At 55.0% G+C, this 60,948-nt stretch overlaps 1 protein-coding gene across 1 annotated transcript; it reads left to right on the top strand.

Moving 5' to 3' along the window:
* Window positions 1-4,845: 4,845 nt before the first annotated feature.
* Window positions 4,846-30,915, top strand: SLC6A3 (solute carrier family 6 member 3). Its single transcript, XM_087443019.1, has 14 exons — window positions 4,846-5,159; window positions 6,687-6,818; window positions 11,886-12,108; window positions 14,876-15,014; window positions 16,360-16,494; window positions 18,100-18,203; window positions 19,657-19,781; window positions 22,780-22,893; window positions 23,570-23,579; window positions 24,124-24,304; window positions 24,943-25,042; window positions 27,412-27,512; window positions 28,834-29,001; window positions 30,625-30,915. The coding sequence occupies exons 1-14, from the start codon at window positions 4,874-4,876 to the stop codon at window positions 30,853-30,855; spliced, it is 2,049 nt and encodes a 682-aa protein (XP_087299145.1). The 5' UTR covers window positions 4,846-4,873; the 3' UTR covers window positions 30,856-30,915.
* Window positions 30,916-60,948: the final 30,033 nt, after the last annotated feature.

The raw sequence follows: 60,948 nt of genomic DNA, 5'->3' as shown, positions 1-60,948 counted from the left end.
GCTCTCCCTGTGTCCATCCCAGGCTATGAGCCAAGAGCAGCAGCAATGATAAAGCTGGCCCAGCATTTAGGGCAGAGTTCCAGTCCTGCGGAGGTCGGACGTTTAATCAGCTCTTAACCACACCGGTTCTGCCCGTGCAGGTGCAGGTGCAGAGGGCGACGACACGGTCGGGGAAGATGGTGATGCAGGAGCTGGGCAGCTCTGCCTTGTCTCTGTCATCTGTGGGCCCAGCTCCCTGGTTCTGCTCTGAGAACACCCCCAGGACTCTAATTCACACAGTTACGGGGAGGGTCGTGGCAGGGTGGAGGCTCCCGGATGCAGGGACTGCTCTTTCTTGGCCTGGGGGCAGGAACAGGAATGCAATCCTAAGCCCTGTGTGTGTGACGCTTCCACAGAGGAGTCTGCCCCCTGCGGGTGTGTCCCCAACACTGCTCCCCCCGTCACCTTGCTGGGCTTACTTGCCTTCCCGAATGTCTTTGTTTAGTGTGGTGTTTAACGTATAATATACAAATCTGAACTCAGTGGTTCTCCCTGTGCTCCCTTATGTAAAGGACAACCTTTCTTTGGTGGCCTGAGTGTCTTTGACCCTGTTCACTCAGGCCCCAGCATCAGATTACTCCTTTTTCTTGAGACCTGTGTCGTTGAAAATCTGTGGGGAGAGACAGCCCTTGTGTGATGGCCACTGGTGTGTTACAGATCCGAGGTGGCACGTCACCATCTTCTGAAATCCCTGTCACCTCTCTGAGTGCTATGAACCGAATTGTGTCCCCCCAAATTCCTCCGCTGACTCCCAACCCCGAGTGCTGTGGTACTAGGAGGTTAGGGGGTGGGCCTTGGGAGGTGACTGGGTGATGAGGGCGGGGCCCTCGCCCATGGGACTGGTGCCCTCAGGAGATAAAGGAGGCTCCAGAGACTCCCACCCCTCCTGCCAGGTGAGGACACAGGGGTGAGAAGCGGCTCCTCACCAGACGTCGGCTCTGCTGGCACCTTGATCTTGGACGTCCAGCCTCCAGAACTGTGAGGAATACATTTCCTTGTTCATAAGCCTCCTGGTCTGTGGTATTTTCATTACAGCAGCCGGAGCTGTGGAGACACTGAGTCCTGGGTTCTCCCTGCTGGGTTCTGATTCAGCCTAAAAGAGCAGGTGCCACTGCCCTCACTGGCTACCAGCACTGTCCTTGGCCCTGGCCGGGTGGTCAAGAGGTTGTGGGAAAGGCAATGAGGCTGGTCCCCAGGATTGAGGCCCCAGCAAGTGGAAGAAATGGTGCTGAGGAGCCAGGGTGCTCTGAGGTCCCCTGACAAAGGGACACTGCTTCTGTGACACTGCTGAGCAGGGACATGCACCCAGACGGAGTGGAGAGCTCAGGGCCTGGTGTGGACACCGCACCACAGCGAAGGCACCGCGGGGAAATCAGAGGACACACGGGCAGGTGAGCCACCCGGGGTTTGATCACGGGCCAGCGGCGATGCCCAGAGCCAGGGCCGGCCACTCGCCCGGACGCCATTCCACACCTGCCGGTCCCGGGCCTTGCTCCGTGGCCTGGGGACTCCATTTCTCCGCATCGTGAATGTAAAATCTTGCCGGCGTCATCTCGGCAAAGATTAAGAGTCCGTTCAGTCCCGACCGCCGTGGCTTTCCAGGCCTGTCTGCCGAGATCGTTTCCGAGCGAGCGGGATCCGAGCCCCTGGTTCCAACCGATGCGCGCTCGATGCGGACAAAGCGCAGCGACGATCCGCTCCTCGCACCGACGCCGCCCGGACACTCAGTCCTGCGCGGGGACGGCGCTCAGGCCACAGAGGGACTCGAGTCTCCGCAGCCTGGACTTGGCCGACGATCTGGTACCTCGGGGCTCAGAGGCCGGAGCGCGGTGCCTGAGGAGGGAGGGCCCCGGGCAAGGTCCTGAGCCGGCCGGTCACCCCAGGGGCAGGGGATGCCGACCGGACATCACCGCCCGACCATGGATCACCGCCCTGCCGGCCATCCCAGCTCCGCGCAGGACTTGGGCCGGGGAGAGATGTCCCAAGGGCACCGGCCTCGGGAAGGGCCGCCGAAGGGGAGGAGTCGGTACAGCGCGATGTAGGGACGGAGTCGGTGGAGCGGGGTAGCCGTGGGCAAGGGTCGGTGCAGCTGCGGGGCAGGGGGTTCCCGCGCGCCCGCCGCCCGGCTCCCTCCCCGCCAGCATGCTCCTCCCCGGCTGCGCCGGGCCAAGCCATGGGTGGGCGGCGGGAGCCCAGAAGGCAGATACGGGTGCTCGGGGCAGCCCTGGGTGATGCGGGTGAGGATAGGAAGGAGACTTAGACCGTTCCCGCCAGGACTCTGACCGTCTTGGTCCTGCGACGCCTGGGACCCAGAGATGTCACCGCTCCCACGCGTCCAAGGCTCCAGGACGCACAAGACCTCGGGCAGAGCGCTCTGCTGGCCGCAGACTGGTGGCCACCGCCTTCTCCCCGCTGTCTGGGTCCCGGGGGCGGGGTGCAGGGGCGCGGCCGGGGCTAGTCCTCCGCCCACCCGGGGCGACGAGGAGGCGGAGCCAGGGCGGGCGGGCACCCCGGACACTGCAGGCGGGGAGGAGCAGGGCGGGCCCAGCGACAAGATAAGAGCCCAGAGGCCGCGACCGCCCAGCGCAGCAGGACCCGAGCCGAGCTTTCGCGCACACTGGGCGGCGGGGCCCCAGCGCAGAGCCGAGGCCGGGCGGGCAGGTAAGACAGGGGCACCGCCGTGGGCACCTCCCCGCGCAGCCTCGGGGCGCATCGCTCCCTCCGCGGACCCCAAAGGCTGCGGCTGAGGGGCGCCGGGTAGGGGCGGTCACCGTCAGGGTGCGCCGCGTCCCGGGGACGGCGGAGTCTCCAAAACTCATCAACAGTCGGGGCTGCACAGCGCGCTGCAACAGTGGCATGCGAGACCTTAAGGCTGTCGGTGCTAAGAGATGTGTGCACGAGACGGGGACGCGGGGCTGATGCGCGCCCCGGTGGCCCTGGCCCCGGCCCCGCCTCAGGCTCGCGGGCGTGGGGCGGCCGTCCCCGGAGTCCCTGCCGCGCCGGCACCGGGGGGGCGTGCGTGCTTATGGCTGAATCCTCCGTGTTGAACCAGACGCGACGCAGAGGGAGGCGGACCTGGGCGAAGCGGACCCCAGATCCGATCTGGGTGGTTTTCTCGATCAACGCTTCATCTCGCAGGGTTCGTCTTTAATCTCTAAGATCTGAGCGGGGGCGCGGAGCTGCGGGCCTCTGTGCGTCCAGGCTGACCGCGGGGAAGGACGGGCGCGAAGGGTAGTTTATCAGCCAGCTCTGTTCCTCCTTCTGGGCTCAGTGAGGAAAGACGCTTTCTTTTTTTTTTTAAAGATTTTATTTATTTAATTTTTTCCCCCCAAAGCCCCAGTAGATAGTTGTATGTCATAGCTGCACATCCTTCTAGTTGCTGTATGTGGGACTCGGCCTCAGGATGGACGGAGAAGTGGTGCCTCGATGCGCACCCGGGATCCGAACCCAGGCCACCAGCATTGCAGCGCGCGCACTTAACCACCAAGCCACAGGGCCGGCCCGGAAAGACGCTTTCTAAGAGGCCACGTTTTGCTTTCTTTACCCAAATCTGGTCTCTGAGGCGGGTTTCAGGAGTGGGATCTGCTCACCCCCGATACTGAGGGTGGGCTTCCGGGGCAGGCGTCCCCAATGCTCTGGCAAGGGCGGTAGTCAGAGCAAGATGGCTGGGAAAGGCTGTCTCTACAACTCCAGCCCGCTCCAGCTGGACCCCACTGCAGGCCAGGCAGTGGCCTGCTCCGAAGCCACGGGCCACCCCTTTGGCCACCCCTTCATGGTGGTTTTCACACATCTCAGGAATGTGGTGATGAGTTTGTCACCCGGAGGTGAAAGGGCCACAGAGCAGTGGTGCATAAAATAACTTATGTTGTGAGTTTTTGTTCAAACTTGCATGAAGAGGAGAATTATCCCATTACAGCTGCCATCCTGCTCCCTTCTGCTTCAGCCTGTGTGTGTGTGTGTGTGTGTGTGTGTGTGAGTGTACGCACGTGTGTGTGTACATTTGAAACAAGGCTGATGGATCCAAATGCCAGAAGTCATATTTGAAGCTGCTCTTGGCTGTGACGGTGTGTGATTTCTTCTGTTCTTGATTACGTTCCCCCGGGTTTAGGACAGTGATTTGACAATTTCCCTGGTAAGGTTGCTGAGTGTAGGGGCTAGTCTGCCCCTTCGGTAGGTCCTGGCGGGGTGCTCTTGTCCCTGACTGACTCTCCCAGGTGGGTCCCGTGAGTCACAGGGCAACAGGTGGTGTGGGCCATGCAGGCACTCCTTGAGGAAACTGTTGTGATCATTATATTTAAACTTTGAATTACTGTGGCTGATTTTGGTTATAGAAAATTTGCTCCTTACTTTTATTGTTGAGTATAAAGAACACATATGCACTGTTATAACGACTTACTACTGGATGCTATTTGAAGATTGTGAAATGACTCCCTGGGAATGTGGGGGAGGGCGGAGGTGACATCTTGCATTATTATTGAAAGCAAAGTTAGAGATTACACAGTATTGCACTTTGATAGGGACGGAGATGGGTGGTGGGGAAAGAGGGAGCAAAGCAGCCTCTGTCCTGGGGTTTCCTGGCTCCTCTCCCCCAGCTCCCACAAGGAGAACTAGCTCATCTCTGACTGTCCTCAGCCCTGGCTGTGTCATCTTAGGTGCTTGGAATGTATTTGTACCCCAAAGAAATGAATGTAAGTGCCTGAGATTGCTGGTCTTGCCACTGGGTGCATCTGTAGTTCTGGCTCCTAAATCATTGCATTCTTGTGTGTGTTTATTTTTCATGCTGGCTGAAGACCAGGAGGGAAGAAGCACAGAATTCCTGGAGTCCAGTCTGACCATGAACAGGAGCAAATGCTCCGTGGGACTGATGTCCTCCATGGTGGCCCCAGCTAAGGAGCCCAACACCATGGGCCTGAAGGCAGTGGAGCTCGTCCTGGTCAAGGAGCAAAATGGGGTGCAGCTCACGAACTCCACCCTCATCAACCCCCCACAGACCCCCGTGGAGGCGCAAGAGCGGGAGACCTGGAGCAAGAAGGTCGACTTCCTCCTCTCGGTGGTCGGCTTCGCGGTGGACCTGGCCAATGTCTGGCGCTTCCCTTACCTGTGCTACAAAAACGGCGGGGGTGAGTCTGGACCCAGCCCCCGCTCCCGGCGCCCCTGCTGGGCTGGAGGCCGCAGCGGCTGGAGGCGCTTTTGAGAAACGCTCGCACTGGCAAGATAACACTGTCTTTAGTGTGAGGTGGGGCTCCCAACTTAGCATTAGCGGGGGCAGGCTTCCCCAGGTGGGTGTCACAAAACCTTAGGAGCAGAGCTCAGAGCGGTGTCCTTCCATGTCTGCACCTCACAGCCGAGGACACTGAGGCCAGGGCAGCAGAAACCAAGAGCTGGTGGCTGGAGGCGCCGTGGCTCGGCCTCCTGTCCCCAAAGGTGATTTTCACTGTGGAAAGAAAATGCTCAAAGACTCAAAGAGAGGGTATCTTTGGTCAACTTAAATGATGTTTACAAAGTGTGTGGAGGCCCTTGAACCTGGAGTGGTGGACGATGCCCTGGAAATGTGCCCTTCTGCCTGCCGCGTTCCCCTTGCTCCCTGAACTCGACCAGACCTAGGACCACGGCTGTCCCTGGACCCAGGGCAGAAAGCTAAGATGAGGGGCAGGGTCACCCGAACAATTCAGGTTGAGAAGCCAGTTAAGTTGGTGCTCATTTCCCATGAGCCCTCCAGACGCCTCCACTTCCCCTGCCGGCCTCCCTAACTCACTGGTCACTATACTGCACACGTGAAGGGCTCTGGACCTCCTTGACTCACTGGTCTCTGCTGCACATGTGGAGGGCTCTGGGCCTCCCCACTCCCTGGTCACTGCCCTGCATATGTGGAGGGCTTTGGAAGAGTCTTGGGGAGGGCCTTCCCACTGCCCCTGAGTAGGTTGGTGTTGCCTTGCTCGTCACGAGGCCTAAGCAGGTACAGTAAGTTGCCCAAAGACAGATGGAGCTGTGGGGTCTCCCTGCCTGCCCCCCCATCCCAGGAGGAGAGCCGTTTTAGGGCTCCCCCTTATTTGAGGCAGAGCAGGTGGGCTTTGGGAGGCAGAGCCCGTGGGGCCCTGAACTTTGTGCCGGGGTGGGGCACAGGCTCCAGGAGGAGCAAGGAGCTACCCTGGAGGGACTCTGGCCCCTTGGGCAGCACCTGACAGCAGAGCCTCAGCGTGGCCCCAAAGGGAGGCAGGCTGTGAAGGACAGAACCCAACCCTCATAGGGCTGGAGTTGGGAGCACAGATCCCAGAGGATTCAGAACTCAAGAGGGGCGTTTCCACAGAGGAGCAAGAGGGGCAGAGGCCAGGCCCTCAGGGCAGGAGGGCAGGGGCCACAGCCAGGAGCAAAGCGGCAGCACAGGCAGGGCCTGTCTGCTCTACTCTCCGTGACTGCATAACTCGGGGGGGGGGGGGGGCTCCAGTAGGGATGTGTCAGGGCGCTGGTGACAGTGGGGCCAGGCATGAAGGTAGGGGCGCACCCAGCCCAGCCTGTGACTTCTCTTTGGAGGGTGTCCATGCGGGGAGCTCCAGAGAGAAGCAGAGACGGGGGTGACTTGCCTGGTCAGCTGCAGAGACGGCAGGCGGCCCCTCCGCGGCACAGGCTGAGTGTGCTGTCGTCCACAGGCGCCTTCCTGGTCCCGTACCTGCTCTTCATGGTCATCGCGGGCATGCCGCTTTTCTACATGGAGCTGGCCCTCGGGCAGTTCAACAGGGAGGGCGCCGCCGGCGTCTGGAAGATTTGCCCCATCCTGAAAGGTAACTGGGCGCCTCCATGCACCCTGGAGGGACGTAGGCCAGGGCGGCAGCTCTGGACCAGTCATGTGCATCCCGTTCTGCTTTGCTAGATAACTATGCGCGTGGACACACCATTTTAACTGTGGTGCTGCCTTATAGATCTGTAATGACCAAGGATTCCAGAGTGTATCCTCTTGCTTCCAGGTGAGGCCATCCTGCAATTCCCTAGTGGTGCTATTTTGTCAAGGTGTTAAAGGCAGATAAGATAAAACACCCATCTACCCATCTGTCGTGTATCATCTGTCTATCCATCATTTATCTCTCTATCTACCTATCTGTCTATCATCCATATCTGTCCATCTATCTACCTATCTACCTACCTATCATCTATCTATCTATCAATTCATCATCTATCTATGTATCTACCGTTCATCCCTCTATCATCTATCTACCTATCTATCATCCATATCTATCTATCTACCTACTTATCTATCCATCTATCATCTATCATCTGTCCATCATCTATCATCCATATCTACCTATCTATTAATCTGTCTATCCTCTATCTATCTACTTATCTATCTATCTACCTATCATCTGTCTATCTATCTATCCATCCATCCATTTGTATTAGTTTGCTAAGGCTGCTGTACAAAGTACCACAGACTGAGTGGCTTAAATAATAGACATTTATTGTCTCAGTTCTGGAGGCTAGAAGTCTAAGATCAAGGTGTTGGTGAGGTTGGTTCCTTCTGAGGGCTGTGAGGAAGAATCTGTTCCAGGCCTCTCTCCTTGGCTTATAGATGACCATCTTCTCTCTGTGTCTTCACACCGTCTTCTCTCTCTGTGTGTCTCTATATCCAAATTTCCGTTTTTATAGGGAAATCTGTCATATCGGACTAGGGCCCACTCTAATGACCTCATTTTAACTTGATTACCTCTGTAAAGACTGTCTCCAAATGAAGTCACGTTCTGAGGTACTGAGGGTTAGAACTTCAACAAATGAATTTTGGAGGGACACAATTCAACCCATAACACTATCTATCTATCTATCTGTCTATCTAATCATCCATCTATCTATCCATCTATCTAGCGATCATCTATCATCTATTTATCATGTATCAATCAACCATCTATCGTCTATCAATCATTTATCATCTACGTATCTGTCTATCATCTATCATAACGATCTATTATCTATCTGTCTATCTATGTATCGTGTATCTATCAACCATCTATCATCCACCTATCTATCATCTGTCTACCTACCTAACCATCTATTTACCATCTATCTAACTATCTAGTTATCCATTGAGGCTTCCAGGCTGCCCTGGTGCCATGAGGCAAAGACCTCGTGCTGACCCCAGGGCATGCCTGGTGACTAACCCTTCCACGGTCACCTCGCTCCATCCTCAGGGAGCCCTGGTGAAGCCCACCGTGCACTGTCTCGTCTCAGAGGTGCAGCACTGAGGACAGGAGGGACTGAGTAACTCGCCCCGTTGCCCCATCAGGGGCAGGGCAGGATTCGACCCCAGACCTGTCTGACTGCCCAGCCCAGCCTCTGGTCCCGCCTGCCCACTGGGCCAAGGCCATGTCCCAGGAGCTGGTGGCCCAGGGAGAATTCCAGGCACTTCCTCAAAGAGACACAAGGAGGCGCCTGCTTTAGACAACTGGCTTCATTAAGAAAATGGCCATTAAAAGATCATTCTTTGGATTTTCTCAGAAGTTCTTGCAAAGTTGGCGTGCTTGAGGAGAGCAGAAGCCCAGCTGTCTCCCAGGACGCACTGTGGATGGGTCAGTGGGCTTATGCTCAGAGTCAGCAACTGATCCTGCCTCAGGGGTGAGAATGTCTCACAGCTGCCGAAGTCGTCTCCGCGGGGAGGACGTGGCCCTCGCAGCAGTGGAAGCACTAACTGGCCAGGCGTGAGGGCTCCTCCCAGGCGCTGTCTGCTCTTCCTTCTTGATGGCCTGCTTGGTGAATCTTAAGATGTTAGCAGTTTTTTCCTAGGCTAACTGACTCACAGGCCCACCCTAGAATCGAGCTACAGAGAGACCTCCCTCCCCACGGCTCCCCACACGCATCTTCAGAGCCATGGAGGGACAACTCTGAGTTCAGGAGCCAGGTGCCGGCGTCCCCTTTGCGGGTTTGCACACAGAAGTCAAAGCTTAAATGTGTTGCCTGAAGCTCACCTCACGCCATCATCCTTTCCCGGCGGAAGCCAGGCACCTCTTAGCAACAGATGCGCCTGTCGAGTTGGACATTTCAGCGTCTGTTGGCTGGCACAGTGTTGATCTGTCCAGGGCAGTGAACCCAGACTAACAGTTCAAGACAGAGATGAGTTCATCGTGTTCTCCCCGGCTCTGCTGGGCAGCACGAACGTGTCACGCGGTCATGGCTGAGATGAACTCACATTCTGGTCAGTATTTATACAGCATTAAAGTGCCGAGTCAGAAATTAAGCATGCCCACCCTCAAGTGACTGTCCTGGGCACACGTTGAGGAAGGATGCCTCCACCTCGAGCAGACCAGGTGATGCAAAGTCCGAGTCTCTGGATGTCCGAGAATCGCCCTTCACGTCTCAGTGTGTCAGGTTCTTACAGGACACGACCCCGGGCCCCCACCTCCCACCGGGGAGTCTGGTGCTGAGTCAAAGAAATCCACCTCTTTCCGGGGTGCCCAAGAGAGGCAGGGTTTGGGGAGGGCCTGCGGGAGAGAGAAAGAATGATGACCCCAAGGGGTGTGTGTTGCAGTTTATAAAACGTCAGTAAACGATTTCCGGGGATTTCAAAGCGCTACTTGATCCTGACAAGTTTGGGTTAAGACAGAAAACCTGACTCCATGGGGATGAACATCGGCCCCACTGTAGAGGAGTGGAGGGTGTAGACGCGGGCATTTCTCCACACTCCCATGGACGTGTCAGAACCTGGAGGGAAGGTCGGGTGGACGTGCGTGTTCAGGAATCTGCTCCTTGTCCAGCCCCACATGCACGCTCTCACGTCCCGTGAGAACATGGTTTCCCAACAGCACAGCTTCCTGACAACACGGCTTCGTGACAACATGGCTGCCTGGGTGAGTTCACTGTAAATCACAACCCAGGCTCTCTCCTAAGGAACTCAGTGAGCATAACTGCAATAAAGAATTATTTGATATTGACCAATTCCACACTGGAGAAGGCCTTCTAAAGGAAACAGTTTTGGTTCTATCACCACTGCTACTAAGCACGTTTTCCAAGAGGGATTTCACGCCAGGGACTGTCCTCTTTTAGGCCACTCCTGATACTGGATCTGCTTCATACATATACATACATAAATTCTAGTGCCTCTCTTTTTGTTTTCAGGGTAGGGAGAGAACTGTAATGAAGTGCCCTGAGCATGAAAATAGCTTCTCCTAAGGGTGATACCCATAAAAAACAACCCAAGCCACTCCCTGCAGAAGTCACCTTAAAGGCATGCTCCACTCCAGGCCACAAGCAGGCAAGACAGGGCACAGCATCTAACCAGGTTTTAATGAAGTACGTTAAAGTTATAGCCCAAACTAATCCAATCAACAAAGCTGAGAAGGAATGTTGAAACAAAAGAACTCTGCATGGAGCTTAATAAAGTGAACCACGGTAGCAAGAATGTGACAGTGCTTGTCCAGCGTGGGATAAGGAGGAGCTCCTTGACCAACAGGAAGAGGTCTTCTAACTGCCGGACCCATCTGCCCACTATAGTCAGGATGACTTAGCTCCAAAGACTGCTCACCACTCTGTTCTGCTCCAGTTTAGCAGGAGCCAGGAGTCCCTCAATGACTGGTCCCAAATCCCAGGTTTTGTGATCCTGGGAAGGGCACTCTGAAAGGCCCTGGGTGGCCCTAGTAGGCTCTGGATAGTTGTGTATGACGCTGTGTGGCCCTGGATGGTCAGTAATGGCCCTGAGTGACCCTGAGATACCCTGGCTTGTCATACATGGCACTGGGTGGTCCTTGATAGTCTTAGATGGCCCTGGGTGACCCTAGGAGGCCCTGGATGGTCATGTATGGCCCTGGGAGACCCTGGATAGTCATGCATGGGCCTGAGTGGCCCTAGGAGACCCTGGATGGTCATATATGGCTCTGGGTGGCCCTTGATGGTCTTGGATGGCCTTGGGAAACACCAGGAGGTCTTCGATGGTCATGTATGACCCTAGGAGACCTTGGATGGTCCTGAATGGTCCTGGGTGACGTTGGGTGGCTCCAGGTAGCTATGAATGAACCCAGATGATTCTGTTGGCCCTGGGTAGTCTAGAGAGGGTCATGAGTAGCTATGGGAGGCCCTGAATGGCCCTGGATGGGTCTGGGTAGCCCAAGAGGGCATGGATGGTCTTGGATGCCCTTGATGGTCTTGGATGAGCCTCAGTGGCTGTGGATGGCCATGGAGTTGTCCTTCAGTGACTATCAATGGCTCTAGGTGTCCCTGGATGGCTCTGAGAGACACTGGGTATTCCTGGGTGACCCTGGATGACCTTCTACGGCTCTGTTGGCATGGGTGGGCCTGGACATCCCTTCATGACCCTTAATGGTTTGAGGGTGGCCTTTCTTGACTCTTTGTGGTGCTATGTATCCTTGGGTGCCCTTAGATGGCTCTGGGTGGCCCTGGGTGGCCATGGGTGACTATGGATGATTCTGATGGTTTTGCATGGCCAGTCGCCCTGGAAACCCTGGGTTGGGTTGCCCCGGCTGACCCAGAGTGGCTCTAGGTGACCTTGAGTGAGCCTGGATGACCCTAGTTGATCCTGTGTGGCTGTGAGTGGTAGTGGGTATCCATAGATGGCCCTCAGTTATCTGTATGTCTGTGGGTGACCTGGTTGTACCAAGAAGGCCCTAGATGACCCTACCTGTCTCTGGGTGGATGTAGATGGCCACAGATGGTTGTGGAAGGGTGCAGCCCTTCTCTGTGGCCACAGCATCATCTGGCATCTGCCCTTTCACGTCTTCCCCTGTGTGTTTAGAGACGTTGCCTGGTTTTAGGGTGGCAGCCAACAGCCAGCACGGGGTTGGAGATGCCGCCTGTAAGGGAACGTGGGAAGGGGCAGCTTGCTGAGGGTGGCTCTGTGCTCTTACCTGCCCTAGGCGTGGGCTTCGCGGTCATCCTCGTCTCACTCTACGTCGGCTTCTTCTACAACGTCATCATCGCCTGGGCGCTGCACTACTTCTTCTCCTCCTTCACCACAGAGCTGCCATGGGTCCACTGCAACAACACCTGGAACAGCCCCAGCTGCTCAGACACCCGCCCCAGCAACAGCTCGGGCCTCAACGACAGCTTCAGGACCACGCCCGCCGCCGAGTACTTTGAGTAAGCGGGGGGGTCCGCTCCTCTGGGTTGGTGACACTCCACTTGCCACGTCTGCCTAGGGAAGTGAAGGACGCAGGGCTGGGTACTGCATCAGCCACCTCACCCCGCCACCCCACAAGGGTGTGGAGAGGACCGGTCCCTTTCTTGTCCTGTGCCCAAATTCTGTTCCTTTAGGTTTCTGTGGTGCGTATTTCTGAATCACACTTCTAGTGGCTCAGCAAAGCTATTGTGGAGTGAGTCTTTGGCAGGAATGGGAAACTGAACCGGCCCGTGGCTGCTCCGTCCTGCTCCCAGCAGCAGTTTGGGTTGGGAGGAGGCTGGCCAGAGACACCAGAGGCTGCATTGAAGGAAAGTGCTGGGGCCTGGGCCCTGGGGGCTCGGCGATCTCGTTCACCCTTCCCCTGCCCTTCCTCTGCATGTAGCTGAGGCCGAGCTCTCTCCAGAAAAGATGCTGCTCTGAGCATCGCTCAACCTCCATCCTCAGGAAACAGACCTTGTCTCCCAGGTTCACTGACCGTCTGCTCTTCCTAAGCTGCTCTTTTCTTCTTACAAACACAGCGTTAGTGCTTTCACAGTCCCTCCTCCATCCCCATGGCCAGCAGCCAGTCTGGTGTCCTGCTCCTGCCTCACCTTGCCTGGCCTTGCTCAGCCCACACTGCTTGACCCCCACCACCTGCAGGCCTGTCCCTCTCCTCCAATCTGGTCTTCTCTGAATCTTTTTGGGACCTGGGTCAGCTCCTGCCCTCCCCTCCTTCATCACCGTGTGATCCCGTCCAGCCTGGAAGGGTGGTCACAGTCCCTGGGGGTGCGCCGTTTCCCCTTCTCGGAATCCAGACACGTGCAAGAGAAATACTCACTGTGAGGAGCCACGCTCTGTCACGAGGCTGTCCCCGCCCTGAAAGATTCTGAACTGGGCTGTCACCCTGAGTTGAGTCACACACTGTAGTTATGGAGACGTAAGAATTCATGGACGTGAACGGGGCCACCCGGGCTGGCCGGCAGGGTGGGTGGACCTGGGAGGCTGCAAGGGTGTGAGTGTGTGCAGGTTCTGGCAGACCCTTCCCCAGGTCCACCTGCCCCTGGGCCGGGGCACCCGGGGCTGGCTCCCCCGTCCTGACTGAGGTGGCTTCTTTTAAAATGTGGCATTTGTCTCAGAGATGAGCAGCCATTCCCATCAACTCCAAAATTTCACGTTGACTTTGATGTTCCTTTTTTGTGGCTACAATCTTACCTGCCTAGTTAGCTATATTCTATTACTGTTTATATGTAAAAATGAGTTCAGTTACAACCTAGCCAAATGAAATCCAACCAATAAAAGTAAAATAATTCAGGTTTTAACAACAAGTAGGTACATTTGCAAAACTTGTCTTGAGGTGAAAAACAGTGAGCTTAAAAACAAGGGCAGGCCCCGAGGCGGGGCAGGACCCAGGGAGGCAGGCTCGGGGAGGGCAGGACCCAGGGAGGCAGGCTCGGGGAGGGCAGGACCCAGGGAGGCCAGGACCCAGGGAGGCCAGGACCCAGCAGGGCAGGTGGGACCTAGCAGGCTTAGCAGTATCCCAGCGGTGGCCTCCTTCTCCCGGCTGGCCCGGGAGCTCCGTGTCCCAGACCTCACACTGTGCATACGGCTGACAGCATGAGGAGGCTCCCTTCTCTTCAGCAGGGGCCTTGAGCTCCGTGAAGAAGAGAGACTGATGGCGACAGTTTGCATGAGGCTGCGCTGAGTGAGTCGGGAGTGCTGAGGTGGGCTCTCTGCACCCGTCACGGCCTCCTCTACCACAAGACTGTGATTCTGGAGTTTGAAGACCCAAATTCCTCCAATGCAGCCCCGTGATGCCTGTGGCTGGTGGAAAGCTCTGGAAAGCTGGGGTCAGCCATGTTCTCCCACGGGCATCAGGATCATTTCCCTGGGACCTCAGCAGATGTGGGCAGTGACGGCTCCTTTCCTAACGTGGCTCCTGCACTTCCCGAGGCAGCAGCCCAGCCGTGGAGTTGGCGTTGGCTCAGAGCCCCGACTGCGAGGGTGAGGTGGCAGGTGCACGTGGACAAGACAGCACGTGCCTTTCCCACAGGTGCTCACGAGGATCTGATGAGACACTGTGTGGAAACACGCCCGGGACCCCTGGCTGGCCCGCAGGGAGTGCCCCACCGGCCATTAGTTCCATCTCCTTTCCACGTGGCCTCGTGTTCTGCCCTAATGATGGATTCCCTCCACAAGACGGGCTCTTGAGCACGCCTGGAGCAGAATCATCCGAGTCTGTTACCTGCGGGTCCTCCTGGAAGCGGCAGGAGCTGCGTGAGCGAGTGTCGGCAGCTGTCACCCTTGGGAACAGCGCAGGTGCCTGCGTGTCCTGCTTTGTTGCTCCGAGTCCGCTCAGCCTCACCCCTGCAAAGGGGCCCTGGCTGGTCCCATGGGCAACAGTGTGCACCACATCGCCCAGCACCTTCCTCTGGTTTCTGCAGCTCCTTTCCTTCAAAGACCCAAGGCGCCCGTTCCCTCCCCCAGCTCCAAAACACAGGGTGCTGAGGGTGAGGGGCCAGGCTGGGCTTCTGTGGGCTCCCAGCATGCTGCGGCCCGTCTGCTCCACTCTCCTGAAGGGTAGACCCTGTGTCTCAGCTGTGGGCCTGCCCTTTCGGGGGGAGTCTGGTCCTGTCAGACTGGGTGCTTTCTGCTGTGCCAAGCTGGGGAGAGCAGGTCTCTGGGCAAGCTCAGCTGTCCGGTTCCAGCTGTCCAGCCCCCTCCAGAACCCCCATCTCCCTCCCTCTCCAGGCGCGGCGTGCTGCACCTCCACGAGAGCCGTGGCATCGATGACTTGGGCCCTCCCCGGTGGCAGCTCACGTTCTGCCTGGTGCTGGTCATCATCCTCCTGTACTTCAGCTTGTGGAAGGGAGTGAAGACTTCTGGGAAGGTGAGGCTGCAGGCCTCGCCACCTGGGGAGTGGACATGTGGCTGTGGTTGGCGAATGAACGGGGGGCCGTGGTTGAGTTTAGGAGTGATTAGGGGGGTCGTGGTTGGATTGGGGAGTGGACAGGTGACCATGGTTGGGGAGTAGGCAGGTGGCCATGGTTGGAGAGTGGACAGGTGGGCTGTGGTTGGGTTCGGGAGTGGATGGGGGGCCATGGTTAGATTAGAGAGTAGACAGGTGGCCATGGTTGGGTTGAGGAGTGGACAGGTGGCCTGCTTGGGGAGTCGGCAGGTGGCCATGGTTGAGGAGTGGACAGGTGGCCACGGTTGAAGAGTGGACAGGTGGCCATGGTTGGGTTGAGGAGTGGACAGATGGGCCATAGTTGGGGAGTGGACAAGTGGGCTGTGGTAGGTTGGGGAGTGGACAGGTGAGCCATGCTTGAGGAGTGGACAGGTGGATGATTGGAGAGTGGACAAGTGGGCTGTGGTTGGTTTGGGGAGTGGACGGGGGGCCATGGTTAGATTAGAGAGTGGACAGGTTGGGTTAAGGAATGGACAGATGGGCCATGGTTGGGGAGTAGACAGGTGGACCATGGTTGGGGAGTGGACAGGTGGCCATTGTTGGGTTGAGGAGTGGACAGATGGGCCATGGTTGGGGAGTAGACAGGTGGACCATGGTTGGAGAGCAGACAGGTGGCCATGGTTGAGGAGTGGACAGGTGGGCCGAGGTTTGGTTGGGAAGTCAGCACTTTGCTGTGGTTGAGGAGTGGTGTCAGGGAAGCACCCACAGCAGAGTGTTTTCAGCATGAAGACAAGCACAACATAAATTATTTTGTGCCAATGAAAATATTTTGGTTACTATCTGGGCACCTGAAGCAATTTTGTCCAAATGTGTCCGACACACTTGATAAAACCCGCAGTGATGTGCCAACACCGGGACCTTTCAATAATGACAGGGGCCCTTCCCTCCCTCCCCCCACAGCCCAGAGTCCATCTTCTGCACATAATCCAGGTGCACATTTGCACAATCAGTGCAAATTTGCTCGCATCTCACTCAGAAATTCAGCCACTCCTGCCCACTGCGACAACCCAGAGGCAGAAAAGGAATGTTCCTTCCTTGCCAATTGTTCATCCTATTTTAATCCCTGGGAAAGATGCACAGGGGAGAAGGCATTTAACAGTCTCTATCTAGTGAGCCTTTGCTGAGCTGGTGTCCTGTGAATGTTAGGACATTGGGCTTCCCAACCAGGGGCCACCTCTCTCTTAGCACAAATCATCAGGGTGACCCTGGGTGCACTCCCTGCCAACAGGTGGCTGATGCAGCCCAGTGACAGCTGTCCTCTCCCCAGGTCGTGTGGATCACAGCCACCATGCCGTATGTGGTCCTCTTCGCCCTGCTCCTACGAGGAATCACTCTTCCTGGAGCCATTGACGGCATCCGAGCCTACCTGAGCGTTGATTTCCATCGGCTCTGTGAGGCATCCGTGAGTATGCCCTTCACTTGTGGCCCTGCAGGCTCCGTGCCATGGGGCGCCTGTGTTCTGGGGCAGGAAATCCCAAAGGCAGCAGCTCAGCTGGAATTTCTCACTCGCCCTGTAAATCCAGCAGGTGGAGGTTGCTCTGCTGTGTGCCAGGCTCTGCAGGACAACCTGCACACCTGTCCCCGCCCAGCAGAGTTTGCCATCTGGTTGAGAAGGGGGACATGTGGGCATAGCGAGGAGCTGCGAGGACCAGAATAAGGAAGTTAGGGGAGCAGGTCACCTGCTCGGTCTCTGCAGGGATAGAGTGGAAGCCTGTTGCCAATTGGCCTCCTCCCTTGGGCCATCCCACTTCCTGGAGAAACCCCCTTGGGTTCCTCGGATAAGCACCGACAGGACTGCCCAGCCTGTGGCAGAGAGTGTTGGCACTCACCTGGAACGCAGCCCTGAGCTCTAGCTCCGTGTTCATCATCTGAGCAAGGCTGAGACATGTCAGGGTTGCGTGAACCTGGGTTCCTTCCTCAGGAAGCCAGACCTCGAAGGTGAAACACTCCCGGTGCCCACGGCACAAGAGCGAGATCTAAATCGCACCATATCAAAAACTTGAGTCGAGAGTCGGGCTGCAGATTTCTTCAGCAACGGAAGAAATCATCCAGGGTTAAAATATTTGGAGACAGCTGCCTGAAGGGAGGAGGCTTGGCCAGGCCCTGGGAGAGGGGTCCAGAGAGAGAGAGAGAGAAGAGGCTGCAGCGTTGCAGGGAAATGAGGCCCAGAAGTGGAAGTGGCTGTTGGTGGGATACCAGCTCCTCCAGAGTGATTCCTCCAGGGTGGGTTTGAGCTGCTCCCCCACCCCCCACCCAAGGCTGTGCAGGGGCGAGGCGGGTGCCCACTTCACCCAGTGGTCTCCACATCACCCCGACTCGAGCAGGCTGTGTTTCACTTTTAAAATACTGGACCATATTGGTCCAATTCTCGGCCACACACCTTCACTTTCCCTGTGTGTAAGCTGCCCCCGGTACACCATCTGTGCTGCATCGAGCGAGCACACACCAGTGTCTGAGCCACGGTTGGGCTTCACGGGCCTTTCCACGTGTGCCGCTGTGTGCTAACGGTGCGCACGTGTGTCTGTAAATGCTGTGGGAAAGACATAAAGTGGATATTAGTGGCACATGTCTAGTCAAGGTATCAACATTACTTAGCATTTAATAAACTAACGCTGTCACAAGAGTATGGACCCGATCAGCTCCGGTTGTGTGGAACAAGGTCCTGCTGTTCCACAGGAAATGGAAAATAACGCACAGAGACACGGCCCCTTTACATGCTCCTTCAGGCCGGCGACACGGGAAGGCCTTATCCCCTGAGACAGCATTTGCCAGTGGTCATATTTTCGATGCCATTTGCTCATTGATAATGATGTTGAGTTTAAAGGCAACTCTGCCACAGAGCCCGTGGCATCTCAGCTATAGACACCATCGAGAGAGGTCAAGGGAGGATGAGGAGCTGTGGTGGTCGTTTGCATGATTGCTTTGTGACAGCTCAGCTCGCGGGTTGAATGTGCTCCCACAATCATCTCTAACAGCGGCTCTCGGTCTCCCTCCCGGCGCTGTGCAGGTGTGGATCGATGCTGCCATCCAGATCTGCTTTTCACTGGGCATTGGGTTTGGGGTGCTCATCGCCTTCTCCAGTTACAATAAATTCACCAACAACTGCTATAGGTAAGTCCCGGGCCCCCGATGCCATCAGAGGGTCTGCAGAATCAAGTGGGGGCAGGGCTGATGGGCATTGACTCCTGGAAGTCACCTGTCCCTGGATGGAGGGAGGGAAATAAGTGGTGCGAGTGAAACCTCTCAGCCAGAATGGCTTTTTAAGAGGAAATTAAAGTGGGGAAGCTGCAGGCAGAATGTTGATTCTCGCTTTAAGGGGGACACTGAAGCACGGGGAGACATTTGTCACCTCTCTGGGAGGAAGCCTCCTAGATTGACGTGCAGCCAGACCCCCCCTGAGGGCCTCTCCCTCGGCCCCTTCCTCCATCCCCACCAGGCCCCGGCAGCCTCATCCTCCCAGTGCTCAGGGTCAGGCTTTGCCCCGAGACGTCCCCCACGAGGCAGTGCCTGCCTGTGTCCCCTCCCGGCCTGCGCTGTGGGAGCCTGGGCCCCGGAGAGCATCCCAGACCTTGTGCCGAGGCGACCAGGTGACCCAGCACCAGGACAGGCAGAAAAGTGGCAGCACTGTGTACCCCCGGCCCTGAGGGCATCAGCCAGTGCCACCCGGCCCAGGATGACCTGAGTGGCCTGCAGCCGTGTGCTGGACCCGAAATCCTCCTAAAACAGAAACAGAATTTCATCTGGGACCTACTTCTTTTGACCTTTACGAGCTTGTGTTTATTTTCTTCCTCATCACAAGGATAAAAATGGAGTAAAAACACAAAGACAGTGTTCACAGCAAAGTGGCCAGATGGACCACTGGACAGACGGGGAGGCCCCACACGAGGGTGGACTCTGGACGGCAGGTCCCGAGACAGCCCCTGCCGGAGCCCACCCTGGGCCCACCTGGTCTGGGCACTCTGTGGACAAAGCCCACGTCCTTCTGCTCAGCCCCAGGAGGGCTGACCTCACACCCTCCCTTCTCCCCACTCTTTCTGGCCTCAGAGTGGGCCTGTGCCCCAGGAGCACACAGGAACGCAGCACATGGGGCCACAGACCCACCCAACAGCACCTGCGTTTTAACAAGATCCCCGGGAGGCGTCGATAAGCCCTGCCGGCAGCCCCCGCTGAGCGTGGGTGGGGACCCCCTGTCGTCTGTTCTGTCCCACCTGAACCCCACCATTGCTGGTGGAGACCATCTCACCTTCAGCACTGAGTTGCAAGTCCCAGAAGCCTCTTGGTCCCCGGACAAACATGGACACTTGGTCACCCTAGGGCCCGCCCAGGCCAAAGGCTGGACAGGCCCAGAGCCGCTCAGCCGGGAAGGCCCTGGTGGGAGGGTCTGTCCCGGTGAGGGCGCCAGCCTGAGGACAGCTCTGTGCGGCTGCAGAAGGGGCCGCGTGTCCGTCTGCGAAAGCAGCCTCCCCAAGCCCACTAGCCCCTCAGGTGCGGGGAATGGAGGATAACAGCTGGCAGTCGCGGCTGCTCCAGCGCGGGTGCCGGGCGGGGTGTCTTGTTCCTCCAGAGACGCCGTCATCACCACTTCGGTCAATGCCCTGACCAGTTTCTCCTCTGGCTTCGTGGTCTTCTCATTCCTGGGGCACCTGGCCCAGAAGCACAGCGTGCCCATCGGGGAAGTGGCCAAGGACGGTGAGTCCCCTGAGGGCAGGCCCAGGGCCCCACGCCTCGCCCACACATGGCTCTGGCCTCCCAGTTCTCTAAGTGTTTTCCCTGCACCCTGAGAGGAATGGATGCGCACAAGGCCTTGAGCGCCGTTTCTGAGGGTTGCCAACTTGAGCAGTGGCACAGGTTCTAGCGCAGAGAACCAACCGGAGAACCAAGTAACCCAGGGGCGGCCGCAGGCCCACCACGCCTCCTGCAGCCTCCCTGCTCCTTCCCTTTTGGACCCTTCTCACTGGGACCACATGGCCAGTGGCGCATTTGCCCATTGGCCGTGTGCTCCTGGCAGAGGCCACTCGGGCTGCAGGTCGAGGGTCTGGTTCCCAGTCTCTGGGGTGGACATTGTCACTCGCCATGCACAGTTAATCTGTTCCAAAGCTTTTCCCTCCAAACACCCAGTGACCATGACACATTTAGATGGGATCTGGGTAATAACTAGAGAAATCTCTGAGGTCTCTGGGACACGGTGGCAACAGAGACCCGTGTTCCCAACCTGCTCCCTGGCCAACCCGCTCTGTGCAGCGGGAAGTTGGAGGGTGGGAGGGGGCTGGGTGGAGGGCGTGGGTTCAGGTGACACCAGGCGCAGGCCTTGGCCCCAGGACGTGTGCCAGGCAGGAGAGAGCTGGGAGGCCAGGCAGGGATGGGGTGCTGAGGGGGCTCTGATTGCCGAAGCCCCCTGGGCATCTGGGGGTTGCTTGGTTCTAGTATGTGAGCAGAAAGTCGTCTCGTAGGCAGCCTCAAACTGGGCCAGTCCAGAACCCCAGGGTCTCCTGAGATCACTGCAACCCCTCACCCACCTTCAGGATTGTTCTGGGGTGAGCGATGCAGAGTCTCCCCCTGGAGACTGTCCCCCGGCTCAGGGGCAGCTCACGCCTGGAGTGTGAAGTGAAAGCCTCACTTCGTTCAGGAGGGCCCGTTGTCTCCTGGACGCTGCTCCGGAGACTCATAAAAGCCCCTGCAGGGTCACTGACTCGTCTCCTCCTGGGTCTTTCTACTCCTGTGTGGGGGCGGGTGTGCAAATTGGGGGAGGAGGGGAGCAGTGGGCCAGGCCCGCCTGTGCCCTGAGCTCTCCACCTGGGTCAGCCCTCAATATCCCATCCAATTCTTGGAGTAAAGCATTGGGACTCCCACTTTGAAAGTAGAAAGCAGAGGTCCGGGGAACCCCCAAGATTGCAGTGGGAAAGCAGGGGCTGGGATGAAATCTCAGTGAGTGTGTTTCCTAAGTCCATATTCTTTCCTCCAGGAAAAAAAATCCAATAAAGGTGAGAGAAAGGGAGCATAATGCAAATACATAGGGAGCAGTGAAATTTACTCATGGTGCATTTATGCATTTTCACCGCTCTCTTTGCCCTTTATTATGATAAATAGCAATCACTTGCAAAAACCTCCATTAACCCCTGAAAGTAACGCTGAATGTCTTCTATGCATTTCTATGACAGACAAAGTAAATGTCATTTATGGCTCTAATTCTCAGGAAAACAGGGTGAAATGTTAACTGAGGCACGAAGTGAAAGGCAGGGGTGTTGACATTACCTTCAACCAGCTGACGTGTGTCTCCTCGGGTCCGTGCATTTAGACCTCATGGCGTCGCAGATGAGCTGCCCCTGCCCCCCACTGGAAACCATGCCCCTTCCATCAGGGCATCGGGAATTGCAGGGGGCCCAGGCCTGGGAACAGGCCCCCTGAGAGACTTTGGAGGTGGACCCTGCCTCTGGCCTTTGTCCGATTCTCTAGAAAGATCTGTAAGTGCCCTGTTCCTTTGGGCTGGTGCCTGACACGGGCTCTGCTGTGGCCTGGGAGAATCAGAGAAGTTGTAAGTTGCATCTCTGTAAGCAGAGGCTCAGGGGCCATGCCAGGGAGCTAAGGATGCACATCTTGTAAAGTCAATCGTGAAAACAGTCAATTACTGATTTCCTGGGGGAATGTTTTCTACTTTGGCATCATTTGAGGCCGCACTGCATGGAGTCTTGGTTGAGTCCCGCAAGGCTCCCCTCCCCCAGCTCCCTCCAAGCCCATGGCCTTCCTCTCCCCCACCTGGGGCAGGTGGGGTGCCCCAAATGTGCCTGTCCCTGGCCCAGCAGGGAATGTTTCAAAGGGGATGGTCAGAGGGTTGCTCGTACGGGAGCAGAAACACGCCCCTTTCCAGCAACATGTTGGAAAACGTTCACTCAATTGCAGTATCTCCGTATTTATTATGTGGTTTTTTTTGTGTGTGTGTGTGAGGAAGATCAGCACTGAGCTAACATCCATGCTAATCCTCCTCTTTTTGCTGAGGAAGACCGGCTCTGAGCTAACATCTATTGCCAATCCTCCTCCTTTTTTTTTCTTCCCCCCCAAAGCCCCAGTAAATAGTTGTATGTAACAGTTGCACGTCCTTCTAGTTGCTGTGTGTGGGACACGGCCTCAGCATTGCCGGAGAAGCGGTGCCTCGGTGTGCGCCCGGGATCCGAACCCGGGCCGCCGGTAGCGGAGCGCGCACACTTAACCACTAAGCCACAGGGCCGGCCCCTATTACGTGGTTTTTAAAGACCATACTTAGATACTTAGAGAAATTCGTTGGCACGGGAGACTATCTGTGACAATTGCTAAGTGAACCACGGTGCGTGGGAGTGTGTGAACACGTGTGTGTGCCCCTCCCGCCCTCCTCTGGGCCCCTCCCCTACGCTGGTTTGCTCTCCTTTTTCCTCTCCCAGCGCACCCCTAGCCAGGGAACACACAGGCGATTTGGAGGAACAGGGCCGTGGGGTGGTGGGGGTGGAACAGAGGCCCCTGACTCTTGTGGGCTTCCATCCTCTGGAGTCCTGGGCCTCGTGTCCACTGAATTCATAGGGGCAGAACAGGAAAGAAGGCGATGGAAAGATTTTGTGTCGTCCCATTGCAGGAGGCCCATGAAGAGGCTGTGGCCTCTGGGGGGGTGGGGGATAAGTGTGTAGCAACAAGGTGGGCCAACCGCAGGGTCTGTTTTCAGGGCCCGGGCTGATCTTCATCATCTACCCGGAGGCGCTGGCCACACTCCCGCTGTCCTCGGCCTGGGCTGTGGTTTTCTTTGTCATGCTGCTCACCCTGGGGATCGACAGCGCCGTAAGTCACCTCAGCACCTCGCATACCCCTGGAGCCCCGCCCATGACTGCAGGCTCATTTGCCGTGGGTGGGAGGGAGGGTTCCCACAATCACCTGAGACCCGTCCTGGGATGGGGTGTTTGGACCACCTCACCTCTCTTCTTTCACTGGAGCACCATCTGTTCCCTCTGCCCGAGCAATCCCAGGTCCTAAACACACGCAGCAGGGCCGGCAACAAGAGGACAGTGCAGGAAAGGGGGAGACGGGACCACACAGGGTCACGGCAGGCCCTTCCTGGCTCATCCTTTTCCTTGACCCCATGGCCCCCAAGAGAATGGATACACTTGCAGGGCAGGGCAGCAGAAGGCACCAGCCGCACCCAGGCCTGCCCACTGAACGTCGTGTGTGTGGCCCTGCATGTGCATGTGGCTGTGTGTGCGGATGTGCATGTAAGTGTGCATGTGGGTGTGCATGTGCACTAGAGAGGCGGAGGGTGGGCCCTCAGCCGGCTCTGGTCCTGCTGGCCGTCCTCCGGCTCCTCCTTCTCCACTGCCTGCTCAGGACCAACAGCCAAGACCTCACGGTGGGCCGTGGGTGTCTTGCTCACCTGAGCTTCCTGGAAAGTGCAGAGAACCGCGAGTCTCCCCGCCCATGTGTGAACATTTGTCGTGCACCATAGCCCTCCACCTCCATCTCCTGACCAGCCTGGTCACCAGCCCACTGGGCAGACCACAGCCCTTGGACCGCACATCTGGCAGGGATGAATCCCATGAACGGCACTTCCTGGAGGAAGTTTTTGCGACAGAACAGGGCAAAGAGGGTCCCCAAACCGGCTGGCTGCTTGGGCAACCCCCCACCGGTACAATGCTCAGAGTCGGGAAGGCTTTGTCAGTGAGGACACAGCCAGTGGCCAGGCCAGGTCCTCCCTGGGGACAAAATTAAGCTGTGTTTGTGGAGGGACATTTTCTTAGAAGAGTCCAGCAGAGCTGGACTTCGTGGTGATGCAGTGGAGAGGGTTATTCAGCCACGCAGTGCTTCACCCCCGAGGACTGCAGAGTGGCCGTGCAAATACTTGCCAGTGGATAGAGTGTCCACCCCCAGGACCTCCCTCTCCAATGGCCATGTCACGAGAGAAGCCCTCTCCAGGGCTGTCTTGTCTTAGGGCATTCTGCACCTGGACACCACGCAGCTCCCTACTCTGTGTCCATCCCCCGGGTGTACGTCTGTTGAATTACACATAAATCGTGCCCAGGCGTGGTGCAGCACCCGCCCCACAGCACATCCCTGCTCTGTGTTGGCTGCAGATGGGCGGGATGGAGTCGGTGATCACTGGGCTCATCGACGAGTTCCAGCTGCTGCACCGGCACCGGGAGCTCTTCACTCTCTTCATCGTCCTGGCGACCTTCCTCCTCTCCCTGTTCTGCGTCACCAACGTATGTGTCTCACTCAGCTTCCCCTGACGGTGTCTCATTAGCATTTGGTGCTGGGCAGCCTGCTTGGTGCTGGCAGGCACACAGAACCGAAGCATTTCTAAGAGCTGCATGTCCCCCCCCCCCAAAAAGCATCACCCATGACTTGAAATCATACTTGGGTAGCTGTGCTCACACTCAGAGTAGCCTTGGTCACACGGAGTAGCCATGGTGTGGAGTTACTTCAGCACCTGGACAGCTCCCCTGGGAGCGCCCTTGGCTAAGCCGCCTGCCTGTTGCATTTGTGGGGCTGGAGGGCGAGGGGGAGGCCTGTCCATGGGGTGCAGGGGCCGGGTCACCTCCCCTCCCCCTGTGGCTCTGCCAGGTTTGGCATTTGGTTGTTGTGCTGGATGACCTGGGAAACGAGAAGAGAGGTCGTTTTTATTTTTGCATAATAGACGTGTCCCCAGGAAGCTGCACGTGGATTGAATTTTAGTGACTCAAATCAGACTTTATAGGAGTCAAAGAGAACATATCTGTAAATTGAATCCACAGGCCAGGTTTGTATTTTGCAAAAAGTGGTTCTGTGGGTGAGGCTTTTGTGGGTGAGGTGTGCCACGCCGGGGCACCCCCAGTCCAGCAGGTGCTCCCCTTTCTTCCAGGGCGGCATCTACGTCTTCACACTGCTGGACCACTTTGCGGCCGGCACGTCCATCCTCTTTGGAGTGCTCATCGAGGCCATTGGGGTGGCCTGGTTCTACGGTAAGGACAGAGCCTTGCTCCAGGGCTGGTGCACTTCACCAGGCGGAAGACCTGGCCACTGTGCCGTCTTTGTGGCCTGCCGGCCTGGCGTGCTCTTGCTTTGTGCTGTGCTGCTTCCTTTCTGGCAAAGCTGACTTGAAAAGAGATGCATGTTAGCGCCCAGAAGCTTAAATTGTGGTTACCACAGCATCACGAGGAAGCAAGGCTCGGCAACTGTCTGTTCAATTGGATCAACAAAGACAGCCTGGATGGCACCCAAAATCCTTACTGGGGTCAGAGGCATGCAATGTGGCCACATAATTGTGCTGTGCAGACATCCTAATTGGTTCTTGAGAGAGAATGGTTCCTGGGACTTTGGGACTCTAACTGCTGGTGGAGGTGAGGTCTCTATGCTCAGCTGACCAGGGGATGATGAGTATTAACTTGGTCCCAACCTGCAGCTGCGACCTCCGGCCCTCCCAGGATGTTGACCCTGCTCCCTGGGGTGTCCGAGTGTAGTTTTGACAGCAACAGGAAACTTGTGCTGGAGGAGGCTTTACCCTCTCCCAGTGTGCTAACCAGACAAGTTTCCCACCCCCGCTTCTCTCAGTTTTCCTTTCTGTAAAATGAGTTCATAGTGCCGAGTCAACTCACCTGACCAGGTTTCCTTAGGGAATTACAGTCAAAGCTCGTATAACAGAATCTATAAATGTGCGTGATCCAGCCCAAAGCTAACGGTGTGTGGCGTTGCACAAACCTCAATTTCATAGTACCCCTAGTGTCATACAAGGGGGTCATATTTTCTGCCTCAGAACCATGGAAATTATAACCTTAAAAAACACTCTGGCTTTGAGAAGCTTAACCTGAAAAATAGTTCATATTCTAAGAACATTTTTTCCATTATGTTCTTTCTACAGAAAAGGGAGATGTCGAAATCTTTGTGCCTTCCTGGCCCCCTTGACCCCTGGAATCAATATTTGTCAGTCATTTTAAATTGTCATCTCTTCCCCCTACCCCCAAAATAAAGCCTCAGAGACAGAGAGGAAGCACGTCAAACATATCCCGTGGCCACGGCCTCGGTGCTGGTGGAAGCTGGAGAGAAGCCAGCCCTGCAGTGTTGTTCACACTCCTCAAAGCCCGTTATTTCTCCAAACAGCAATTCATTCCCCTCTCATTTAAATGAAACAAAATCTGCATTTCTAGTGAGATGGCAACAGAATACGCCAGCCTTTCAGTGTACCGAGGTTCCCGTGGGTCTTAGAGCCTATGACCCAGCACCTGCTCATGCAGCCGGGTCCAGAGGGGACGAGGGGCCCCCATGGATGCTCCTCTCTTTGCTGGCCTTGGGGTTCACCCTCCTCCATTCCACTTTACCCCCTGCGTCCATCTCCGTGTCCAGGGCTCTGGTGATGGAGTTGGAGTGTGAAGAGGGAATTCTCAATGGAGGTGTCTTTCTAATGTGTCCCCACATGTGACATGCACATGACCTACCCAAGGCTCAGCAGACCAGCTGTGGGTTTACGACAGAGGCCAGGCCAGATTCACGGCAGGAGAAATCACTCCTAAGATCTCCTGGATAAAATACCAGTTCATTAAGCTTCTAGAAATAGCTTTCCTTGAAAAATAATGCTTGTTTCCATATAATGGAATATGTCAGCCTTAAAAAGGAAGGAAATTCTGACAGAGGCTACACCATGGATGAACACCAAGGACGTAACTCTAAGTAAACTAAGCCAGGCACTAAAGGACAAATACTCTATGATTCCAGTCATAGGAGGTCCCTAGAGTAGTCAGATTCATAGACAGAAAGTAGATGGTGGGTGCCGGGGGCTGGGGGGCATGGTGTGGAATGAGGATTTGGTGTTTAATGGGGACACAGTTCCAGTTTGGGAAGATGGAAAAGTTCTGGAGATGGATGGTGATGATGGTTGCACAACAGTGTGAATGTACTTAATGCCACTCAACTATACACTTAAACACAGTTAAGATGGTGAATTTTATGTTATATATATTTTGCCACAATTTTTTAAGTGAAAAAAAATAATGGTTGCAGAGGGGAGGCAGGGACAGCCATGGGACCCCCGGGCGGGAGGAGGGCAGAGAGCGGGCAAGAGAGTCACCAGGGCCCCCAGGGTCTCCCTTAGTGATCATCAGGGGTGAGGAGCAGACAGCACTGAGTGTCACCACAGGGGACGTTCATGGGGACCCCGTGGTCAGGAGGACACTGGGTGGTCTGGACTGCGGCTGGACACCGCTGCAGGAGGCTGGGCGCCAGCATGCAGCTGGAGCGTGAGGTCTGCTGGGGCGGGTGCTGGGAGTCAGCGAGGAGGCTGGTGGGGCCCAGGTCTAGAGTGTGCCGCCCTGACTGCCTGCTCACTGCTTCCCCTCAGGCGTGCGGCAGTTCAGCGACGACATCAAGCAGATGACCGGGACGCGGCCCAGCCTCTACTGGCGGCTGTGCTGGAAGTTTGTCAGCCCCTGCTTCCTCCTGGTAAGGGCCCCGGCATGGCGGGTCCCTCCCCGCCCGGCTCCCACGCCGGCCCCGAGGTCCAGCCGTGGCCACAAGTGGGTTTTCACGTGAGCGACGTGGATGCCCCTCAGGCTGCAGGAGGGGCTCTGTGCTGCCTGGAGACCAGGGTCTGGAGTTGGCGGGTCACAGCCTGGCCCCTAAAATCCTCTCTAGTCTCCTGAAGCACCCCCAACGAGACCCACTGAGAAACCTCACCTGGGGTCCAGGGTGACCCCCCACCCCATCAAGGCCCGTGTGCGTCCCATATCGGCCACACCTCTGCCTTGGAGGGGAGGCTGGAGACGATTGAGGTCGTCGACTGACTTCTGCCTTAAGGACCGAAACACAATTCAGACCTTCGGGGGCAACAAGTACTCAAATTCCAGGGACAGGAGTGACTTAGATTCTGTCACAGTGCTGCCCTCAGGGCCTCCCCAGGCGTGGCACCGCCAGCACGTCCAGTGGCTGCTGGCTTTTATCATCTGCAAGCTCAGGCACACGGCCAAGGCCGCCAGCACCTGTTCTGTTAGGACATGGCCCTGCCGATTCATTTATGGACTGTCCGTGCTGCCACCACACGACAGTAGAGACCCAATAGCTCACGAAGCCAAAACTGTCCTGCCTGGCCTGGACAGGTGACAGCAGCCGGCCGTTCACAGGCTGTCCAGGTCTGAGTGGAGCGCCCATGAGCCACACACAGAGCTGAGTGCCTCCCTGACACCCGGCCGGGCAGTCAGCAGGGCGTGGCTGGACCGAGCAGGCGGCTCAGGCAGACCCCTTCCTGGGCCCACCCAAGGGCCTCACCAGTGAGAGAGGGAGACGGAAAGGAGGCGTGTGGCTCCTGACAAGCAGGGTTTCTCGCTCAGCTGCGCCCAGAAGCCGCTGATCACTCCCCACCCGGCAACCGGAGGCCTGTCTGACGTGTTCGTCTCGCTGCTTGGAGAGTGGAGGTTGTCAGGCGTGTGACTAGACAAGGCAGGTGTCCTGCGCTCCATTCACTACTCGCTCAGGTCTCCCGGATGTGACAAGGTGTAAGGTTTTCAAAGGACAGTTGACCGAATTCCTGCCAATCAAATCTAAGACCTGACAGGATGTGCCCTCACCAGCACTGTCCTGTGACAGCCCTCGGGATCTGCAGGGCAGCAGCCGCCTGCTGCCCGGGTTTGCTTCGTCTGCAAGTCCTGGGATCCCTGAGCTGGTGTGCCTGGGAGACCCTCTACCACAACACGCTCGCTCAGTCCCCCACTTCGCCCTGAGCCCCCCAACCAGGAGCCACCGCCTGACCTCTGTCCCTCTGTTCCAGTTCGTGGTCGTGGTCAGCATCGTGACATTCAGGCCCCCACACTATGGAGCCTACGTCTTCCCCGAGTGGGCCAACGTGCTGGGCTGGGCCATCGCCGTGTCCTCCATGTCCATGGTGCCCATCTACGCGGCCTACAAGTTCTGCAGCTTGCCCGGCTCCCTCCGGGAGGTGCGTATTTGGACAGGGCAGCCTCACTCTGCCCTTTTACCCACTTATGAGGCCACCAAGGTCAGGTGGGTGTCCACGTCCCAGGTCTGCTCCTGCCTGTTCATCTCTGACCAGCAGGAGGGGGCTGGAGGGACAGTGACCACGATGGAGAGATGAGAGGCTGACCGGCCATGGGCTGGTGCGGGAGGAAGGGGGGCTGTGCCTGTGTGCGTGTCTACATGTGTATATCTGTGTGTGTGTCTGTGTTTGTGTCTATATGTGTATGTGTGTCTATGTGTGTGTGCGTGCTCATGTGTGCATGTGTGTGTGTACCTGCCTGTGTCTGTGCCCGTGTGTGTGCCATGTGTGTGCATGCGTGCTGTACAGTTTGGGGTAAAGGTGGGAAGGGCAGTGGTCTAAGGATGGAGGTGGAATCAGGGGTGACCCCTGCCCTCTCCTGGGGCCGAGTCCACGTGTGGCCGAGAGGGACAGCAGGAGCCGCCAGGCGGGAGCCTCGTGTGGGTTGAGGGGTTGCCCTGGGGCCTTGCAGTCAGGCAGCTCCCGCATCACCTGTGAATGAGGGGGCAGGAACTGGTCACAGGGCTCTCACCACTTCACATCCTGGCGCTGGGATTCCTGGAAGAGACAAGGGACAGGGGCCTCCTTGGAAGGAATACCCTGCACGCTTGCTCAGAGCTGCCGCCAGCAGTTCTCAGAAGCTGCTCTGTGCTCGCATTCTGCCATCCTTCTTGGGAACAGTGGGCAGTGAAGCCCTGTGCTGCTCCCCGGCTGGTCCAAGTATTCCTCCTGGGGCCACGCGGCCTCCCTTGGGCTTGGAGGCCGAGGCAGGTGCCCCTCACTGGCTGGCACTCAGCAGGGCCCTCAGCAGTCAGACCAGGCCTGGAGTAGGCAGGCACAGCATATGGCCAGGGTCATCGGGCCCTCGGACTGCCCGTGCCTCTTGCCAGGGGAGGGAGGAAGCCCTGGGCCCCTGTGGCCCCCAGCAAAGCCAGATGGCACCATGGGGTGGAGACCCCTCTCACGTCCCCCCTCACTGGCCTGCAGGGCCTAGCCCAGGGGAAGAGCGGGCAGCCAGGCTGTCCCTGTGGGGACCCCTCTGTGTCAGGCTGGAGGAGAGAGGGCCTGCAGCCCAGCGGGCCTTACCTCCTGCTGGCCAAACTCTGAACATCACCCACATGCGATCTCAGTAGCTGAGACAGGTGGGGCTGAGGCGACCTGTGGGAGTGTCCCCTGGGGCCACGACACCTGAGTGGAAACCTGGCCCCAGAAAGTCAGGCAGTGCTAGCTGCTGAGACGCAGCCCGAGGGATCTGTGAGGAGCACCACTCTGCTCTTCATCCAGTCCCCGGGGCATCAGCTGAGAGGAAGGAAGGCCAGCTTCCCCTGGCTGAATGTGTGTGTGTGTGGTGGGGGAGGGCGGGGTGCGTGCTGTTCACTTCAGCCAGAGCCCACTGCAAGCTTGACGTAGACACAAGCCTTTCTCTACTCTATTGCTTATATGCAGTTGGGCTGGACTCTGCTCCTGGGTCCCAGAGGACTGGGGGCTGTCGGCTGCCGCGTCAGACCGCGTGTCGACCACCTCACTGAGCGTGTGCCGGCGCCCAAGCTCTCTCCTCTCTTCTAGAAACTGGCCTATGCCATCACGCCCGAGAAGGAGCGCGAGCTGGTGGAAAGTGGGGAGGTGCGACAGTTCACGGTGAGTGATGGTCTCCCCTCTGCCCCCTCGGGCAGAATCCGGAAGGATCGGAGATCAAGCCTTATCCTTGCACCACAGCCCTCGGAAAGCTACAAGGCTGCATTCACTCATTCAACAAACACTCTGCGTGCACGCCCGCCTGCTGCTGGCTGGTCCTAGGTGCTGCGGGGACCCCCTGAGAACACTGTATGAGAAAGGGCAGGCAGTGGGCGAAACATATCAGGCTGAGATGGATGCTGGGGAAAAAGAGAAAGCAGAGAGGGGAGGCATGACCTGGGATGGGGCCCTGGGAGGAGGTGGCTTCTGAGCAGACACTGCGAGAAGGGAGGGTCCTGCCCTCCAGGCAAGGCACTTCAGCACCTGGACAGCTCCCCCGGCCGCCCTTGGCTAAGCCACCTGCCTGTTGGATCTGATGGCACTTGAGAGGGTCACTCAGGCTGCTGCGAACTGTCTGGTGGGGCAGGGAGTTGGGGGTGGGTTTCAGGGGAGAGAGTGGGCGTCACACCAGGCCTGCGGCAGGATTTACTCTTCCCCTTCGCTTTACACCTGGGAGCCATCTGAGTGTGAGTTTCAAGCGTGTTTACTACGCACTACAGAGCATGTGGAAAGTAGTCCTGATGTTGTTGAGAACACAGAGTAAGAACGTGACCCATCTCAACTCCCACAACTCTAGGAGGAATCTTGTCACTCTCTCTACCAAGAGGGGACCCCTCATGCACAGAGAGGCTAAGGAACGCCCCACAGTCACACAGCTGGTCAGTGGTGGGAGGTGACCTGGGCAGGTGCTCCCTCTTCCATCACCCAGTGAGATGGCCTCACCCCAGCGAGGGGCCAGTCAGCACTAATGTCAGCCAAGAATGCTGGACTGCCTAACCCTTCCAGGACTCGGACAAGTTGGCTTAAAAACCGTCCGAGGGGCACAGTTTTAGGCAGGGGTGGGTGAGGAGGCGTATTGGGACAGAGAACTTCCTGTTATGCAGATTGAAGGACTTGCTGCAGGCACTCTAGTCTCTGCCTCGTCCACCTCAGCTCCTATCTTTATTATTTCTTCCTCCTACTTTCCTTGGGTTACTCATACTTTTGCTAATTTCTTAATTTAGACCTTGGGCCATTAATTTTCAACCTTTCTTCTTTTCTAATATAAGCATTCAAGGCTATGAATTTCCCTCAAAATACCCTGTTGGTTGCATTCCACAACTCTTAACATAATATTTTCCTTATCATTTAGCGTAAGCATATTTTAGTTTTCCTTGTGACCTCTTCAACCTGTGAGTTGCTTAGAAGTCTACTTTTAAATTCCCAGATATATGAGGACGTTTAATTCATCTTTTTGTTATTAATTTCTAAATAATGCCTTGTGCTCAGACATCTATGCTACATATTCTGTGAAGTGTACTGAGTATCTGATCAACTTTGGATGGGTGTGTATCCTCCACTGTTGATACACAGTTTTTCTGTCCACTAGATTAGGCTTGTGACCATGTGGGTCTGGGGTCTGTGGATCCATAGCTGTTGTCAGTTTTGGGAACTTTGCAGCCACACCTTCTAATCTTGTTTCTTGCCTCCCTCTGTTTCCCTCTGGGGCTGTGGTGTGTGAGGCTTGCCCTGGGTCCTCCAGGTCTCAAACTCTTTCAGATGTGTTTTTTTTTAATTTTATGTCTCAGGTGCACAGCTGTGCAACATACGTTTGTCATCAGTCCACATATGGCTGCTTCTTAGTGGTTTATCTACATAACAAAATAAACCCTGTGAACCACCACATAGAAACTGCACATTGATAGTACCTCACATCCACCTCCCTGTCTGCCCCCTCCCGTCCGTACCTGAAGTAAGCAACCTTTATCTGGTTGGATCTTTCCTTTGTCCTTTTTACTACATGGTTTTCTGCATCTATAGATATTTCTACATTCCTAAAATGTAAATAGTTCAGTTTCAGTTGTTTTTAACTTTATGAAAAGGGCATCATGCTGATTGACTCTTGGGTTTGTTTTTTGCACTGCGTACATTACAGCACATCATCCTTCTCTCCGTGCTTCCTAGTCCCAGATTTCATTGAGCCTTTGGAACTGTGGATTTATAGTTTTCATCAAATTAGGAACTTTTTTGGCTATCATTCCTTCAACATTTTTTCTGGCCTACCCCCTTCAAGGGCTGCAATTACACATATATTAGGCCACTTCAATTCTCTTTCCTCTGTGTGTTTTATTTTGTATGTTTTCTGTTGCTTTTTGTTGTTGCTCACTCATTTTTTTCCCCTGCAATGTTTAATCTGCTGCTAATCCCACCAGCATTTTTATCATCTCACACATCGCAGTTTTCTTCTCTAGAAACTCAATTTGGGTCTTTTTATATCTTTCATGCCTCTACTTAACTGTTTAAACATAGAGAGTACAGTTATAATCACCATGTTAATGTCTTTATCTGCTAATTCTAACATTTGTGTCAGCCTGGGTCAGTCTCAGTTGATCGACTTTTCCCCTGGTCAGCCCTGCCCACTGGCTCCCTTCACCACACACCACACCACGCCCGGCTCAGCCTGCACTGGAGACCCGGTCGGTGGTGTGGGTGTGCCCTGAGCAGGGCTGGAGACGTCCCCACAGGTCGCCCTGGAGGGCTGTGACCAGCACAAGTTTAGCATCTTCCCGTCCCCCGTGTGGCTGTGTCAGAAGCCAGCCCTGCAGGCTCTTGTTTTGAAATGTTTAAAAAACACGGTTCTTGCCATTTAGTGTGATCGAACGGCTTGTGCTCAAGAGTAGGCTGCACTAGGCGGCCCGGGTTCGGATCCCGGGCGCGCACAGACGCGCTGCTTCTCCGGCCATGCTGAGGCCGCATCCCACGTACAGCAACTAGAAGAATGTGCAACTATGACATACAACTATCTACTGGGGCTTTGGGGGAAAAATAAATAAATAAATAAAATTATAAAAAAAAAAAAAGAAATTAAAAAAAAAAAAAAAGAGTAGGCTGCACTAACAGCTGCATAATAACAGGGATGACATTTGCTGGAAGAGTAAATAGCCCTTCTGTCGATCTCATCTGTCCTGAGCGGTATGCAAGGCTGCTCCCACGCCCGCTTGGGGTCACATGAAGCAAGACAGAACTGCAGGAATCTGAGGCCCCAGGGAGCACTGCAGATCACATGCCAGCTGGCAGGAGTGCCATCTGCGGCCAGCCCCAGGTTTGTGGTGTCCACTGTTTGTCTTCCCGGAAGCTGATGTCACACTGGCTGCAGTTGTGCCATCTGACGTCCCCGTCAGCAATGACTCATTGACACAAGGGTAAGATGGGCCTCATCCGAGGTGCCCCGGGAGCAGGGCTGGGCCAGCGCCCATGAGCTTACCGGCTGTGTGTCCACAGCCATCTGCTCTGCTGAGGCGTCTACGGCTATAAACCGGTCGTTGGCCCAGGAGCCACCTTCATCCCAGTAGCTCCTCTTTTCTGAATAATCCCCGTTTCATTTCAGTTCCACCACTGGCTCGTGGTGTAGAGGGGAGTAGAGAAGGACGACCCACAGGGCAGCCGTCCCACCGTGGGAAAGACGCAGACCAAGAAGGAAACTCTAGTTTCAAGAGAAAGGAGGGCTGCTTCTGCTCTGACTTTTGCTCCACGGGAGACACAAGGCTTCGCCTTCTGACTGTTTACACCTTCTCGAGCTGCGGAGAGAGGACGTGTGTCCGTCCTGTGTCGTGTGATAACTTAACGTAGATCTGTGCCCATGCCCACAGGTAGAAAGCATCCAAGTCGTATCCTATTTGTGTAGAGCCACCCCCTTCCCACTCACCTCACCCAGAGGCTGCCTGGGAGCCAGGTCTGGCAGCCCTCGTGTGCTGGGGAGAAATACGATAATCATAGACGTGCTCTGCTGAGAGTCCCGGCACTCGCATAGCTCCCTAGATCATTTATTTTACTCGTATTAAAAAAGCCAAGTATCATATTTTGTCTAATTGTGCAGGAGATGAAATGGAAGAAACCGTGTGAAAGATGAGAAAGTGGGCCACGCATCTCCACGTGACACGCGCGGTCTGTGCGCCGCCCGCCAAGGGTGGGTCCTGGTGTGAGTGGGGGGGGGCTGCTTATTTCCCTGTAGCTGAGACAGGCAAAGCTCCGTGGAAGCGTGGGTGCTGTGGCCTCTCCTGGTTCCCGGGGTCCCGGTCAGCTCGTGGTCACCTCGCCGTGGAACCCCTGGCCGCAGGAGAAAGCGAGCTCCTTATGAGGAGGACAGCATCCCCACCCGGTGGGCCCTGACCACGCAGAGCCCCCGAGGCAGGCAGCCTGAAGACCCGCTGGTGCGGCCTGGAGCTGTGACCTGGGGAAGAAGATCCCACCGGAATTTTATTTCTCTCAGGCACACGTCACATCAATAACAACACTTTCTGTGTTAGGGAATGGCTTTTTAAAATCATATTTACCTGTGAATCAAAACTAATTCTCATAATGCAGGGTTGGTTTCTGAAAATCTGTTTGCTGATGTTCTGGGTTTTGTGGACGAGAATGTTAGCAATACCAAGTGAAGACCGTTGGCCAGGGGCTGCTGTCCCCAGTGTGCTGGCATCTGTCCCCAAGGGAAAAGTGGCCGTCGGTAATTGGAAGTGGCGCGCTGTTGAACGTGCGTGGGGCTCGGCTCCATGCCCGCCACGTGGAGGTCACGCTGCGCGTGCTCCCGGGAAAGACTCGTGCGGAGCCTGCTCACCTGTCCCTGCCAGTGGACCTCGGCCCGGGGCCCCTGGAACTGGCCACTCAGGGGAAGCTTTAGCTTGCTGACCAGAGTTGTTTGCAGTTGTGGCCAAGAGGACTCGGGTCTGCCCTTTCCTCTCGAGGAGCATTGAGTGCTCCCTGTAGAAAACCACTGTTGTCTGTCTGTCAGTCTCCATAGTCAGCCTCTGCGTGGGTCATCACCAATAAAAGCTATGTGGGAAAATGGCCGTGTCTGCATGGATGCTTTTTTGCTCGACCCCATCGTCCTGCATGGGCCGGCTGCTGTGGGCTCACAGCTCCCATCCCCTCTCAAGTTCTCCTTCACCGGGCACCTCCCCAGCCCCAGGGGAGCACGGCCCTGGGTTCACCCAGCCCCTCGCCAGGGCCCGTGCCTGCAGGTGCCCCTCATGCCCACTGGCTCAGCACCACCCGTCCTGCCTCTCTCAAACCTTCACCTGCCCAATCAGCTCCGCTGCAAGCTCCCTAAGTGTCCAGACTGCAGCCCTGCGGTCTGACCACCACCGCTCAACCCAAGCGCCTCTTCTGAGAACGACTTGCCACCGGAGTCCTGAGTGGCTCCCTGCCTTTGGTCCCTGAGAGTCTCTTGTCCACTCCGTGGCCAAAGGGGTTCTTCTAGACACTGGTCAGCTCAGGCCATGGCCCAGAGGAGACCTCCATGGTTTATCACTGTGCTTGGAATAAAGGCCAGTGCCCCAACCATGATCCACATGGTTGGGCAGCCAGTCACTCCTGCCGGACCGTGACCCCCAAGATAGGACACTGGTCACTCCCGCCAGGCCGTGACCCCCGCGTTAGGACACTGGTCACTCCCGCCAGACCGTGACACCCGCTTTAGGACATTGGTCACTCCTGCCAGGCCGTGACCCCCACGTTAGGACACTGGTCACTCCCGCCAGACCGTGACACCCGCGTTAGGACATTGGTCACTCCCGCCAGGCCGTGACCCCGGCGTTAGGACACTGGTCACTCCCGCCAGGCCCTGACCCCCGTGATAGGACACTGGTCACTCCCGCCAGGCGGTGAACCCCATGATAGGACACTGGTCCCTCCCGCCAGGCCGTGACCCCCGTGATATGACGTTGGTCACTCCCCAGGTTCCCCTGACCTGCCTCCAGCCAGGGGATCCCGCTGGCACACCCTAGCAGGGCCTTCTTGCCCTCAGCCCACATGTTCATTCTTGCCCCAGATCCCCAGAGAACATCCTCGCTTTCGTTGGGTCTCACTCTCCCAGAGGCCATGGGACACACACACAGTCCTCTTGTTGGCTCCACCCTTCCCCAGCCACATGCTGGTGGGCCACACCTCGACCCGCCAGTGCTTCCTAGTGCTGCTTCCGTGGGGCCCTGCCTGCCCCTTGGCTGTGGCCTTCTCTTCCCAGCTCCCGCAGGAGTCTCCCCCTCTGTCAGCCTCCAGATGCCAGAGGTGAGGACGAGCCATCACCATAGACCTCAGGTTGGACACCAAACCTGCCCCGAGGGGCTGGAGTGAGCTGAGAGGACCACCACACATGAAATGTCCTCTGCTCCAGGTCACCGAGGGGCCTCGGGTGCAGGCATCGTCCACTTTGACTCCCTGTTCGTGGCCTCCTCAAGCACGAGCAGGACCCTGGTCTGTTCTGTTCCAGCATGGGCACCTGCAGATTCCTGGGAGAAATTTGTGAAACGATGGCCTGATCCTGGCCGTAGCCTGAAGGACACCGAGGGCAGGGGTTCCATCCAGCCCCACGTGGAAGCTTCCAGGTGTCTCACGCCAGGGTGGGGAGAGCTGTGAGGCCGGATGCCTTGGAGTGGGAGAGACGCCCCAGAACTCCCAGGGCCCGGGCTGTCCTTCCTGCATATCCATGGATGCACAGGGACACAGGCACATGTGTGCGGGCACACACACACACGCCATGCTGCACGTGCCACACACATACACACACAGACACTTATGCTGCACACGTCACATGGACACACACTCCACTTATACACATGTGAACCCCTGCATGCACACATACATACAAGCACACATGTGGACACATGCACACACCATGCGTGCTGCACACATCACATGTGAGTGTGCACGTGCACACATGCGCCCACACACACAGGCTCTCACACTGGGTCCACGACAATCAGCAGAGATCCTCATGGTGAGCCGGAACAGCCTGGGTGCTCAGCTCCTTTCTGGACAGTCCCAGGGAGCTGGTTCCTTGGAGCCGGGCCACTCTAGAACTGCTGAGGGCTCTTGCCTCCACAGCCAAGAAGTTATGAGGAGAGTTTCCTTGGTGTCCTGGCCCCAAGCATCCAGGCTGGGGTCCTGCCTCAGCATCAGCTGCACAGACAGCCACACACTGCGCAGAGCTGTGCCACATGTGGAGGTGACAGAGGGCTTATACCCTGAATATACAAAGAACTCCTACAATTAAAAAAAAAAAAGAGGGACAATCCAGTCGGAAAATGGACAGGAATCTTGAATGGGTACGTAGCAAAGGAGGCACGTCCATGTTGTCGATAAACCTATGAAAAGATGCCAAGCTTGCTGGTGATCAAGGACATGAAAAGGAAACCCTGAGGGGCTTCCATGTCCCACCCATCACACTAGCTGGATTTGAGAAGTCTAACCCCCGTATGGCTGAGTAGGTGGGACCCGGGGACTCTGATGCACTTCAGGTAGGAGAGTTAGTTACACAGTGACTTGGGAAAGTGCTATCTGTGAAGTTGAACACCCGGCCACAGAGGCTGCCGATGCCCCACCCCGTCACATGGGGCTTCTTCTGCCACCAGGTGTGGCCATTCCCCACCTGTGCAGGTGCAGCCAACAGCTCACACCTGGACCACCCCAGAGGCTGCCCTGTGACTGGCCCCTCACCCAGACGTGCCTGGGATGCAGGCCCCTGGGGTGGCCTATCGCCCATCACTGACTGGTCCAAGTATGAGGCCCCTCTCCCTGTCTGAGGTGGATTGTACCCCAGGGCTCCCTGTGGGTCCAGCTGGGCTCCACTTCCCCTGAAACCACCCCATCCTTAGCCCTCCCTCCTCACCCCGTTTCCTGCACTTCCTTCTCCTTTTCTCCTGAGAGCTCCCCCTACTGAATCAAGCGTGCCCCCTTTCAGTTCTGCTTCTCAGCAGTTCCAGCCTAAGATGTACATCCCCAAATGCAGCAATTCCACTTCCAATCACGTAACTGGCAGAAGGTCCACACACATCTGTCAGGACACATGTGTGGGAGCATTCGTGACACAAACCCAGAAACAACAGGAAAACTGGTCAGCGTTGGGGTGAGTACATTTCAGCTCAGCAAGGAAGGCCCTGTTAGCATATGGCTTTGGCTATGGGGTGGCATTATAGGTTAATTTATGTCCCTCAGAAAGAGATGGTGAAGACCTAACCCCCAGCACCTCAGAATGTGACCTCATTTGGAATATGTCATTATTACTGTGTTGGTGTCACATTAGAGGGTATCAAGAGTGTTAGGGTATCTGTTCCCCCACATGCTCACCAACACAAGTTGTTATCCTCTAAATGTTAGCCATTGTGGTGGATGTGATTGGGTATTCCCAAACAGGAAATATATTTAATAGGATGTAGCTAGTTAGGTTAAGCTGAGGTCATACTGGAGTAGGGTAGGCTTAATCCATAGGATTGGTGACCTTCTAAGAAGAGGAGAGACACAGAGGGAGGAGAATTTTATTTGGAGACAGGGATACACCGGGGAGAAGGCCTTGAGATGACCACGGAGAGACTGGAGGTAATGGAATCACACTCAGGGTTACTGGTCACCCCCAGAAGGTAGGAGAGAGGCTGGAGCAGACTCCCTCTCAGGGCCCTGCAGAAGGAACCGGCCCTGCCGACACCTCAATTCCAGACTTCTGCCTCCAGAACTGTGAGAGGATAAATTTCTGTTGTTTTATGTCCCCCAGTTTGTGGTACTTCGTAACAGCAGCTCCGGTAGTGAGTGGTGAGTCTGCCCAGATTAGAGACAGTGGGTCCCCCTTGAGTGGGAATTCAGGTCTCTGAGACCACACTCTGGGCTCCAGCCTAATCGGACACCTCTCCAGGCTTCTCTTCCCCCTGTCTGTCTCCCACTTTTTCCCTCTGTCTGGAACACTCTCCTTTCCACTCCTGCCCCTCACTTTCCAACCACTGACTCCCAATACCATTCCAGCTTCTCTTGACATGACCTCTGGAAGCCTGCTCCAACCCCTGCTTCTAGGTTTGGCCCCTGGTCAGTGCTCCTTGAACCCTCACTCTCCCAAGGTCTCCCCAGCAGGTGTCGCATGGAGGGGAGAGTGCTCCTTGTCTCTCTTCCCAGCTTGGCTGCGAGCTCCCCTAGGAGCAGGGCGTGAGTTGGTCTCATTCACTTCTGCCAGTGTCTTGAATAGGCCTGTTATATGGTAGAAAGTGGCATTTAATATATATTTACAGACAGTTGAGTTAATGGGTGGGTATTTAGATGGATGGGTGGGTGGATGGATAGATGGGTGGTTGATGGATAAGTGTATTGGTGGGTAGTTGGATGGATAGAAAGAGGAAGGGGAGAAGGAAGGTAGGGAGGAGTAGAAGAATGAATGGGTAGGTGGATGGATGGATAGATGATGGAGGGATGGAGGGATGAATGGGTGCATGGATGGGTGGGTGGATAGATGGAGGGATAGATGAATGGATAGATGGGTGGGTGGATGGACTGAAAAATGATGGATGGATGGTTAGATGAATGGACAGATGGGTGGGTAGATGGAGGGGTGGTGGGATGGAAGGACAGGTAGGTGGATGTATGGGAGCATATATCGTGGAAGATCCTGTATTACATCTAAAAGTCTGTCATTCTGGTCCAATCTCAAATCCCCCTGTGGGGCTAGACACATGAATGCTGTATTTGGCACTTGTTCCCCAAGGAGAGTCAGGATCTTTAATACTGTTACTTTCAAAACACCTGCAGAAGTGTTTTCCTCTCGCACTAACCTAGCGCAGAATCCAAGCTCCCTGGGAGGAAAGAGCCTGCTGTGCCCCTTCATTCTGTTGGTGGAGTCTCAGTCCCTCCATCCACACTGCACTTTACCATCGGATTTACACTCTTCGCCGAGTGACCTTTAGATGCAAAGTCTGGGTGTTAAAGCCCAGAAAAGCCATGTGATGTTTCCTTCGAGAGAAGCATTTTCATAAAAGTTCAGCAACAGTGAAACCGGAGATTTAAAGGGTAAACGGATTCCTCCGCGTTTGGCTTTTCTTGTTTTTACTCCACAATCCCCTTTAATCTTTGCAGATGCAGCTGACCAGCAAGAGCTCATGGCCGTGACCTGTCTCCTGATTCCTGGCAGCGGAGGAAAGGGTCGCCTTGTTTGAAACAGTCAATTAGCAAGTCCCATGTTCTGTAGCCCCTGTGGAAGATGCTGCCACGTCCTGACCTCAGGGGACCTGCCTGCTCCCCTCCTCTTCCCAAAGATCCAGGTCACAAACAGCTGACAAAGCCTGAGGCGCCAGCGCCTCCCAGCAGATCAGGGTCCCACAAACCAACCCGGCCGGGTGCCAGGGTCAACTGGCTATAGGGAAGGCTCACTTGGGAGCTGGGAAAACAAAACAAAAGCCCATGGTTGCTCACCAGCCTCCATCTCCCTGCCTGCCAGCCCGTTAGGTAACTGGCCAGCCCGCTTCACAGCTTCCGGGGTGATCCGTGCAGCCAAACCTGAGAACCGCTGCATGGCGCCACGCCCAGCAGCTCTGGTGTCGTTAACACAGGGTGCAAAGTGTCAGTACTCCAATCTCCTGAGTCTGGATCGATTCTTTTTTAATTTCACAAAATTGAAAATATCAGTCAGTGCACTTGAGAAGAGCAAGTTCTGTTTTGTGAAATGTGTGTTTCAGGTGTGTACATGTGTGTGAGAACCAGACAGACAGGGAGAGAGACAGACAGAAAGAGACAGAGGGAGAGAGGGGAGGGGGAGGAAAGGAGAAGGAAGGGAGGGAGACACAGGCCTTTGCAGGTCAGAGTCAAAGACTTGGTGGCCCTGCCCTGGGTAGGGTGAACGACCACCCCAGTCTGCCCAGCATGTCCCTGGACGGTTGGTCACCTTGATCTGAAGCCCCTGCGGGCCCCCACTCTGCCTCGCAGCTCAGGCCGGCCGTGGGTGGGGCCCTGAGTTCAGCAGGCCCAGGAGAGGTAAGTCTGAGGAGGTGCCCCTGTGTTCGAGGGGGAGGTGGCAGAGAGGGGCACTTGAGAGCAGACTGCACTTGTCCCAGCACGTCCCCAGGTGGCTGCAGAAGGTGGCAGCTGCCATGTGCACACAACAGAAGGGCACCAGTGTCCCAGTAAACTGGGGGTGCTGAGTTACCCTGTTTTCTTGGGCAGGACACCTCACAAGTTTAGTGTGTAACCCACACTGCCGTCTGCAGTGGAATCAAGAATCCAGTGGGGGCCAGGACCACAGGTCACGGACACCAGTGCAGCCTGGCCAGGTGTGGGCAGGTAACAGAAATGGGTCCAAGCCAGCCCAGGTGTGGCCAGGTAAGGGAAATGAATGGAGACCAGCCCAGGTGTGGCCAGGTAAGGGAAATGAGTGTAGACTGGCCAGGTGTGGCCAGGTGAGGGAAATGAGTGTAGGCCAGCCAGGTGTGGACAGGTAAGGGAAATGAGTGCAGATCAGAGCAGGTGCTGCTAATTTTAGAGAACTGTCAAATCTCTTGGAAACGCAAGTCCAGCACGGGACACTGCATCTGATTTTTTTTTTTTTGAGACGCTAGAAATTTAGACTTTATTTAAGTATAGGCCACTGTATCAATCAGGGTTCTTGGTGGCAGCAGCGGCAGTTACCTCTACCCGACTAGGAGGACACAGGGTCACTCACAGAGGTCCCCGGGAACAGCTGGGAGGCTGTGAAGGGGACATGGGGAGCCACCCTGGGGGACAGCTCTGCAACCCTTCTGGCCCGCCCATGACCACAGCAGAAGACTGGCGGCCCCTCCCCACTGCCCGCACCCCCTGCCCCCGGCCCCAGCGGTGCCTCCCACAGCCGCCACCAGAGCCTCGGCCACAGGCACTGCCCCAGCTGCAGGGGAGGCAGGTGGGTGATGGCACTGTGTCCCAGCCGCCCCACAGGAAGCCGAGGGCGAACAGGAACGCCCCCACCACATCCCACTCCACCATGGCTACACTACGTGCGGTCCAGATGCACTCTACCAGCGAGCTCACTGCCTGTGGCGCCGGGTCTCAGGCAGATTCCCTCACAGTGCTGAGGGCCCTGGGGGCTTGTGATAGTGGGGACCTGGGCCCAGTGGGTCATACTGTCCCTTTCTTGTGCCTTCACTTGGTAAGGCCATCCTGGAAACACGGGACAGTTTGTTACACAGGTTTGCGTTTGAGATGGGGGATGGGAGAATGCCGCTCCGAACTGACGTGGTTCTCAGACTCTCCGATTGCACCGGGCTGCACACATCCACCCACGTCCAACAGGTGCAAAGACTTTCTTCTCTCTCCCTTTATGGTCTCAGGGACCGCAGTGACACTAGGAAATTCTGCCCCGAGCAGCAGCACCCCCCCTCAGTAAGGCAGGGGGGCGGGCTGTCCTTCAGGGACTCCAGCCCCAAGTGTCCTCCGATTTCACCCACCAAGTGAATAGATGGCATGAAGAAAATACTGAAAACGCTATTTGCTTGGAAAACTCGTTCTTCCAAATTGAATGCAAAAAGCCTATGTTTATAGAACTGAACTTTACACAGTAAGCCAGTATTGACTCGTGTACTGAACATATTTATCTAGAATTTAAATAACTTTACTTATTCCAGGAGCTACGTTCCTCTTTCCTTAAAGTTGTGGGTTGTGTAGATGAAGGGTTCCATCAGACAGAACATTTTATTGGGTTAAAACTTGAATTGTGTACATATTTACACAGTGTCCCGTTTTAAACCGCACTCAACCACAGCCTCCCATTCCAGCCGGCAGAGCCCTTGGTCTAGCCTCACCGAGAGCTCATTCTGGGTCTGGATCAGAGGTTCATGTCTGGAGTGGCTTTTCAATAAACGTATTCAAAGACAGTATTACAACCCATCGGCTATTAAATGCTCTGGTATCCTTTAAGCCTTTTTCACACAGAGAAACTAAATCTAAAATTCTAAAACGTTCTGTTATACTGCAAAATGATCATTTTAAAAGCTTAGAAGGAAAAAGTGCCCTGTAGCCCTCCTCGAGGCAGCAGATTAAATGTCGGCCATGCAAACATGTTCTGTGCGGTTTTGGGGCTCATCTCATCGTGCCAATGCTGGGAGGCCCTGCTATCCCTTCCTGTATCCCTTCCTGGGGTGGAGAGATCCGTGGTTTGAGGAGGAGGCGGGGCTGGGGCCCCGCTGCCCGTGTCAATAATTCCGGCTTTGCCACTTCCTGGGTGAGGTTGCAAACTGCCCGTGCCTCAGTTTACTCATCCGTAAATAGGGTGCTCACTGCGCCCGGGTCGGGGGTTGTGGAGCTGATTAAACGAGTTAAAATACGGGAAGTGATAGAAGTGTCAGGTGCCAAGAGGTCCCGGTGACGAGGCTGTGGGTGTGATGTCGTTCCCATCGGCTCTTTACGGTATTCCAGGTAACGAGGTAACATTTTCTATTACACTTACCGATTATTGCCAGCATAGAGAAACCTTGTTTTTTAATCCAATTAACAGTTTCTTTGGGCTTCTATCTGATTTTCTGGTTGGAAATGCACATGGACCTGAACGACGCGCTGATCCATTCTTTCCCTTTCTGACCACAGCACCGTTACTTTGGGGACAGTGTCCCAGGATGACGGTCCCTCCGACACGCTCGCTGCTCGCTTGGCAGAGGCACCCGAGTCCCCACAGGCATCCTTGGGCACCGAGGTACCATAGGCCGGGGCTTTGGGGAGGTGAGCATGTGCCTCTGCCGGGAGAGTTCTGCCCCTTCCGTGAGATAGCCCACAGCAGTGGTCAGGACTCCTTCTACTGGAGGGAAATGGCCTTCCCAAATGTGGGCGCTCCCTGGGATGGGAACGTGGGAGGTGCCTGCTGAAGGGAGAGCTCCGGGGGCCCACTGTGTGCCCTGAGCCCCCGACCCAACACTCAGTGCCAGTGTGGACTGGCTTCCTTCTGGCTGCTTCTGACTGGAGTCACAATGCCCCCCAGCCCTCCCCAGCCTGGAAGGCCCAACTGATGGGTCACACTCGGGCTTCAGGCTGGGCCCTCGTGCCCCAGCCTTCCCGGCAGGATGAAGTGCATTGTGGGTTCCAATGACCGTCGCAGCAGCAGTGGACAGGCTGGGAGACTAGCCGCTGAGCAGGCCGGGACGCAAGGGCAGGAATGGTGCTTACGGCCCCCGCAGCTCAGGGCAGACCAGGAGGCCTCCAGGTCCCTCAGAGGAGAGGCCCCGTGGCAGGAGGGCCGTGCACTCCAGGGGACCCTGTGGTGGCCCGCTGCCCTTCCTGTGTTCAGTTTCGGGAGCCAGCTGGGCCCCACGTGCACGTGAGCCCTTGGCTGGGGAGGACTCATCGCGGGTGTGATGAGTTGGGATTGAAGAAAGATGGCGCGGCCAGGAGGCCCAGAGGGAGAGGAGGGGCGGGCCGCCTGGACGCGGGTATTCAGGGTTCCTCGGCTCTACCTGCCCTCCTTCACTCCCATTAGGGCTGCGTCTGCTCGCCGCTGCCCCCCTGCATTCGTATGTTGAAGTCCTAACCCCCGGCACCTGTGAACTTGCCCTTATTTGGAAATGGGGTCTTGGCAGATGTGATTAGTAAAATGAGGTCATGCTGGAGGAGGTGGCCTGATCCAGTAGGACAGGTGTCCTTATACAAATGAGAAATTTGGACACAGACACACTCATGGAGAAACACCCTGGGAACACCAAGGCAGATATGGGTGAGGCTTCCACAAGCCGAGGATGCCAAGGACGCCAGCAGACTACAGGAGCTGGAGAGGGGCCTCCCCCAGAGCCTCGGGAGGAGCCAGCCCTGCCCATGCTGACCTCGGACTTCTGCCTCCAGAACTGTGGTCACGGCAGCCCCGGGACATTCACACACCACCCCCCTTCAGTGAACACACAACCTCTACCAAGTGCCCCACCTGTGAGGCGCTGCAGAGACACAGCCCAGACAGACCTGGCCACGGCCCAGGAGTTCACAGCCCCCCAAGGGCGACTCGACTCGAGTGACCACACCAGCACATGCACAGGTGCTGCCTTGCCGAGGGGCCCCAGACCCTCACCCCAGCCATTGGGATGCAGAAGAGATGCTTCAGCTGTGAACACAACGATATGAGGAGGTCATGGGGAATGGGAGAGAAGAGGAAGTGGGCTGGCACGTGCCAAGGCCCTGCAGCAGGGGACTGAAATGGGGAGGTGTGGCCAGCATGCAGAAGTAGAACCTCCCTGCCTGCTCTCAGACCCCTGCCTGAAACACACCAACCACATCCTCCCTCCAACCAGGAGGGGTCGAGGGCAGTGTTTCCCAACTGCAGGGCATGACCATTAGTGGATCAAGAAATGATCAACACAGGGCCGGCCCAGTGGTGTAGTGGTTAAGTTCTTGAGCTCTGCTTCAGCAGCCCAGGGTTCACGGGCTCAGTTCCCAGGCACGGACCTACACCACTCGTCAGTCCATGCTGTGGCAGCGTCCCACATACAAAACAGAGGAAGACTGGCACAGATGTTAGCTGAGGGCTGTTCTTCCTCAAGCAAAAGAAGGAAAAAAAAAATCAACACAGTGGGTAGTGACTTTTTTTTAAATAAACTAGAAAACGCCACTGTGTGTTGCATGTAACAAGGGTGAGAGTCGTTTCAGTTACATGTATGCAAGTTACGTTCGCCCCAGGCTGAGAAGTGAACTGTGTTTCCTGTCTGAGGCTGCGAGTCAGATGAAGGGAACCAAGTGCCTCCCCAGGAACCAGATCAATACGTCTGATCCGCACCGTTGATGTCCCTCCCAGGACAAGGGCTGCGCCTGGGCCTCTTGACAGCCCCAACGTCCCTCACCAGCAGCCGCGTCCAGGCATCTGAAGCCAACGTCTGTCATCTCCTCCTGAGCAGTCGCCGCACGTCAGAACGCTGTGGGGCCTGAATCCCAAACCCTCCCGCACTGAGGAGTGCTTACCGTGTGGGCACCTGCGCCAGCATTCCACAGCCGATCCTCCGGGGGACCCAAGGGCTGGCCCACCACCCCCGGCTCTTACATCCGGGAGCGCACAGGACAGCCCCTGTAAAGAGGCTTACCCACCAGTGTCAGTAGTGTCACGCTTGGGAAGCCCTGTTACACATCAGGTGAGTGGGTTAGGTGTGCGTGTTCTAGTGCATGTGTGTGTGTGCACATGTGTATGGGTGTGTGCGCACGTGTGTGTGTGTGCCTGTGTGCAGGGTGTGTGCATGCACGTGCTCACATGCACCTTGCGGTGCCCGAAAAGTGCTGGAACTCCTTCTCAGAGGCCCTTTCTCCTTCCCACAAGTGGATGGAGAATAAAAACGAGCCAGAGAAGGGGACACACAAGGAGGCACAACCACCACTCAGCGGTGAAATCTGTAGGAAGACAGGAGTCCATCAAAGGTGACACCAGTGTGATCACTCCGCCAGAGCACATAGCAATTAGGGGTGCAGGGCCCGTGGAGCGGCCGGGAAGCTGGCGCAGGGAGCTGTGCTCAAACACCAAGGGAAACACGCAGCCTCAGCACTGCCCCAGCACGTGCTGGCCGTGTGCTCCCACTGGGGACCTCCCACCCGGTGGGAGCACACGGGTGGGGGGCCGGCACTGAACCCCAGCCGGAGAGCCAAGACCTCAGTGACAGCTGGTGCTCACCCCCTCGGAGGCCGCGTCTGGGCTCAGTGCTCTGCCCCTCCCTTCCCACCAAGAGCGAGCCCCGAGCAACCTCCTCCCTGGCGGGGCTCCCCAACCTGCATCCTGCGACCTGCGTCCTGTGCCCCATTCGGAGGAACGCTGAGCACCGCCCTGGAGGAAGGGTCCTCTGTGTACAGAGCGCAGGTGTGCACTACACCACTGTGGTGTGCCAGGATACGACAAAACCACCTAACACGTAAGTTTTTAAAGAATGAGCTAACAGTGCAAAAAAGAACCATGAAGGTTTTACCGACCCTGCCAACGGTGACGGTGTGTGTCCTCACAGGCTGCTGTTCCGCGTCAAGCCCCTGTGAGCTGCATTAGCCACAGGAGAAGAGGGCCTCTATGAAGCTGCCCCTCGAGGGCTGGTGGCTGTGTCTGGCCATTCAGATGGTTGCTTTTGAGCCCTGATGAGGCTGCTGACGGGCTCCTCACGGGCAGGGAGGGGCCACTCTGCCCTGGGGGCTGGGGGCAGCCTGTGCTCCCACTATTCCAGTTCCTTCCATCTGGTTTCTTCCCAGGAAAGATGCTACGCTGCTGCCTCTTTCATGAGGTTAGTTTAATTAAAACTGAATGCCCTGGATGACCAGGTGCAGATAAAATACTGCACACACACCAGGCCCAGCCACCTGTCTGGAGCCCAGCTCCTGTTCCCATCTAGCCAGAAGGGGGCCAGCACTCCCATCTCCTTGGCCCCTGGGCTACCACCCCCTGGCCTGAGCCCCCACCGAGCCCCTCCCTCTCCTGCCCTGCACTCCCCCTCTAACATCAGCCCCTCCCTGCCGGGCTGGCGGACCATCCACTGGGCCAAGGCTGTGTCAGCCCAGGCAGGGTGAGACAGAGGGACACCCAACCTCAGCCCAACCCAGGTCTCTGGAAGACAGTGTTTTGACTGTGAGCTATAAGACAAACAGAACTGTGTGAAGAGACTGTGTCCTACTTAGGAAATTTGTTTTGTGCAGAGATACGAGATAGCAATCCTGAAATTACTTCGTATTTATTCTAGAATTGAGCAAGCAAGCAAACATGTAGATAATCAGAACCAGCTGCATAATTTGTGGGCCTTATGCAAAATGAGAAAGCAGGGCCGTTGTTCAAAACTCAAGAATTTCAGGATAGGGATGACAGAGCATTAAACCAAGCCCTTCTGAGCATGAGGCCCTCTGGATAATGCGAGTCTCACTGCTGGAGAAAGGAGCAACACTAAGGAGAGAGAGAAGCCAGAGGGGATGGTGGACGGCATGGAGGGTCAGCGTGAACTCGTGGTTCCAATGTAAACATGTGCATAGACACGCAGGTGGCTGGACGGGTGGGCATAGGACTGGACAGGATGTCTGTGCACACAGCATATGTTCTTAGCTCTATTTGCTGAGACAGCTAGATGCAGTGACAGCCCAGTGGGCGATGAGCACACCCAGAGCCCAGATCAAGGTTTCTAATGTCCTTCTCCAGCCAGAGGCATCGCGGCTGCTTGGAGAAACCGCTGATTCCAGAGCTGAGGCTGAGAAGCTCTGGGTGAACCTGGAGCATCTTGTGGGGCCACAAAGCGAGGATGTGTTCCGAAGGATGGAGCATGCGGGAAAGACACAAGCCTACCTGAAGGGCTCCCAAATGCCAAATCTGGGACAATCCGAGTAATGAAATATTGACTGTAGTGGGTCATCATAATCCACCAGGCGCCATAGCAGAACACCACAGACCGGGGGCTTTCACAACAGACATTTCTCTCCATTCTAGAAGCTGGGACTCTGAGATCAGGGGCAGCCTGGTCGGGTCCTGGTGAGAGCCCTCTTCCCGGTTGTAGATGGACCTTCTCACTGTGAGCTCACGTTGGGGAGAGGGAGACATTAACCCCCTCCAGGGCCCCATCCACATGACCTCATCTAAACCTACTCACCTCCCAGAGGCCCCACTTCCTAATACGTCCCACTGTGGGGTTAGGGCTTCAACCTATGAATTTGCGGGGACACAAACATTCAGTCCACAGGGCTACCTAAGAAAACAAATGCCCCCGAGTCATAAATAGATAGATCAGCAGGAGGAAAAGCTGAACTCTCACCCTTTCAGTAGAATTCTGGTTAATAAATGCAGACGGAATGATGGAAGCAGAATGGCCGTTTGGCAAACACCACAGTAATCGCTGTTTCAGGTAAGAATGATGAAGGGATGTTAAAATTAGGCCAAATTATGGCGAGAAGTGGGATATTTGCTTCGTCTCCCCACAAGATACTTAAAAGGAGAAGCAGTAACTTTAGAACAGAGAAGCCTGGCCGACACCCCACCCCCAGGCAATCTAGGATAATACAACAGATAGTGGACATGCCAACAACATGCGTCCCGATGAGGGGCCCCGAGAAGGGCCCAGCATCACTTCTGGGGGATCCTGCCCAAGGGCACACCCTAAATGCTGCCATGAGGAAACAGCAGACAAGCCCAAGCTGAAGACTGGGGGCTTAGCAATGGCTAAGAGTGTCCAACATGAGGCAGCGCCCCATTGGAGGAGGCCCAGCAGACATGACAACTAGATGCAGTGTGTGTCCTCAGCTGGGTCCCAGCCCAGAAGGAGACGTGTAGATAAGGCTGCACATAGTTAACAGTGCTGTATTGGTGTTGATTTCCTGGTGTGAACAGGGCACTATGGTACTGGAGACACTAGCTTTGGGGGAAGCTGGCTGCAGGGTGGGCTGGGATTCTCTGTATGATTTTTGTAACTTTGTTACAACACAAAATTGGAGTTCTCCTACCTGATGTGCATTAAAAAAAGCCAATAATTACAGCATCAGCTTTTGGGAAAAGAAAACAGCTTTATTGTGAGATCAACCTGCAAGGAGACAGAGGCATATGCCCTCAGATCTGTCTCCCCAGTCCAGGGCTTGGGGCACAATTTATGGGATGAGGGCAGGGTGGTCTGAAGTGTGGGGATAGATGATTGGAGGTGAGGAGAGGTGAGGTAATGGATGATCTGCGTAAGCGTGGTCACGCTTCATCCTCTTCATAGGACGCATGTTCACAAAACGGTGGTGTTAGCATGATCCGAGGGTGGAGTCGTCAGCCCCTTGACGTCAAAAAGGCCCCTTATAAGGCATGTGCACAGGCCCAGTTGATGGATTGGTGGTCCAACCAGCCTGAACTGGACAAGGAGGGACTCTCAGTTCCTGAAAGAGAGCTCTTAGTTACTCTGTTGATAAGATGGGGGTCAGTTGAACTGGTCCTAGAGGGCCCATGGTTACAGCTTTTTTTAATAAGTCTGAAATCATTTCAAAATTAAAAGTTAGAACATAAAAACATTAAAACAAAAGATGTTCTTGTGTCCTTTGAGTACATCCCACTAAGGCTACACAGTGTGAGTGTTGTGTTCAGCCACTCACAATAATCCTCCCATTTGTGTGGCTGTCCCTGACGATTTCACATACAGCTGTACTGCACTAAATAGTGTCCCCCAAATGCCTGTCCACCCAGAACATCAGCATGTGGGCTTCTATGGAAATAAGGCCTTTGCAGACATAACTGGTGAAGAAGAGGTCACACTGGAGTGGGCTGGGCCCTGAATCCAACACCCAGCATCCTTGTGAGAAGCGGAGAGACGCAGAGGAAGAGGATACGTGAAGACACAGGCCAAGTCTAGAGTGATGCAGCCACGACCAAGTGACGCCCAGGATTGCCGGGGCCACCAGAGCTGGAGAGAGGCCTGGAACGTTCTCCCTCAGAGCCTCCAAAGGAACCCGCCCCTCCACACATTAGCGGTCTCCTCATTGACTTCTGGCTTCCAGAACTTGAGAGAATACATCTGTTGTCCTCAGCCCCCGTTTGTGCATTCTCTGGGCAGCCCCAGGATGACCCTCAGACAAGAGCTGTGTTGGCCTTGGCCTGTTTCTTTTTTCTGGTGTAATTCTGTTATTCTGCATACGTGGAAGCCTTCCCACCCTAATGGGGAAGACAAAGCAGGGCTCACCAGAGCCGTCTGTCCCCCCGCCTCCTTGCCCTCTAGAGGACCGGTGGATTAGACTCTCCGCGACCTCCCCTGCAGCGGCATTCCCACTGCTGGGTCGACGCTCAGATTCTGCCGTCCTTTTCCCTCTTCCCTTAGCAACGCATCTGGGATAGAGCTGTGTAGCGGCACGAGAGAACTCTTGTATTCTCTGTCACAGCTGCATCTTGCACGTCTCAGTTGACTCAGTGAGTCTCCCGCACCGTGACATTTGGGCCGTTTCCAATCTTCTGTCACTACAAATAACAGCACAGGGAATAACCTGGAGCATGCGCCTTGGATGTTTTTCAGTCTCCAAGACAGACTCCCAGCTCTGCCATCTCCCTAGGTAAGCATGGACACGGTTTTGTGGCTGCAGTCACTGTCACCTCCTGGTGCGGCAGCATTTCACATGACCCGCCTGTTTCCTTACAATACTTGGAAGCAACCCAAGTGCCCATCAATGAATGAATGGATAAAGATGTGGTATATATACACCACGGAATACTACTCAGCCATAAAAAAGATGAAATCGTGCCATTTGCAACAACATGGATGGATCTTGAAGGTACTATGCTAAGCAAAATAAGTCAGATGGAGAAAGACAATTAAGGTATGATTTCACTCATGTGGAAGATAAACAAACACGTAGATATGAAGAACAGATGGGTTACCACAGGGGAAGGGAGTGGTGGGGAGAGCAAAAGGGGTAAGGGACACAGATGTATGGAGATGGATGGAAACTAGACTGTTGGTGGTGAACACGATGCAGTCTATAGAGAAACTGATAAATAATAATGTACACCTGAAATTTACATAATGTTATAAACCAATGTGACATCCATAAAAAATTAAAATAATTAAAAAACAGACAAACAACAAGATGCCTCAGGGTGTGTTGGCAAAGTTCTGGATCTCTGCTGACCCGAGATGTGGGAACCATGCGTTGTGGAGCTCAGATCCCACCTCTTCTCTCATAAGTGAGGCTGGGCATCCTCGCACATGGTAAGAGCCGTGGACCTTCTGTTCTTGTGAACTGTCCCCGATGGTTGCACATTTTTTCCATAGATAGTTGGGCTTTCTCACTGTGATTGCTAGATGCTCATCATAATCTATAGGGGCCAGCCCTTTGGGGTATAGGTGTAAACACTTGCCCTACTGTGCCATTTGTCTTTGATTTTGTTCATGGTGTTTTATTCATGCAAATATTTATATTTCATTTTTAATAGACTTTAATTTTTATAGCAGTTTTAGTTTCACAGCAAAACTGAGCAGAAGGTACTGAGAATTCCCATAAACTCCCTGCCCCCACACATGCACGGCCTCCCCCATTATCAACATCCCCACCAGATAGTACATTACAACCGATGAACCCACACTGACACGCCATAATCACCCAGAGTCCACAGTTTACATTGGGTTCAATCTTGGTGTTGTACATTCTGTGGGTTTGAACAAATGTATAATGACATGTATCCACCATTATAGTATCATTCAGAATAGTTTCACTCCCTAAAAATCCTCTGCACTCCACTTATTCAACCCACCTCCCCCCAACCCCTGGCAACCACTGATCCTTTTACTGTCTCCATAGTTTTGCCTTTTCCAGAATGTCACAGAGTTGGAATCATACAGTATGTAGCCTTTTCAGATTGGCTTCTTTCACTGAGTAATACACATTTAAGGTTCCTTCATGTCTTTTGGTGACTTGATAGCTCATTTCCTTTTACCCTGAATAATACTCCATTGTCTGGATGGACCCCAGTTTATTTATCCATTCACCTACTGAAGGACATCTTGGTGCTTCCAAGTTTTGGCCATTATGAATAAAGCTGCTGTAAACATTTGTATGCAGGTTTTTGTGAGGACATAAGTTTTCAGATCATTTGGGTAAATACCAAGGAGTGTGATTGCTGGATCACAGGGTAAGAGTATATTTAGTTTTGTAAGAAACTGCCAAGCTGTCTTCCAAAGTGGCTGCACCATTTTGCATTCCCACCAGCAACGAATGAGAGTTCCTGTTGCTCCACATCCTCATCAGCATTTGGTGATGTCAGTGTTCTAGATTTTGGCCATTCTAATAAGTGTGTAGTGGCATCTCATTGTTGGTTTAACTTGCATTTCTCTGATAACATATGATGTGGAGCATCTTTTCACATGTTATTTCCCATCTGTATATCTTCTTTGGTGAGGTATCTGTTAAGATCTTTGGTCCTTTTTCTTTGGTGAGGAAGATCAGCCCTGAGCTAACATCCGTGCTAATCCTTTTCTTTTTGCTGAAGAAGACTGGCCCTGGGCTAACATCTGTGCCCATCTTCCTCCACTTTATACGGGACGCCGCCACAGCATGGCCTGACAAGCGGTGCCTCGGTGCGCGCCTGGGATCTGAACCCGGGCCGCCAGCAGCGGAGCACGTGCACTTAACCGCTACATTTGGTCCATTTTTTAATTGGGTTGTTCGTTTTCTTATTGTTGAGTGTAAAGAGTTCTTTTGTATATTTTGGATAACAGTTTTATCAGATATGTCTTTTGCAAATATTTTATCTGAGTCTGTAGCTTGTCTTCTCATTTTCTTGACACTGTCTTTTCTAGAGCAGAAGTTGTTAATTTTAATGAAGTCTAGCTTATCTGTTATTTCTTTCATGGGTCGTGTCTATGGTGTTGTATATAAAAAGTCATCATCGGGGCTGGCCCGGTGGCGCAAGTGGTTAAGTGCGTGCGCTCCACTTTGGCGGCCCAGGGTTCACAGGTTCGGATCCTGGGCATACACTGATGCACCGCTTGTCAAGCCATGCTGTGGCAGCGTCCCGTATAACGTAGAGGAAGATGGGCATGGATGTTAGCTCAGGGCCAATCTTCCTCAAAAAAAAAATAAATAAATAAAAAGTCATCACCATATCCAAAATCATCTAGATTTTCTCCTATGTTATCTTCTTGGAGTTTTATAGTTTTGTGTTTTACATTTAGGCCTATGATCCATTTTGAGTTAACTTTTTGTAAAGGATAGTAAAGGATATAAGGTCTGTGTCTGGACTCAATTTTTTGCACGTGGATGTTCAGTTGTTCCAGCATCATTTGTTGGAGAGACTATTTTCGCTTCATTGTGTTGTCTTTGCTCCTCTGTCAAAGACTACTTGGCTATATTTGTATGGATCTATTTCTGGGCTTTCTATTCTGTTCCATTGATCTATTTGTCTGTTCTTTCACCAATCCCACACCGTCCTGATTACTGTAGGTTTATAGTAAGTCTTGAAGTCAGGTAGTGTCAGCCCTCTGATTTGGTTCTTCTCCTTCAATATTGAGTTGGTAATTCTGGGTCTTTTGTCTCTCTTTATGAACTTTACGATCAGTTTGTTGAAACCCACAAAATAACTTGCTGGGATTTTGATTGGGTATATTTCATTTCATTTTATTTTATTTTTTGGTGAGGAAGATCAGCCCTGAGCTAACATCTGTCCCAATCTTCCTCTATTTTGTATGTGGGATGTTGCCATAGCATGGCGTGATGAGCAGTGCCTAGGTCTATGCCCGCAATCCGAACCCATGAACCCCAGGTCACCGAAGTGGAGCACGTGAACTTAACCACTATGTCACTGGGCCAATCCTATATTTCATTTTAAATGGTTGAATTTGATGATCTTTATTTGTTCTTCTGAATTGTAAATTGCAGTAAAAGGGCTTTTCTCTCTCCCAGGATATCCAAGGCTTCGCCATGTTTTCCTCTAGAACCTACGTTTCTTTTTTTTTATATTTAGCTCTCTGGTCCTTTGGGGGTTATTCTGGTGTAGAAGATGAGCTAAGGATTCCATTTCATTTCACAAATGGCTACCCAATTGTCCTGGAATATTTTTATCAAAAGTCCATCTTCTCCCCTTTACCATGTGCCAATTCTCCATATGTATTTGATTCTATTTCTGAACTTTTATTCTATTCCATTGGTCCACCTGTCTTATGATAAGTAAAATTCTGAATATTTAGACCAATAGGTGAATTTTCAGAAGGACTGATGAAGCAGACCTTCACCTCTACATTTCCCCTTCCATCCGTTGGGTGTTGAACATCTTGTGATGCAGACTGTGACCCAGGTCACTGAGGTTCTCCACAAAGCAGCAAACACAGAAGTGGGCAGAGTCAAGTCCTCTGAATATGATAAACAAGTCCAAAATCCTGGAAACCAGTTAGAAGTGGGAAATCCATTACATCCCAAGCCCAACCAGCAGATCTCATCAACTGAATTGACTGAGCACTTATTTTACATGAAGTTGACGTTAACCAGAATCTGGGCTTCTCTTTTAAGTCAGTATTTCTGATTTGTCACTTAAGCAAGTTGTCACAAGGACCAAAGCTCGTCTTCTCCGAGCAGACAGACCATCCTGACAGCCAGCTGACCCAACTGAAACTAGGATCCACTCGCCCTCTAGCAGAAGTTTAGGATCAGCATATACTTTATTCCCCTTTAACTATAGGGAAGATGCATAACCTGTTCTGTGCAGAAGAGGACTCTAATGTCATTTTCTTACTTTCAATTCATGTGCCTGGCTTCTAACAGATGTTTCTTCTTTCTGGTTTCCTTGAGTTAAAGAATTTGGTGAGAAGGAGCTGAATGTTGCCTTTAGGGCGTCCCTGCCTGCTGTCGCTTCTCAGGGTGGCATATGCTTGGTGTCGACAGAGTAAACTCACATTTTCTTCCAGCAGGTAGCCAGAGAATATTCACTGGGTATCAGTGGTTCTCACTGCTGTCAGACTCGAAGCCATGCCCTTTATAACAAACACTTTTATAGTGTCCTCTCGCTCTGCTGAAATGAAATTCAGAGACAATGTTACCTACCTGTGCATATCATTTCAAAAAAAAAATCAGTTTAATAACCTGTCATAAAAGGAGAAATAAAAGGGTGATTAAGTTTTACTAGCATAAAAGTAGCATGAATTTTGATTTCTGAAAGTGCAGGCACACCTCCACTGGAGGACGTGGTGTGAGAGCCAAAATCCCCTTCACAGGAGCAGGGGGCTGTGGCAGGGCCGAGTGCAGGTGACGTGAGTCCATGCTGTCCAGGTGATGACCCACTGCCCAGATGTTCTCAACAAAGCCAAGTACTAACCACCCTCAATTACCTTATCACAAATTGTAGGAAAATCAGAATATGTTAAAATCATGCAAAAATTACGAGTTTGTATGTAAATAGATTGGAGTCTAGGCTCTAGCTGTTTAACATGTGTCTGACAAGACTTTCCCAGTGTGCACGGGGGAGAGGCAGTTCTTCCTGGCATTTTCAGGGAATCCAGCATCCAATGCACCCTAACACCCTGCCTGTGATTGGGGCGACCAGTCAAAGGCCCCCAAATGTCCAGAGCAGCCCTTGGCCTGGTCCCACCCTGGGGAGGCAGGCATGGTGCCATGGGTGAAGACAGGGGGAAGAAAGAACAAAAGGAGCTGTTGATTTGATTTAACGGAGTGCCTGGACCCCACAGCTGTGTGGGACCCACGGCTGTGTGAAACCCACTGGTCTGAGCAGCTCTCTGTGCAAGGCCCAAGCAGCTTCATTCTACCTCTCTCATCCCACCGTCAGAGCCAAGTTTCCTCACCACTTTCCACGGACACTCGACTTGCAGATCTGACATTGACTGTGACAGTGAGATAAAAACGGAGAGCGTGGGTGGGCCTGTTAATTCTTCTCGAGGGCTTTCCGTCTGCCTTTGTATCTATCCTCACGGAGACGACGGGGCCGGAAGGGTTGAGAAAATTGGAAGAATAATGAAGGGAATCGGCTTCCTGCCTTGCACATAATCCCAGCAGCCCTCCCCAGCCTCACGCCTGGTCTCCCAGATCCACCAGCCCCAGCCTCGCCATGCTTCTGTCTGCATCCCACCCGGCCTCCCGCCAATGCTGCATCCCTCCAGATGTCTTCCAGACTCCTCCTTCCCTGACTCTCGCCCTCACTCCACATGAGGGGGCATGGCAGTGCCCCCGAGAACGCAGGCTCCTCACTGCCTTCGTGGCTGGCCTGCTCTGTGGGCCCACCGTGCCTCTCTATCTCTCTCACGGCTCTCCTGCCCTTGGCCTAGAGCTTCCACGTCCACAGGGACCAATGTTCTGGCTGCTCCTTTTGACCTCCTCTCCCCAAAGCCGTCATCTTCCACCCACCTCAGCCCCCTGCTTCCTCTCCCACACCTGGACCCGTGCGTCCCACTCTTGGGCTGTGCCTCTGGTCCTCTGGGGTCACTGGTCCAATCACCACCATTCCAGTCACACGTCAGCCTCCTCATGATGCTATGTGGTGCTTCCACCACCGTGTCACACCCCCCCCCACTTCCTTCCAACGTGGATCCCGTGGTTCTGCCATACGCACTTCCCTCCAAGCACCCCTGACTCGTCTGTGTCCTTCTCCTCCTCGGTACTCACCTGGCAAAGCCCATCCTGGTAAGTCCAATGGTCCACTGCTCCACACTCGCAGTCAAGGCTCTAAATTTGCCCCCAACTCCAGCAACCGTGCCACCTGACGTCACTTTAAAACCCTTCCGTCTCTGCCCAGTGACTCCCGCTCGCTCCTATCGACGTCTCACGCCCTCCTCCATGCCTGGCCAAGAAGATGAACGTCCTCAGGAGGGGCCCTCTGCTCCTGCAGGCACTCCACCCCCTCCTTCTGTTGCAGATGACTGTCCCTGCTCCTGCCGGAGGCCGCCCGGTGCCCTGTGCTCTGCAGCCCTTCTCCTTGGGCTCTCGGCGCTCTGCTCCGTGGATCCCCCACAGTTTGGCATCATGGGTCTTCTCCTCTCCATTGGGGCATCCCACCAGCAGCCAACACACCCGACATGGCACCTGCACTTGACACCACTAACCACATCCCCTTCCCTGCCGGCTCCCCCCAAGCCCCCAGGACTCGCCAGTTTCCTCTTCCTTCTGACGTGGACATCAGGGACCATGCAGCAGCCCGGGGTGACAGCACACCCACTGTCACAGGAAGTCTGGAGAATGCAGCCGTGGCCAGGGTTGTGCTTCCCTCCAAGCTTCCACGGTGGCCTGCAAGACTGTGAGGGCTTCCCCAGGGACCACTGAGGCATTGGCCCCAAGTGTCCTTCTCAGCACCAGAGAAGGGCATCACTCTCAGCAGATGTGCCCTGAGCTGTGGGGCATCCGATGTCCATAGCACCAGATCTGCCGTGTCGGCCCCCTGCAGCCCACCCTGTCCCCTGGACCACGTGACGTTGTCCCTGTGTGTGTGTGGCAGGGTGCGAGGGACACGAGAGGCGCCGTCCTGCTGCACGTCCCCCTCTGATGTCTGCCCTGCGACCAGGCAGCGGGTGGTTCCGGGCCGACACTCACCAGCGCTCTGCAGTCTGCCGTTGGCTGCCCAGTGTGAGGGTCCCCAAAGTGACCCTCGGGTCCAGTGACTCACTAGGACTCAGCTCGGCAAAGCTGATATACTCACAGTTGTGGCTTATTAGCCAAAGGTACAGATGACAACCAGCAGAGGGAAGAGACGCACAGGCAAGGCCCAGGAGAGACCAGGCACGAGCTTCCAGTCGCCCTCTTCCCTGCAGCCCTGGACAGTGCTTAATTCTCCCAGCAGCGACGGTGACAACTGACAGCCAGGGAAGCCTGTCCAAGCAGTGGAGTCCAGGGTTTTATTGGGCCCTGTGCTCTGCAGCTCGGGCGCAGTCACACAGCATTGCTGAGCTTAGTGTCCGGCCTGCCCAGAGGTCGGGCTGATAAAACATGGCACACGGCCCCATATAAATCCCATTGTGAGGGCCGGCCCTGTGGCTTAGCGGTTAAGTGCGTGCTCTCTGATGCTGGCGGCCCGGGTTCGGATCCCGGGCGCACACCGATGCACCGCTTCTCCGGCTACGCTGAGGCCGCGTCCCACATACGGCAACTAGTAAGCTGTGCAACTATGACATACAACTATCTACTGGGGCTTTGGGGTGAAAATAAATAAATAAATCTTTAAAAAAAAAAAAATCCCATTGTGAGCACAGACTACCTGGTGTGGCCCAAGGCCCCAGGGAAACAAGGACATCGTCACTAGGCAGGACATTCCAGGGCCTTAGAGCATTCTGGGGGCAAAGGGCCAGACTTTTCTTGGGCAAGGTTAACCCTTTACTGCACAGGCCAGCAGGGCCCAGACACTGCGGCCAGTTTACCCTGGGGCCGCTGGGGCTGTGGAGGTTGGCAGACAGCCTCAGGGTCTGCATCATGCTGGTCTTGGAGAAGCTGCACCAGACCCCCATGGAGATGGTGGTGTGGACAGTCTTAGCCAGATTTTTAGTTAATTCAAGTGGGGACCAAGGACTGGAGCTTCTGCCCTTCTGGAGGCAAGATGGCGAATTCTCAGACATTCAGCCTCACACACCAAGAAGGTGGGGACTTGAGTCAGCTTTAACGGAAGGAAACTCGAGAACAAATTAGCAGAGAGACGGAAACCGGAAAGCCTCAGTGTTTTGTTCGGGCTGAAAATAGACTTTGAGAACAGACATAAAGGAAGAGAAATCTGAACACTTAGAACAAGTTGACCTGGTGGCTGCGTTAGAAGACTGTGTCCCCAGAAGCCACATCAGCTCTAAGCAGCTGCAACAAAACGGCCTTGAGAGCCCATTGGGAGACAGACAGCAGCCAACAGCCTGGAAGGCACCCCGGAGGGACAGCGTGCAAGGCCAACTCAAGACGTGTGTCCCTCCACCAATGCGGGACACCTTCCTCTGCCCAGGTGACCCGAGCACACGAGTCACCTGCGGATGAGCCCACTTCTGGAGGCAAACGTGCCCTCCCTGAGGGTGCTTCCACTTTTCCTCTTCTAGCTTTACTGCTGTTAGGTGAGTGGCTGTGCCCCAGGCTCAGATGAAGTGTAACGGGAGTTATGCTCCTGGGGACAATGTCATCTCAATGCAGTTTATTTAAAGTGAGTCTCGTGAGCAGACTGTCTCCTGTTCCAGTTCTAGACGTTGTGGGGACGGGATCAGAGTTTGTATTCATGCCCCATGTCGTAAACCACAGGAAGAGTTTGAATGAGCGGTGGATCTTACAGTTAGAGCCGTTGGAAACTCAGTGCCTTACTGTAGCCAAGGCTGAATTCGATCTGTGATAAGATATAAATGTTTACCTGAATAAAGTCCAGCTTAGAAGAAAAGCCTTCTGATGGCATAAAGTCCATGGCCTCCCGGGGCCCACAAGGCCCAGCCCAGGATGGATCAGCCCTGAAAGGCCAGGCAGAGACGCTGTGCGGATCTGCCCTGGCTGCGCCCTGACCTCCGGCCCCCGGCCCCCCGCCTCACCACGCCCGTGCTGCTTCTCTGCTCCATGCCCCTCTCTCCCGCCACGTCCTCACGCTCACGTCCTGGATATCGTGTCCTGGGGGAAGCACTGGCTGATCTCCCACCAGGGACGGTTTCTGCGGTTCCACCGTCACCATACCCACACCGTCACCCGTCCTAATTTCCGTGATTTCATAACCGTGGGTGCCATCGCTCTTGGGTGTACACGGCTGCCCACAGCTCCACGTGGCCGTGCCTGTGGTCCACTTCTCTTCACTGACCCGACCCGGGTGTGCAGGGTGCAGGAGGGCTGCTGAGCACCCTTGCTGCTCCCTCGGCCCCTTGTGACTCGGGGGTCCGGCCTGGCTCCTGCGGCTGACAGGACCTGAGACACACCGTTGGGGCCTCCTGCCCATAGGGACCCTCCCATGCCTTCCAGAGGGCGGTGGGCACACAGGCAGCCCAGGGGGCCCGTGGCCCTGCTCTCTGGACTCTGAGAGCGGGAAGCCCCAGCGCATCA

The sequence above is a fragment of the Ceratotherium simum genome, chromosome 18 (assembly GCF_057802395.1).
Source record: "Ceratotherium simum simum isolate JZ-2026a chromosome 18, ASM5780239v1, whole genome shotgun sequence".
Classification (NCBI taxonomy): Eukaryota; Metazoa; Chordata; class Mammalia; order Perissodactyla; family Rhinocerotidae; genus Ceratotherium; species Ceratotherium simum.
Note: the sequence above shows the minus strand (reverse complement) of the source record. Positions and strands in the feature narration are given on the sequence as shown.

Excerpts from the sequence above, each read along its gene's own strand:
- SLC6A3 (XM_087443019.1), top strand. The coding sequence starts at position 4,874 with ATGAACAGGAGCAAATGCTCCGTGGGACTGATGTCCTCCATGGTGGCC. Across the intron at positions 6,819-11,885 it reads GATTTGCCCCATCCTGAAAG|GCGTGGGCTTCGCGGTCATC; the intron begins GTAACTGGGCGC and ends TACCTGCCCTAG. Across the intron at positions 18,204-19,656 it reads TTCACCAACAACTGCTATAG|AGACGCCGTCATCACCACTT; the intron begins GTAAGTCCCGGG and ends TTGTTCCTCCAG.